Source organism: Orbicella franksi, chromosome 10, assembly GCF_964199315.1.
Source record: "Orbicella franksi chromosome 10, jaOrbFran1.1, whole genome shotgun sequence".
In the NCBI taxonomy this organism is placed as follows: domain Eukaryota; kingdom Metazoa; phylum Cnidaria; class Anthozoa; order Scleractinia; family Merulinidae; genus Orbicella; species Orbicella franksi.
Window position 1 is genome coordinate 17010256 of NC_138154.1, and position 50937 is coordinate 17061192.

At 41.9% G+C, this 50937-nt stretch overlaps 6 protein-coding genes and 2 pseudogenes across 6 annotated transcripts; 2 read left to right on the forward strand and 6 right to left on the reverse strand.

Moving 5' to 3' along the window:
* Nucleotides 1-5904: 5904 nt before the first annotated feature.
* LOC145501683 (uncharacterized) lies at nucleotides 5905-8611 on the reverse strand. The gene is made up of 2 exons (XM_081481101.1): nucleotides 8457-8611; nucleotides 5905-6753 (listed from the first exon to the last, which is right to left on the reverse strand). The coding sequence occupies exons 1-2, from the start codon at nucleotides 8544-8546 to the stop codon at nucleotides 5905-5907; spliced, it is 939 nt and encodes a 312-aa protein (XP_081337227.1). The 5' UTR covers nucleotides 8547-8611.
* Nucleotides 8591-9475, reverse strand: LOC145501684 (uncharacterized; the record flags this gene model as incomplete). Its single annotated transcript, XM_081481102.1, has 1 exon — nucleotides 8591-9475. A coding segment is annotated over exon 1 (885 nt), but the record flags the coding sequence as incomplete, so codon positions are not given.
* A 2305-nt stretch (nucleotides 9476-11780) lies between these two features.
* Nucleotides 11781-13656, reverse strand: LOC145499910 (uncharacterized). Its single transcript, XM_081479428.1, has one exon. The coding sequence runs from the start codon at nucleotides 13532-13534 to the stop codon at nucleotides 12368-12370; it is 1167 nt and encodes a 388-aa protein (XP_081335554.1). The 5' UTR covers nucleotides 13535-13656; the 3' UTR covers nucleotides 11781-12367.
* Nucleotides 13657-13805: 149 nt separating this feature from the next.
* Nucleotides 13806-15225, reverse strand: LOC145499991 (uncharacterized). Its single transcript, XM_081479506.1, has one exon. The coding sequence runs from the start codon at nucleotides 14772-14774 to the stop codon at nucleotides 13926-13928; it is 849 nt and encodes a 282-aa protein (XP_081335632.1). The 5' UTR covers nucleotides 14775-15225; the 3' UTR covers nucleotides 13806-13925.
* A 6077-nt stretch (nucleotides 15226-21302) lies between these two features.
* Nucleotides 21303-21961, reverse strand: LOC145501685 (uncharacterized; annotated as a pseudogene).
* Nucleotides 21962-27361: 5400 nt separating this feature from the next.
* On the reverse strand, nucleotides 27362-30748 carry LOC145501687 (uncharacterized). The gene is made up of 3 exons (XM_081481103.1): nucleotides 30506-30748; nucleotides 28862-30381; nucleotides 27362-28703 (listed from the first exon to the last, which is right to left on the reverse strand). The coding sequence occupies exons 1-3, from the start codon at nucleotides 30746-30748 to the stop codon at nucleotides 27362-27364; spliced, it is 3105 nt and encodes a 1034-aa protein (XP_081337229.1).
* A 401-nt stretch (nucleotides 30749-31149) lies between these two features.
* Nucleotides 31150-36125, forward strand: LOC145501688 (uncharacterized; annotated as a pseudogene).
* A 1271-nt stretch (nucleotides 36126-37396) lies between these two features.
* Nucleotides 37397-38535, forward strand: LOC145499834 (uncharacterized). The gene is made up of 3 exons (XM_081479357.1): nucleotides 37397-37572; nucleotides 37662-37779; nucleotides 38005-38535. Exons 1-3 carry the CDS (start codon nucleotides 37397-37399, stop codon nucleotides 38065-38067), a joined length of 357 nt encoding a protein of 118 aa, XP_081335483.1. The 3' UTR covers nucleotides 38068-38535.
* The last annotated feature ends 12402 nt before the right edge of the window (nucleotides 38536-50937 follow it).

Sequence of the window (50937 nt, forward strand, 5' to 3'; positions counted from 1 at the left end):
AGGGGGATGAGGGGTCTTAAATGGGGACTCAGAAGAACTCGTGTCTGAAGCTGTAGCAACACCAGAAGGAGACAGGAAGTTAAACTGAGAGACTTTACTATTTTGGCTTAACTTGAGTAGGGTAGGTTCACCCTTTGAACTACTATTAGAACTACTATTATTAGATCCGGCCACTTTTGGACCAGCCACTATAGTACTATAGGCCACTTTTGGCCCCGATACACTACTATTAGATACTTTGGCCACTTTTGGACCAGCTACATTATTTTTAGTTACAATGACCTTTTTTGGACCAGCTACATTACTGTTTTTAGATACAATGGCCTCTTTTGGACCAGCTACATTACTGTTAGCAGTTGGAATTTGCTTGACCACAATTGGGTTGCTAGAGACAATTGTGCAGTTTTTAAGAATGCTGTGACTAATGTCAGCTGAGCTGGGGAAAGAGGAGATGGAGGGGGATGAGGAGGGAGTAAGGAAAAGTGGCATCTCTTCCTCAGTAAATTGCTGAATGGATTCTTCAGATCCAGAGAACATGGAGAATTGTGATGAGACAGGCTCACCCTGAGAGAACTCTCCCAAGACATCAGACGATTCCACTGTGGACAGATGAGGAGACAGACATCAACAGAGGTGGAGCTTGATTAGCCACGGCTCTGCCGGAGGTGCAGCATTAGTATCCACGTGGACAGGGGCAGGGGGATCAGGGGTAGGGGCAGGGGATCAGGGTTGGGAACAGGGGGATCAGGGTTGGGGGGCAGTGGATGGACTGGCAGGAGCATGATGGGCCTGAGGAGTAGTACCCCACGCATTGTTACAGTCCTTGGCAAAATTACCGGGCAGATGACAACATTTACATTTGTTCTTGTCTTGACAATTAGAAGCTTTATGAGCTCTCTCACAGATGATGCACTCGAGGGGCTGACCAGAGCACCAGACTCGGCATGGATAACCCTGGATGTTGCACTGGAATGGAATATGATGTTCCAAGGACATACAAACAATGCGGGTACCAGTGGAGATTTGTTTAAAGCCAGAAAAACGTTGGTGAGTGATATCCAAGACTTTGCCATATGGGGCAAGAGCCAAAGGGATCCCAATGTTACCGGTTTCCATAGGCAGATAATGGACATACGCAGATGTAACAGGTGTGTCCAACTCCGTGACTTGGAGTTCATGGAGATCATCGATCGACGAAACTTTTTTACCGAGGATGGTGTTGCGGTACTCGGTAGATGTAATTGTGACCCAAATACGACCATTTGGAATAAACTGGATAGATTGTACCCTTCAAGTCTTAACTTTTTAGACAACATTTGTACAATTGCATTAGTTGACATGGCAGCCACCATGCCACAGGCATGGATGACTACAGTTTTTGGCTGCGCAACAGGCATTTAAGATGTTAAAATAAACCCAAAATAATTGCAACCAAAACTTATAGAACTAGTTTAGTATTATAGGCATGACAGACTGCAACACAGTATAGCTTGAAGAGCTTGTAGTCCCCCAAAATAAAAATTTACAGTAGTAATATCACTTTGATGAATTTACCAAAAAGATTGTGGACTGCAATGGCAAATTTGTCCTTCTTTCCAATTGTTGATAATCCAAGGCTGTTCATTGCAGCATCAGACAGGATGTGCTCAGACTGCAGTGTACACCCCTTGATTTCTTCTTCTTCGAATTTTCTAGCTATGTCTTCATCCTTAAATAGGGCTTCTGCCCAGGCCTTGACACGCTGAACATCCCAGTCTGAAAAACAATGAAAGAACAAAAGAAAATAAGAACGGGGCGGAAGGAGTTGCTTAGTCAGAAAGAAAAACTGTTTTGGCGGGAGCTTGCCTCTTGGATCCTCTCTTTGAACCACGTGAAGTTTTAAACAAAACTTAATGGGATCGCACACAACTAGAACGAGATACTAACTGACCACGAGGAGACACAAATATGAGATGTAGAGTTATGCAATGCGATCACAGTCAATAATTAATCTAGTTCTATTGCATCATCTTCATTAACTCATCCATAATTTATTTGTGGAGGAAGCTTTTCATTGTCCAAAGAACATTTAGCCATTATGACATTAATTAAGCTTGTAGGATCAGTTCCTTCTCTTCTAGTGGGCACTCTATGTGCCACCAAACCTGTAATACAGCCAATTCTATTCTCAGACCAGTTTGAATTACTGCTTTGACCCACAGTAATCAATGATATTTCCTCTCTTTGGTCTTTGCTGACTTTAAAGTTCAAAACATAATTCTTGGCAAATTCTAAATATTCACTTGTAGTTATTAAGTTTTGTTCCTTGGTGTCTGTAGTTTTCAAGCGACGACCTTCACTTGAGAAGTGCATTTATTTGACTAACCAATAAAATGTTACACACCCAAGTAATGAGAATGATTAGCATTATTACACAGACATTCAACACGCATACATTCACACGCTCGTTCCACAGTGCCCATCTTAAGCTCTTTTATTATATCAGACATGCAAGGAGCATGTGGTGTCATGATAGCTTCCTCCCCTTTAATGACATTGATGTCATGCCCAATAGGAAAGTCTTCTCAAAGAGGATTTGCTTCTGAGGTAATTACAGAAAGTATATCTAGGCAAACAACTTCAGGATAAATGTCATGAATTGCATACTGAAGGAGGTTTTTCCTCTTTTCACAAGATCCAACAACTGAATGAGGCCTAGGATCAAATTGGCGGCTTTCAAGTTGACCTAGCAGGGGGTTGTCTTCCTTTTTTCCTAAATTTAATTTGAAGGCTGGAGTTGAAGCCAAATCCCTTTTCTTTTGAACCCAGACACAGGGTTTGCCTGTACACGAAAGTGGATCATTTTGTTTTGCAATTGTGTTCTGAAGAACAAACAAACTCGCTGACAGATGTCTACATGCTCCATCCGCTCCACCAAAGCAGTTACAATAACCTGGAAAAACTTCTCCATACATTTTTAGGATAATCCATCCTTCGTAATATGGTTTACAATTCCATGTCTTCTTCCTTTCTGTTGGACACACCTAAATAATGGACCAGTTAGGCTGTGGAATGGTTCAAAATAGAGTGCTTCATTTATAGCAACCAAGCTATATTATTTACGATACTCTACGGTTGAGACATCAATACCTTTAAATCACTAGCAATCATTTTATCCTAACTTAGAAGCTTAAACACAACGTTGAGGGTGTGGTTCAAATTTTTTTAACAGTTTGGAAATTTCTCAATCAATATTGAATGTCTCTTTTTTCTTTAGCTACTTAGATTTTCAACATTGCAGAGCTGAAAAATAATAATCTGCTTTGGGCTGATCAGCATTTGATATCAGCTTGTCTTCTTAACCTTGTAAGTTGTTTAAGCTACATTAAATAATCATTTAAGCTTTAAACTATCTGAGGTAACCTGAAATCTAACAAAGCTGTAGTTAAAATCTTTTATGACCACTTGCTGGAGATTCATGACATGACCTGCTGCCTCGTACAGTTTATAGCCCTGTAAGCCTTTGTAGGCTTTTTATCCATTGAGATCGTAGCCTGGTTTCATAATCATGTAGTTGTACAAATCTGCGTACATAAACGTTGGAGCATTTGAAAAATTCTTCGACCATCCCTATTTGGTTGACGACTTCATCAGCAGACAGCCCTGATCTGGCGTTTTGTTGTTCTCTTGTAAAGCAGGATGTTTAGAAACCCATATTTAATAACCAAACCTCGATAATATAGAAAACAGATTATGAAGTTGCAATCTTGTTTTTTATCTTATCCAAGTTTGGAATCAGTAGAAAGCCAGTAGGGGGTAGGGACAATATCCAGACTTGATTTTTGTAAAGTAGGATATTTAATAACCAAAATTTAATAACTTTTGGAAGCCTTGACTTAATTAAACACTCCTAATTACTGATAAAACGTTCAAATGTGTGTAAGATATCAAAATAATATATAGATTTAAGCCAGCCTAAAAGCGTAGCTCCTGGGCCGGGTTGTTCAAAGCCCGATTAAACTAACCCAGAAAAAGGTAGAATTTTGATTTGAGTTTTGTAACTTTGCAGTGAGGTTTTCTGTATATTGTTTGGCCTTCTGTTTTGAGTTTTAATAATCACCATATACACAAAACAAAACAGCAAAAAACATTTGTATAGAATAAAAGTTATAATTCGGTTAACTTTTAATCCTGGGTTAGCATTAACCGGCTTCTGAACAATCCTGCCTTGTTTCCAACAAGTTAACCTAATATGAGCCCGCGTTCCAGCAATCATCTCCGGCAAACATTCTATGGCATTGTCCGAACTTTCTCCATCTTTTTTTCTCAATGATTCCCTGACACCCTTCAGTGAAACAGCATTTGCATACCTTGTTACAGTTGTGGTCTTTTTTTGTCATAGCCTTTCTTGCATTTAAGACACTGTGCGGTTATTGATTAACACATCACGTGTAAAGGGATCATATTTACCATAAATGGATATGCACGTGTTTTGTACAATCACTTAGAGTCTGGATCAGTCAATGAACAGGATGAAAACCTTACATGGTGTCCGAAGTATTGGAAAATGACAAAAAACCTGACCGATAGAATCAAATGGCATCATCTCAAATTCCTCTACCAGAAAAATTAGATTCAAAGAAATCGGAGGAGTGGAAACGATGGATCGAACACTTCGAATGCTATTGCATTGCTGCTGGCCTTGGCAAAAGAGACGAGAAAGTGAAGATAAACATGTTGGTCTACGCTATGGGTGGAAATGGGAACGAAATCTCTAGAAGCTTTCAGCTCACCAAAGGCGATCAAGTCTACCAGACCGTAAAGGGACAACACACTTTGTGGGCTGCACAAACGTTATCTTTGAAAGAGCTCGACTTAACAAGCGTGTTCAAGGCGAACAAGAATCTGTGATCAATTTCGTTGAAAGCCTGTAAGAGCTTGCAGAGATCTGCCAGTTTGGAACTCTCAAAGAAGAATTAATACAAGACTGCATCGTTGCTGGCATTGGTAACGCCACATTGTCGCAAAAGTTTATGCAAGATGATACGCTCACACTCAATAAAGCTGTGATGCAAGTGAAGTCTTCAGAGCTGGTGAAAGAAAGTCATGAAATCCTTAAAGGAGGTGGCAAAGATGGAAAAATTAACCACATTCGAGACACCAAGTGGAAACTGCCAAAGATAAAGGAAAATTATCAGATTAAACGAGACTTACCTGTAAGTTGAAGTTTGATCAAGATTCTATCTTGTCATCAGTCCGGAACGAAGGAGTCACATGAGAAGCGCATGCGCGTTGCTGATCAGTATTCAACGTGAGTGGTGCAGGAGAAAATAGGAACGAAGGACATGGGAGGGGGGGTACATAAGGGCATGTGACTCCTTCGTTCCGGACTGATGACAAGATAGAATCTTGATCAAACTTCAACTTACAGGTAAGTCTCGTTTAATCTGATAATTCTACCTTGTCATCAGTCTACGTCACTACGGAGTCACATGAGACTTCAAAGTCCTGCATCACGAGCAACTCATAACAGTGAACAAACTTTATTCCCAAACAAGGAAAACGAAAATACAGTTTCACAGATCAAAGTGTGTCTGGATTCAGCAGCACGGAGCCAAAATTAGCTGAGGCAGGACGACAGGCTTATCATAAAACTTCGCAAAAGTACTAGAATTAGACCACCCTGCACTCTTCATGATGTCTGCTAGGCTTAAACCTTTGGCCTTACAACTGGACGTTGATGCAGCTCTGCTGCTATGAGCAGAGTATTTGTTAATGTCAATCCCGGCTGACTCTAACACTTGCTTAACCCATCTGGAGATGGTATCTTTGGATACCGGTTTAAATGGTTTAACATAACTTATCAGTAACTGTGAGTGCTCCTCTCGCAACTGTTTTGTGCGCTGTAAGTATTCCTTAAGATGCTCAACCACAAAGTTTCTTGTCACTTTGGAAAGAAATTAAATCAATGGGTGCTAGATGTCGCCCAGGCTTACTCTGTTTCAGTTTCTCACAAATAGTTATTCTGTAGCGGTCATCCATTTCTTGGATGTAATTAACATCAAACTTATGTATAGTCTGTCCACGCTGTCCCGTAGTGAGACAGAGTAACATAGTCAAATTTAGAGTAAGCTGCTTAAGAGATAAGGATCTCAAGGGTGCAGCAGCTCTCAAATAATCTAACACAATATTAACGTCCCAAATTTCAGTATATTTGGGCAAAGCTGGTTTTAACTCAAAAATCCCTTTCATGCAGCGAGCTACTAACGGGTGCTCTCCGAATTTTACTCCGTCTTCCAAAACAAATATTGAAGAGAGCGCAGAACGTGCGGTGTTTACAGCACTGTATCCTAAGCCTGATTTGTAAAGAAAAACGAGAAATTCAATGCCATTTGTTACTCCAGGCTGAAAAACATTGATGCTATTGTCCTGACAGTATTGATTCCATTTGCTAAGGTAAGTGTGGTATTGCTTGGAGGTGCCTTCCCTCCATGAAGCCATTAGCACATCTTTTGCCGCAGGTGATAAAGCATACTTGTTTAGTCCCTCCCTGATAAGTGACACACGAGGAGATTCAGCTTGTGCCAGATTGGATGATTTTCCTTGGGATGGCTTGGCAGCTGGAGTAGGTCTTTCCTGGCTTTTAGATACACTGGTTTCTGTTTGAGTAGCTGGAGAGCTGTTGGGTACCATGGTTGTGTGGGCCAATCTGGCAACACACAAATCCCCTGTGCTCCCTCGGTCATCAACTTGTTCAGCACTGTTGGAATAACACTAAACGGAGGAAAAGCATAAAAATTAAGGTTGGACCAACTCAGGCTAAACGCATCGATGGCAATAGCCTCGGGGTCTGGTCTGTAAGACACATAATCTGGGAACTGGTGATTTATACGAGAGGCAAACAAATCTATATCAGGTTTGAAGTCTAGCCTCTCAAGAGCACAAATTAGTGATGCCTTGTCAAGCCTCCATTCAGATTCTCTTTGGTTTCTTCTGGATTCAAAATCTGCAATAAGATTTTGTTTTCCAGGAATATGTGCAGCACTAAGCCAGATCTTGCGATCTATACACCACTCCCAGATCTCCTTAGCGACCGAATTGCAAGAATCTGAGTGGCTTGTTCCCATGTGATTAATCACATTAACTGCTGTAGTGTTGTCACACATTATTCTGATATGTGTGTTGCTCTTGTCTTTAGCAAAGGTTTGGAGCCCCAACAAAATAGCCAACATTTCCAGATAGTTGATGTGGTGTTTAGACTCTGCATGGGACCAATTTCCTCCCGAGGACACCCCTGCAGATTCTGCCCCCCAACCCATAAGGGAAGCATCTGTTGTTATTTGATGCTGGGGTTGTGGGTGGTTGATTACATTGTACATGTCTCCCACATGTTGAATCCACCACTGTAATTCAGATTTAGCATGAGGGGACAAAGACATCAAGTCATCAAAGTTACCCTTTGTTCTAATAAGGGCCTGGGATTTATCTTTTTCCAGGTATCGGTAGTAAAGAGCTCCATACATCACCCCAGGGAAGCTAGCAACTATTTTCCCAATAACACTTGCTACTTCCCTAATAGAAGGGGAAGAGTTTTCTAATAACTCAGTACAGACATTTTGTAAACTAGTGGCTTTCTCACTGGTCAGTTGTATTGTCATTTCTACTGAGTCTATTACAAACCCTAGGATAGTAAGCACTTGTGTGGGTATGAAAGTAGACTTCTCTGGATGCACAACCAAGCCTAATTTGTCCAGCAAGACGGTAGTGTCTATAACATTTTGGACACATTTCTCATAGGTTTGCCCTTGCAGGTAAAGGTCATCAAGATGTGCCACAGCTATGTGTCCTTGTTTGTGCAGAGTAGACAGAGGGGGCTTAAGAATTTTAGTGAATATACGGGGAGCACACGACAACCCATTAGGAAGGCAGGTAAATTCATATAACTCCCCCTCCCAGATAAAGCGTAAAAACTTTCGATCTGAAGATCGAATGGGGACAGAGTAATAGGCATCTTTCATGTCAACAGAAGCCATATAACAATTTTGGGTAACTAGTTTTGTTATGGTAGAAAGTGAATCCATTTTAAAATGATAATGACTAACTGACTCATTAAACCTTTTGAGATTTAGTATGAGTCGATAAGTCTCATCCTTCTTCGGACGAAGGAATACATTGGACAAAATTTGCCCAGATACAGGTAACACCTTTGTGATGACACGTTTCTCAAGTAATTTATGCACTTCTTGACAAACAATGGGATATTCATGTTCTGAGAAGATTTGCTTAGGTAACTTGTGTTGAACAGGGGTGGCAGTACACTCAATTGCTGCTCCCAACACATCCGATAATAGGATTTTGTCATTAGTAAGGGTCCTCCAAGCTGCAAAATGAGCAGCCACCTGCCCAGCCTGAAATGTATTGCATAACATTTGTAAATAATTCACCAGGTTGGGCAAGAAATTTCCAAAGCCCCTTACCCTGTTCTTTATTTGAAGCAATTGTTCCATTATTTCTTGTCGGTGGTTGGTGATTTTTTCTTGTTGTAGTGCCGGTTTTGGCCTTTCCATAAAAAATCTCTTCTAGGACCTTTAGAATGATGGGCATGTTGTTTTGAACTTTGCTGTTTGCCTTTGAAGAGACTATTCTTAGATGAGGATGTAAAGGAATGGCTAATTTTGCTCGCTTCTTTGGCATCTCGCAATTGCTTCGCCAAGTCGTCCCCAAAAAGGTATTGGCTAGTGATGGGCACTTCAGCCGAGCAAATAGCAGAGTACTCCGCTTTCATTGATGGTTTGATTTCATCTCTTCGCAGCTGGGCCAACTGCGTATTTACATGTCCCAGCATTGCAATGGTGTCAACTTGTTTAGCCATTATTTTGTTGTTTTCTAAACCAGAGGGATTTTGAATAAGCACATTGGTCATTTGTAACGTCGCAAAAGTGATTTTGCGGATAACCTGCTGCAAATTTGAGATCTTCAGGTCTGTTTTCTTTTTCTTGGCATTTAATTGGCTCCATATCTCGGGGTTGACTTTTATACCCTTTATGTCAGAGCAGTTCTGAGGCTGTTTATATTTGTCTGAGAAACTTTTAATTTTGTCAGAAGACAGCTTCTTGCCCCATCGTTTTAGTGCAATATCAGCCAGCTCTTGCTGGATTTTGTCGCCGGTGGCGTCATCCTCGTCAAGGCTGTTAGCAAAGTCTTGAAGGAGCTTTGTCTCCTTGGCGGGAATTTCCCGCTCTTTTTGGCCGGTGGCCTTTGAACACTCGGTGAGCATTTTAATGTCATCTGCGTCGTCCAGATCATCACTAGCGTGAAGACTAATATTATCATCCGAGAGACTAGTATGACGCCGTCGTTTGTGGGAGTTTTCTTCAGACTCAGAGTCTGAATTATCCGATGCGGCGGATGTTGACTGTCGCTTTAAGCCCTGTGGGCGTTCGTCAGGGACTGGCTTTTCACACAATTTAGCTAAAAGACTAGCCATTTTCCCCATGTTGCTGTTTATGTTATCTAGAGATAACGCAAGATCTTGGTTATTGAGATTAGGTGAATCTACCATGCTTGGAGAGCCGTCGGAGGTGCCCGACGCTTCTGTGTTTTCATTAGACATTTTGGAAAGGAATCGCTCGAGCTGTAGAAGAAAAAGTACAATAAGTATCCAATTTTAGCCTTACCTTCCTCTCCAGGTATGTAAAAGGTGGAAAAACCCGGCAATGGTTTAGATTTGCAAAGATTAAAGGATTAAAAATACTCACAGCGTGAAACTGCCAGCGAAACGCAAAGCACACTGATCAGCAACGCGCATGCGCTTCTCATGTGACTCCGTAGTGACGTAGACTGATGACAAGGTAGAATTGCCCAAGAATCAAAAGATCAGAAAAATTCTAAAAGCCGTCCCGCAAAGAAGTGTTGGGCAAATTGCCAGCACACAAAAGAGAAAAATGTCCAGCTTCCGATGCAACTTGCCTGAAATGTAAGAAATGTGGACACTACACTTCAGAATGCAAAAGCAAAATCGTTCATTCGGTAGACAAAGAAATACAAAGTGGAACCTCAGACAAAGATTGTTATTTATCTTTTCCCCCCTGGGCTTCTGGTATTAACATATCAACTGAGTGCTGTATTAACTGAGCTCGTTTACTGGCCAATAATAATTTAACTCTCACACAAATGTTTGGAGTTAAATGGCTGAGGGAAAGCCCAAAGCCGGATTTATTAAAATAATCAATTTGTAATTCATACAAAAATTTACAATCTGTTAGAAATATTTTGGCCCAGTAAAGGTGAGAGCAACCAAAACGCCAAACCATATGGCTTACATCCTGTATAAACATAAACAAGGTGGACAGGATCAGGGGAGGAGGTGGGAGTTCAAATGAGTGTCTTCGCTCGTTGATAAAAACTGAGCGAATGCACGACCACGCTTGCTAGCGAGGTCACTAAGCAAGCCGTTTGCCTAGAGGGGTTGCGATGTATTGACCTTCACCTCCACCCCTACCCTGTGTCACGCAATGCTACGTGACTGTAACCAACAAAAGACCAGGGGGATAAAACATAAAAATTCTATTCGCAGGCAAATATTTTATTTATGTTTTCCCCTCTGGGCTTCTGGTATTAACATATCAACTGAGTGCTGTATTAACTGAGCTCGTTTACTGGCCAATAATAATTTAACTCTCACCCAAATGTTTGGAGTTAAATGGCTGAGGGAAAGCCCAAAGCCGGATTTATTAAAATAATCAATTTGTAATTCATACAAAAATTTACAATCTGTTAGAAATATTTTGGCCCAGTAAAGGTGAGGGCAACCAAAACGCCAAAAGCATTATAATGAAAATTATGATGCTGCCGCACCCCAGGAAATACAGCACTCACAAAAAGTGGCAAAAATAAAAACACAACTGGTCAAATACACTTATTCACTATATAGGAAAATATTGAGACTGCTGCCCTTGCTAATCAGTCCCATAAATCCCAAGCAAGCATTATGACAAGAACATAATAAGAAATGGAGTATGACCTTTAAAGAACAGGTTTTAAACGATGAAACTAGTCAAAACTACTGAGTCAAAAAGAAGGAAAATATGGAGACTGCTGCCCTTGCTAATCAGTCCCATAAATCCTTAACAAGCATTATTAATGAACACTGCTTATCAATTCGATAGCAACCATTAGAGAATAGGTTTTAAACAACAGGAGATATAGGAACTGCTGCCCTTGCTAATCAGTGCCATAAATCCTGAACAAGCAGTATTAAAGAACATTGCTAATCAATTGGATATAAACCATTAGAGAATAGGTTTTAAACCACACAAGATACAGGAACTGCTGCCCTTGCTAATCAGTCCCGTATATCCAGGAAATTATTACAGAACCATAATTATAAATGACCGAAACAGCTACATGTACTCATGCTAATCAGTGTCATATTTCCTGAATAAAAAGACAGTGTAAGCTGCAGGTCTTACAACAAAAGGAACTAGGTTGATACCGAAGGAATGCGAATATATTTATGAAAGGCATTGGACTTCCACCTGCCCAAAACCCGTATCTGGGTATCAGATAAACCCCGGTCCGCAACATAAGAAGCAGCCCCAATCCTAAAACTGTGGCCCTTATAACGTGCCGGGTTGAGCCCACAGAATTTAAGCGCTAAAGACAGTTGGTCGGTAAAGGTGGTACGAGAAACTGGATGACCAAGTGATGTCATGAAAAGGGGGCCGGGTTTATTACCCCGCAGAGCTAAATAATCTAACATTAACTGGACTGGGCAAAAAGTAGGAGCACAAGTGATAACAATAGAAAAAGGGGGTTGGTTGTAATTGTGTTTAAAATCATGAAATGTAAGCTTTAATGAAACTATGCCATTGGAGTCATTCACCAGCTTCACTACCTGATGGATTTGTAAAGGTTGAGGACCATGCCCTTTAGTGGAAGTCATTTCACCGACTCTCAGAAAGGCCTAGAAGGCAATCGAGCACATGGCTTGAAATTGACAAATTTGATACCGGGAACATGAAAATCTAGAAGCCGCTTCAATGATTTTGTGCAAAATTGGAAGAGTAATTGGAAGCCAGCTATCCAGACGGGCGCCCAGTTTACTGTAACCCTTGAGCATTTGCATAATAAAAAATGCTTGAGAAGGGTCTGGAAATCCAGACAGCTTATGGGAATATCCCAATGCAGAAACAACTTTTAACTGTCGATGGAGCATAATGATTATCAAACAAATAAGCAATAAACAGTGCCAAATTAGGGGGTGAAATAGGAAGTCCCATAGGAACCCCGTGAAAAGTTGAATGTAAAAACTGATTATATAGCTTCCAAGCCCTTTTGTAAGTAGGAAGGGACGATGGCTGAAGGCTTGATTTCACAAGGGTTGAGACTATGGTGGCCAGTTCTGAGGCTGCAGAAACCGGGGAATCTCTGTGGGGCATTGATCCATATGAGCTGGAGCCAAACGTCTGAAAGTCTGCACCTGTAATCGAGACAGAGAGTCCGCTAAATTGTTGTAGATTCCGGGGATGTGTTTTGCCTTGAAGACAATGTTATGTCGTAAACAAATAGAAACCAGCTTCCTAACAAAACTCATCAACGGTTTGTCTTTGCATGATTGCTTGTTGATAACATGAACAAGTGCCTCGTTGTCGGTAAAGAACAAGACACATTGATTACTCATTTCATGTCCCCACAGGTACAAACTTAAGACGATCGGATAAAACTCTAAGATAGCAATATTACAATAAGCCCAAGCTTGTGGCCATCTCCCATAGCACCATCTGCTACCAAAAACTGCACCAAAACCAATTGCACCCGAGGCATCTGTGTAAAGGCTCAATTTGCAAGAACTGTGCCAGGCATCATCAATGAAAAAGGACCGGCCATTGAATTCAGCCAGGAATGAGAGCCAAACTTTTAGATCCTCTTTGACCTCCTTATTAAGCCGAATAAGATGATGAGGCGACTTGACCCCTACCGTAAGGTCAATCAGTCTCCTTAAAAAGGCTCTACCCGGCTTGATGACCGAGCAGGCAAAATTTAATAGGCCAATCAATGACTGGACCTCCTTCAGAGATGCCTTTTTACGCTTCAAAAATTCTGAAATCAACAGTGTGCTTTTGTGAATTTTGTCAAGAGGTAGGCGAGCCTCTGAACAGATGGAATCCAATTCAATACCTGCAAATAACAAGGTAGTGGCAGGGCCACAAGTTTTTTCAGGTGCCATAGGAATGCCTAAGTAAGAACAGAGACTCAAAAACTGATTTAATTGGTCTTGACATAATTTAGCTGACGAGGCTACAATCAGAAAATCATCTAAAAGATGCAAAATGTGATCAATGTTCAATTTCTGTCTTGCAATCCATTCCACTGCAGAACTGAAAGTCTCAAAGGTGAGACAAGAACTAGAACATCCCATAGGCATGCACCGGTCGTAATAATACAAGCCCCTCCACTGCATACCAAGCAAATTGTAATCATCTGGACGAATTGGTATAATCCTAAAGGCATTTTTAATGTCAGTTTTCGCCAAAAAGCATCCCGGACCTGCCATTTTGATAAATTGAATTGCATCATCAACAGTAGCATAGCAAACCCTGGTATGCTCAGAGTCAATACCATCATTGACTGAGGAGCCCTTTGGATAAGACAGGTGGTGTGTCAAATGAAACTCACCTGGGGTCTTTTTAGGCACAACTCCCAATGGGGATATACGGAATGGCTGAGGTGGAGGAAAATGAAAAGGACCGGCTAACCTATGGGAATCAAGCTCTTTCTTAATTTTATCGTCTACAACCGTGGGGTGTAGAAAAGCGGAAACAAGGTTTTTGGCTGTTGAAGACACTCTTTCGCCTTGAAATTGAATTGGAAAGCCGAAACTGAAACCAGAGTAAAGAAATTCCGCAGTGGAATGGTTGTACCCCGACAGCAGAGAAATCAACCTATCAACTTTTACTGGCGTTGGGAGATTTGGACTTGGCAGACTGGGTGTTATTATTGGCTGGCTTACTTGGGGGACGAAAATTACACTGAGTTGCCCTATGGTCCCCTGAACACTTGTAACAGGAATGCTTAAAAGAACAGCCTGGACAAACCAGGCCCTGGTGATATTTAAAACAAAAACCGGCAGGAACTCTAGGCAAATTTGCCCGCACCCGGGGCTTAGCAGCATGTTCAGGTTGTGGCCTCCTGGTTATAGGAGATTGAGCACGAAGCCACAATTCCCCATGCAAAACCCCCCAAGGAAAGGAAGAGGCCTGTCGTTGCCGTAGAAAACGAAAGTTTTGGTCATAATAACTCCAATTGTGACCCCTGGCCGCCAAGTCCTGGATGATCTCGCCATATTTCATCAAGGCAGGGGCCTCGGCTGGGTACTTAGAGGTGTAAACCCCTACAAAAATTAAAAAGCAGCTATTCCATGCTTCAATGGTCGTAATCTTCTTTGGTTTGGAGACTGGCTCCAGGCAGAGAGAGGGGATGGAACCCTTCTCAGCATTACATGTATCTACTGTTACACTATATTTATTTTCTAACTGAGGATTTGCAATAAGGGTTCCAAAATCAATATATTCCTCATTCCATATCTTGGCCCTGATCTTATCGGAGACACGAGCATCAAGTGGTAGACTGGATGATACAAACAACTGGTCAGGTCTGATGGTCTCACCTGTTAGGCTCTTCTGGACAGCTGTGATGGAGCCCTGGACAAGGGAACTGCCTCTAGTTAAGGGGTCTGTGAAGGGAACCTCAGCTAGGGCATCTGGAGGGGGCACAACACTGTTGTTGGCATCCATCCGACGCGACACTTCGTCAGCCACCCTGTTGACAAGTTGGTCAATCAACTCAGGGGGGAGTATGGAAGTTGACTCCGGAGACACCACGGGAGCTTCTGGTTCTGAATGGGCTGCCCCGGTTCCTGAGGACTTCACAGATGTTCGTCTGCCACTCTTCTGCTTCTTCGCAGCTGGCGGTTTAGCAGTAGAGGCTCAAAGCCTGACTGAACGTTTAGGCGGCATAACTGCAAAGAGAACTCACATAATGGCAGAAACTGAAGCTCTTCTAAACAAGAAAATTAAGCTTAGAAACTGTTAAAGGATAAATAAAATGTAAATAAGTAAAGGGCAGGGACAAGCCATGTCAGACAAAGAGTCGACGCACCAGCAAGCCCTATAAATGCCCAAAAGACACAGAGGGCGAAGCCTCAAAAATAAAAATAATTTTGAGGGCGAAACCTAAAAGGCGAAAATAAAACAACCTTGAGGGCGAAACCTCGAAGGTAAATAATTATAACAACCCTGAGGGCAAAACCCCAAAGGCAAAGATCTAACAACCTTGAGGGCAAAACCTCGAAGGTAAATAATGATAACAACCTTGAGCAAAACCTCAAAGGTAAATAAAAACCTTGAAGGCAAAACCTCGAAGGTAAATAACAACAACAACCTTGAGGGCGAAACCTCGAAGGCAAATATAAAACCTTGAGGGGAAAACCTCAAAGGTAAATAACAATAACAACCTTGAGGGCGAAACCTCGAAGGTAAATAATGATAACAACCTTGAGCAAAACCTCAAAGGTAAATAACAACAACAACCTTGAGGGCGAAACCTCGAAGGCAAATATAAAACCTTGAGGGGAAAACCTCAAAGATAAATAACGATAACAACCTTAAGGGCGAAACCTCAAAGGTATATAATGATAACAGGCCTCGAGGGCAAAACCTCAGAGGTAAACATTAACATAAGCCTTATAAAAGTCAAAAACCATTCAAAAATGATAGATACATTTATAGATACCCATCACAGGCCAGTAAAACAAGTGAAGTATCAATGAAGGAGGCTACATCACATGCATTCATGGTTGGCAATAACCGATTGTGCCACAAATACCAAAACAATATTAACGTCATAAAAGGGCGGGAGGGGGTATGATGAAATACATGCAGCCTAAGACCTAAGACGACCCAAAGCTTGCAGTATGGCGCCCTGGTAGCTCCGATATAAGAAATACTGCCCCAAAGGATTAACATGAACGCCATCCGCTAAATACAAGTCCTTATGGGGACTAGAAAAATCCTTGTGAGTCCAACAGAAAGCGTTGAGAAAGGGCTCTAACACAACATGAACATAATTGTTCAGAATCGCAGCGCGTTGAAGAAAATCCTCCCAATCTGTGAAGGAAACGCCGCGTGGAATGACATGGCAAGCTCCGACCATAGTCACCGAAAAAACGTCAAAAAGCGACCTGACAAGCTCCTCTATGGACGAACCAACAACCTCCGGTCTTACGTTCGAAAGATCGTTCGTACCAACCTCCAGAATGACTACATCTGGAGCAAGGCGCGTGACCACGTGGAGGTCATAGCGATGGAGCTTTTCAACGGTTCGACCGCCAACACCGAACAAATGCACCGTAGCAGTCCCCTCAAGGTGAAAATTACTATCCGCACGAGCGTCGAAAGGAGCCTGCAAGTCGGATTGTAGTCGCTTCACGAATGAATGGCCCAAAATGAGGACTTTCGGGACGGTGCTCGCCATGACAACACGCGTGAAATTGAACTCGCGAAAGAATTGTACGCTCCTAATGGGAGAAAAACAGATACGGAAACGAAACAAAAGGATCCGAAAACTAAAGAATGCCTAAACAATGTGCAAAATGAAAAAATGCTTATCGTACTTTCGCAGAGTTCAAATGAGTGTCTTCGCTCGTTGATAAAAACTGAGCGAATGCACGACCACGCTTGCTGGCGAGGTCACTAAGCAAGCCGTTTGCCTAGAGGGGTTGCGATGTATTGACCTTCACCTCCACCCCTACCCTGTGTCACGCAATGTTACGTGACTGTAACCAACAAAAGACCAGAGGGATAAAACATAAAAATTCTATTCGCAGGCAAATATTTTATTTCCTTGGAGCAGTCACAGGTGATGAATCCCAAACAAAATGGTCCGTGAATTTATCGCTCGGAAAAGCAAAGATGCGCTTTAAAATAGATACTGGTGCAGACGTGACAGTCATTTCAGAGCCCTTGTACTTGCAAACCGGAATGGGCAATCTCCACAAATCCTCACAAGAACTGTTTGGACCTGGCCAGTCTAAACTTTCTGTAATCAAAGGAAACCTGAAAACCGGAAATGGCAAAGCAACCACGCAAGAAATCTACATCGTGGAAAACCTAAAAGAACCGTTGCTAGGATGACCAGCCATTGAAGCCTGAACCTGGTACAAAAAGTCGCAACAATCCATCCTGATGACAGCACAAGAATTGAGCAAGAAGTTAAAACAATGTACCCTAATTTGTCTAAAGGTCTGGGAGAGCTGGAAGAAGGATTCAGCGTCAAGTTGAAGCCTGGTTCAACACCTTATGAGATTACAACACCAAGACATGTAGCACTACCTCTCATGCCGAAAGTCAAAGAAGAGCTACCAAGAATGGAAGCCCTTGGTGTCATTTCAACAGTTGACATACCAACTGACTGGTGTGCAGGCATAGTTGTTTTTCCAAAGCCTGATGGGAGAATTTGCATGTGTGCCGATCTAATGAAACTCAATGAGAATGTTCTACAAGAGACATACCCTTTACCAAAGATTGACAACCTGTTGGCCCAAATCAGTGAATTGAAGTTCTTCACCAAGTTGGATTGCAATTGTGGATTCTGGCAAGAAAAGCTTTATCCAGATTCCCGCTTGTTGACGACATTCATCACACCCTTTGCCAGATTCTGTTTCAATCGAATGCCGTTCGGGATCAAGTCTGCGCCCAAACATTACCAAACGAAGATGAGCCAAATCTTAGAGGGATCCGAGGGCCACATTTCCATCATTGATGACATGTTCATCCATGTGAAACCCAAGAGGAACATGACCATCGACTCAAAATGGTCTTAAAGAAACTTGATGGCGCTAGAGCCACCCTAAATGCAGACAAGTGTGAATTTTCAAAGAAAGAAGTCAAGTTTGCCGGATATGTTCTTAACGGAGACGGAATCAAGTCAGACTCAGAGAAAACAGAGTCAATCCAGGAGATGGACACGCCCCAGCATGTGAGTGACGTACGCAGGTTTCTCGGAATGCTGAACCAGGTAGGAAAGTTTTTTCCCAACCCAGCAGAGAAAGCCAAACCAATCAGAGATCTTCTGAGCATGAAGAGTGAATTCCTTCGGGGTCCGACCCAGCAGGATGGCTTTGAGAAGTTGAAAAAGGAGCTAACTTCAACCGCAGTCCATGCACACTATGATCCTGCCAAGAAAACAATCCTGTCCGCAAATGCCTCATCTTATGGACCTTGTGCAGTCCTCCTACAAGAACAAGAAACTGGAGCAAGGAAACCAGTGGCCTATGCATCAAGATCCATGACTAGCACTGAGCAGCGGTATGCTCAAATCAAAAAAGAAGCGTTTGCGACAACTTGCGCATGCAAGAAATTTAACGACTACATCCTGGGAAAGGACATCCTCATCAAGACAGACCACAAACCGTTGGTGCCGCTGTTTGGCTCGAAAAACTTGGATGAACTTCCTCCTAGGATCCAGAGATTTAAAATGAGATTAATGAAATACTCGTTCATCATCTGTCACATTCCAGGAAAGGACTTAGTCATTGCAGACACACATTCAAGAGCCCCTCTTAGAAAGTCACCTACGAAAGCTGACATACGTCTCAATGAAGACCTCAATTTCTACGTGGCTAACATCCTAGAAGGCTTACCAGCTACTGAGTGAAGATTAGAAGAGATACGACTTCACCAGCAAGACAATGAAGTGTGCCGAAAACTGCAGCAATTCTGCACCAAAGGATGGCCTGACAAGTCAAAGCTGAACTCGGCAATTAATGCTTATTGGCCAGAAAGAGCTTCTATTACGTTCCAGAGAGGTCTCCTGATGAAAGACTCGAGACTCCTCATTCCCTCATCACTTCGTTTGGACATGTTGGATGAAATACACTCGGGCCACCAAGGAATCCGCAAATGTCACAAAAGAGCCCGTGAGTCAGTTTGGTGGCATAGTCTCAGCAAACAGATTGAAGACATGGTCACAACGTGCCCGACCTGTTGCAAACACCGAAAGAACCATGCAGAGCCTATGATACCAACTCCTCTGCCAGAGAGACCATGGCAAAAGGTAGCCACCGACCTGTTTGACCACAATGGCAAGACGTACATCATTGTTGTGGACTATAATTCGAGATTCTTCGAAATAGCTCCCCTTAAGAGTACAACAACTGAGAACGCTATCAACCTCTTAAAGTCGTTCTTCCATTGCCATGGCATCCCAGAAATAGTTGTCTCCGACAATAGACCTCAATTTGCAGCCGCCACTTTTTCAAAATTCGCTGAAGAATGGGGCTTCACACACCTCACAAGTAGCCCTCACTACCCGCAGAATAAAGGTGAAGTGGAAAGACCTGTCAAAACCACCAAAAACTTGATCATCAAGTCAGAAGATCCATACTTGGCACTACTTACTTACAGATCCACCCCACTGGAGAATGGTTACACCCTAGCAGAGCTACTAGGCACCTTAAGATACCAGGACGGGAAGAGCTAGGACGGCTACCGGAAGTAAATTTACTTAACAGGGCATGCGCACGAGAACTCTCCACTAATCTCTCTGCCGTCCTCATGTTGTCGAGGACGTCATTTCGCCCGACTAGCCGTCGCATCGAAAACGTGAGTATTTTGTGCTTGTTTTGCCCCGATAAATGTTCTTATCGACTTTATTTTTAGTTATATTGATAGGAATGTTTGTAAGGTTCGCATTTTTGGTGATTGTAGTGTGGAATACCAGGCTGACATGCGAAAATGTGAATAAAAATATTCCTCGTCTGTTCGTTTGTGTTTCAGTCACTGTTGAGTCGCTGTCACGAGTGTGCAAGCTCAATACAAACTGTATGCATTGAGAATACATCAGTGTAAGTACAGTTGATAAAATGTAAGAATGATTGCCATGGAGCGTCTATCGAACAAATAGAATACACATTTTCAAACTGATGTTTAGTTGTTGTTTTTTTATACTACCCGGAACTTGATGCAAAGTTTGTTTTATTTTCATAATGCTTGTTACAATTACAGATGGAAATTGAAATGTTCACCAAAAGTCAGGATTCTTCAGCAACAGAATTCTCAAACGCTCCAGTGGTAAAAAGCCATCTGAAGCAGGTCGATCAGATTGTTCGTTTAATTTTTTGATACGGAAATTCAGGTTTCTCTATTAAAATATTGACAGATGTTTGCTTCGCTTATAAAGAAAAATAAATTCAGCATTGCTGTTCACTATCATTTAAGCTTAATAGGATAAGATTTCTACCATCTTTTTTTGTAGTCTAAAGGATGTTTGAATTATTGACGTCGCTGTCCTTTGCAAAAATGCACATCTTTAGCATTTTGTTTTTGGCGACACGACGGGACCCGCGAAAGTTTCCCGCGTCCACTGCCGTTCCCATCCTGGCCTTCCCGTCCTCGTCTCTTAAGGTCCCTACTGATGGGAAGAAAGCTGTGCTCAACAATCCCACTGGCACCTGAGAAACTAATTCCCAAGCTGCCTAACTTCAAACAGCTGCGAAAGGCTGAGAGAGCTTACAAACAGCAACAAGCTGAAAATTACAATATGCACCATTGAGCATCAGTACTTCCTACCAGACAAGAGCTCCCCAGCAGTGGTGATTCAGAAATCCCCTCAGCCCAGGTCATATGTCGTTAAAGCAGAGCAATCCCTTCTACGCAGGAATAGACGACATCTTGTCCCAAACTCGAAGGAGGTGCTAGAGGAAACTGTGACTCCCTCTCCAACCAGAAATGACCACAGGAACAAGGATACAGGAACCCCACAAGATGTCAACACTCCCTGTAGTGTTGTTGACACTTGTTCAGGTAGAACTGTTGTTCCACCTACCCAACTCGATTTGTGAACTTGGTCTCATAGTGTAACCATTTAGAGTGACCGATCCATTTTGTTTCTTTTATTTGTTTAACCGGACAGTGACTATTGATTTTCTTTAAGAGATAGGGTTTTTATTGATTTGTAAGATTTCCCATTTTAAGTCTCAGAACTTCGCCTTGTAGTGTTAACAATGTTTTTGTCTAGAAGGGGGGATGTGCGGTTATTGATTAACACATCACGTGTTAAGGGATCATATTTACCATAAATGCATACGCACGTGTTTTGTACAATCACTTAGAGTCTGGATCAGTCAATAAACAGAATAAAAACCTTACAGACACCATTAGCCTTTTTGCAGAAAAGAGGAGATGGATGTGATGACATCAACATGATTGTCGTGATGATACAAATAGATTTGTTATTCTCAATGAGGTCCTTCATACACAATGGCATTGAAGTGATCAGAGGATAGGATTACGATTTGGTAGTCTTCAATGACTTGTTGGAACATCACTACTTTAAACAGCCCACAGAGACCTTCTGGAATGCCATTCTTCTGATGTAACTCCTTGGCCAAGATGCTTTGCCATTGACGTCCCTGACGAATAGAGTTTCAGTCAGGATGTTTTTCTTGGCAAGCCATGTCTGTTACCAAAGTGTGGGCAAGGCACAGAAATCCTTATTTGGGACATGAATGACCCACTGCTTAGTATCCAGAAACTTTACAACTTGAATCCATAAGGTTTCCTCTTACGAGAGGCGACTCCACCATGCGGCATGCCCACGTGAACCAGATGAACCTGTATTCCATCTTCAAGGTTGACATTTTCATTTGATTGTAACACACGCTGCACTTCTCCCATGATCCTATCAGCATTTAACTCATGACGAGGCACGAATGGTAAAGAAAGGGGTATTCTAATGACCGGCTTTGGAGGACAAATGGAACGAGATCATTGTCCTTCATGCCCTTTGTCATTTCGTCCACCATAGAATCAAAAACCGCGCCCAGTTGATCCATAAGGGGGGCTCCACCCATCTGCGGTTCCGGTGAGAGGTGATAATCTGTGGCTGAAGTGATAAATTTTCGTAGTTTCACGAAGAGTGTAGTTTGTCAGATGTCCACATATTCCCTCCAGCACCCACACGGTGACAATTTATTGACAGTGGTTGATTACATGCGTCATCATGGGAATTGTCGTTCTGAATTAGTTGTACCTGTTTATCCTGAAAGAGGGGACATGGTTCTTATTCAAGGCAAATACAATGGAGACATTTGGCATGGTCACATCCAAAGTGTAGATTTTGTCAACTTAACGGTGGATGTCTTCTTTTTCATTTCAAGTATGACACTACATCATTACAACGCATATGTGAGGGAAAGTCATAGCAGGAGAGCAAGGAATGTCGTGGCTTGGGAACCAATCATTGGAATTGCTGAAGGCCACTGGAGAAGTGCTTCAACATGGGTGAAGGCAAACTGATCATGAGAAAGATTTAATAGTGAAGATACTTAAAGTAATCGAGCTCGGTAAGAAATGTATCAACAATTAAGCAATCAGCAGTAGTTGTAGTCGATCCTGTTTGTCTTATTGGCCACATGTTAATGAGGCTATAAACTTGCATTTTATTGAAGAGCATACTAAAGTACCTTTTTTTAGGTTTTTAGAAGGTCTTTGTATCTCGTATCTAATTTGCATCTCAAACCTTTTCACTAATAGGAGCGTTTTGTCCAAAACCTGGGAAATGTGGAAAATTAATTCAAATGTCTAATTATTTACATATACTGTGTATCACAGGTAATGTTTTGTAATTCCCAACTTGTGAATAAAGGGGGTTGTTTCAGGGTTTTCGTTGTGTTTTCTTTGTGAATTTCCCAGATTGGGAAAATGATACCAAACCCTTACGTGGGACAGGAATATCCCATTTTTTTCCTTGTCATGGGAATGTCTCGTCCCAGTATTTTTCCAGACATGGGAATTAAATGTCCCAATATTTTCCCTGACATGGATTTTTCACATCCCAAAAATTCCCCAAGATGGGATTTGTGTCCCAAACATTATCTGGCATGGGGTTTTAATGTCCCAAAAATTTCCCTCATGTGGGGTTTGATTGTCCCACCAATTTCACTAAAATGGGTATTAAGCATCCCATTTATTTCCCTGACATGTGGTTTTATTGTCCCTGTAATTTCCCTAGCATGTTTTTTTGTCCCAAAATTTTCCCTGTTTGTCCCCACAATTTTCACTGACTTGGGTATTACTGTCCCATTAATTTTCCTGAGATATGGTTTTAATATCCCAGTAATTTCCCTGGTGATGGGTTTTAACATTCCAGTAATTTCTCTAATATGGGTTTTATTTAATCTCACTTATTTCCCTGAAATGGGTTCTGACTGTCCTAGCCATTTTCCCGTAATGTCTTTATTGTAATATAATGCACCAAAAGTAGTACTGAGTTAGATAAATATTTACAAACAATCATAATGATTAAACTGTTTATTACAGTCCCTGTACAATTACAATAAACTGGCACTTTCGATAACCATAAGTTTCTTGTGCTTTAAATGGTATTATTGTATTCTAAGGGGACACACCATGAAGATAATGTCGCTCCTATATATATCTAATTGTCGCAAATTGACACAAAATGGTCAAAAATGACCATATTTTACATCTAGTTCAAATCAAGTAGCCAGAAACAGCAACAACAAAACAGACTGAAGCACCACTATACACTGTACTTCTGAAGTTCACAAATGTCTAAAACCCCAATATACTCCTAAGCTCTGTGGGTTTCAAATTAGTTAAGTTCCTTTACTGTACAAACACATTTTACATATAGTGCAAATCAAATAGCTTGAAACAGCAACACAACAGACTGATCATGAAGCAACACTACATACTGCACTTCTGAAGTTCACAAAATGTCTAAAAGGCAATTTCTCTAAGTACAGTTATATCCTCGTGTACGTTTTTCACCACTTCGTTGACCTTGCAGTAATCATTTCGCACTAGCTTCCTGGCCAATACACTCATAAGCTCTGTGGGTTTCAAATTAGTTAAGTTTTGCTGTACAGAAAACTTTTTCTTAAGGATGTCAACAATATCATGTCTGTTTAAAATACAACCAAAGACACCCTTTACAATTGCTTGATTGACTGCCAGGGGCCAAGCTGACATGCCTTCACTCACAACAACTGAGGGAACTTGAGAGCAAGGTGGTGATTCACTTATACAGGAGTCATCATTGTCATCGATATCCTCATCGACAGGTTCTGCATCACCACCCTCAGAGGGAGGAGAACTTTCTCTTTCTGATCCAGATGCAGATGAACTTCCACTTGCAGACAATTTTCCACTGGACAACTGCAAAACAAAACATAGTTTATCAAATCTCTATTGACAAAAAAACAATCAAATATTGTTTTCCCCTCTAACTTTTGTAACTGACATTCTTTTTAATCCCAAAACTTAAACGGTGAAATGGAGGAAGAGCAGAGGTTGGAGTTCCCAGTTGCTTATTTAAGTTGGTATGCAGGTAACCACAGACCTATTATATTTATAACCAAAGTATAACATAAGAGAATTAGAGATACCTACGTGTTTGACTTTATGCTTCTTCCTACTTTTTTCCTCCTTCGGTTCATGATCAGTTTCACTCTGAAAATGTTTCAAATGGAAAAAAAATAATGTAAGAAGTATGTTTAGCCTCAATTGAGATAAATATTTCATAACAATAATGAAAACACAAAACAATCACAAAGCTGTTCAAAAGTAGCATTAACGAGAAGTTTCCAAGGGACACACATTAATATCTTCACATGTGAAAATAACATGTTATCTTCACACGTGAAAAGATCACCGCTGCTATGGTTACATGATAAATCGCGCCTTTGCAATGATTTGGTATTTCATTGGTGTTTATAGAATAAACGGAATATTACATGGCCGCTTGGAGATACGAAATTTCTTTTCGAGTGTTGAAAAATATTTTTCGACACTCAAAGAGAAATTTCGTATCTCCGCGTGGTTGTGTAATATCCTCTATATCTGTATAAGTCTGTAGAAGCAGTTTAATAATTCACCATTTTCAGACATACCATTACTGAAGGTGAGAGAAAGAGGTACACCTGTAGATTCATTGAAATACTGTAAGTTACTTTCTTATTTATAATCATTAAAACAGAAACCAACATATTATTGCACAACTTACTTGGACAAATAGAGTTGTCTCATCTCTGGCGACATAGATGACATATCTGCCATGGTTGGCTTGTAAGTGTTGGTATTTTAAAATCACTATTGCATTATTTCCCAAACTGAACCCAGCATTGGGAAAAAGTAACCCAAACTTTTACCGTTCCTTTCCCAATAGTGGAAAATCTTGTCCCAATATTTTCAATAATTGGAAAATTTCCCAACATATCCCCAGTGTGGGAATTGCAAAAAGTTTCCTGTGTTACCAAAGCGCGGGCACGGCATAGCAAATCCTTATTTTGGATACAATGACGCACTGTTTAGTATCCAGAAACTTGGACAACTTGAATCCATAATATTTTCTCTTACGAGAGGTAACTCCACCATGCGGCATGCCTATGTGAACCAAATGAGCCGGTATTCCATCTTCAAGGTTGACATTTTCATTTGGTTGTAACACATGCTGCACTTCTCCCACGATCCTATCAGCATTTAACTCATGACGAGACATGAATGGTAATGAACGGGGGTATTCTAATGACCGGCTTTGGAGGACAAACGGAACAAGATCATTTCGTCTACCATAGAATCAAAAACCTCATCCAGTTGATCCATAAGGGGGGCTCCGCCCATCTGCGGTTCCAGTGAGAGGTGATAATGTGTGGCTGAAGTGTTAAATTTTCGTACTTTTCTTGTAATCATTTCACGAAGAGTGTAGTGTTTGTCAGATGTCCATATATTCCCTCCAGCACCCACTTGTTCTATGGACATTAAACAGTCCACTTCTTCATTCTGATGAAAAAAAAAGCAAACTAAGCATAAGAGAAAAAATGTAAGACTAGAAACTGAAACATCAATCAGGCACACGACTTACAGGAATAAACTAGGAATGGGAACGATATTATGACTCACAGAGTCATCTATTAGTAACCAGACTTGCAGGAATAATGAGCTGTTCAACCTAGGAATGAAACTGAGGTCTCAGTACTTACAGAGTCATCTAGCAGTGACGTAACTTACAGAAATAAAGTGCTGTTCAACTTAGAAATGTAATAGGGTTTCAATGTTATTTGTTATAAATGAAGGAATGACTTGACTTTGTCTTTCAACAGATAATCGTAATCTCAAGTATCAAATGCTGAATTCATCTGCTCTTCTTCCCACTGTTCCATTGCTTCTATAAGTACATTATCCGTGATATCTTCTTCAGCTTCAAACCCTTTGTTCAGTGAGGTTTTAGGAGATACAGTCAGTTCATGTTGTTAACTACTCCGGATGGCAAAAGTTTTATTGCTTACACACACACTGATAATGAATGAAATCTCGAGCTAAACCTACAAGTTTTTATGCTTATGTAAATAATAGAAAGTTCCAGGAGCGTCTCTGCATATATTTGCGCTTGCGGGACAATGCATGCTAATTATCAAACACTCTACATTATGACTATGCCTGAAAGGTGATAGAATGAATCGAACTATACAAGCTGATTATGTAACATCTCCCCTCTAATCGAAAATGGCTTAAGGCCTTAAATGAAATGCTGAAACTAATTAAATTGTCTCTATAAGTCTTTTAGGTCTTGTAATCACACGTCTTGGTCGTTCACTGCTAGTGCTCTCGTCACGCTTTACGCTCTCGGCAGGTATCGGAACAGTCTCTTGAGATGGACGAATGAAGCGACGATTTCTCACTAACTGGTCTCCATTAGTAGTTTCGACACTGTAGATCTCGGTTGAGATGCTACTGGCGTTTTGGTAACGGTTGCTGGGGTCCATTTCCTACACTGGGGGTGAACTTGTACGTACACTCTGATTCTGTGGCAGTGAAGGTAGATCCCTTGCAGTCTTGTTGTAGTGCTCGCACATTTTGTCCTTGTCTTTCACCATTTGCTCTCGGACAACCTGACAATGGGGATTCTGGATAGGGGATCTGGTTGGAAGTAATGCTCTGTACCTTCGTCCATTCAATAGCTCCGCAGGTGATGGTATGCTGGTAGTAAGGGGTGTGGCTCTGTAGATCAACATAGCTAAGTTTGGATCATGTCCTGCGGCTGCACACTTTCTCATGCACTGCTTGACCGTCTGCACCATATGTTCAATGAAACCATTACTCTGCAGGTAACGAGGGCTGGACGTGATGTGGTCGAATCGGTACTGGTTTGCAAAGGCTGCAAATTCCTTTGACGAGAATGGGGGGCCATTGTCTGTCATAACAGTTTGAGGTACTCCATATTCGCTAAACACCTGCTTCAGAATCTTGGTGGTAACGCTTGCGGTAGTGCTGCGTACTTTTCTGACCACAGGAAACCTACTTTAATAGTCCGCTATCAGGAGATAACTGGTAGACTGAAACTCGAAGAAATCAATTCCTAACTTCTTCCAAGGTCCTTGAGGAACTTCATGGGGCAACAGTGTTTCACGTTGTTGGCTCCTCGAGAACGTCTGGCACACTTCACAGCTCTGGGTTGTCTGTAGTAAGTCTGAGGTTATTCCTGGCCAGAATACTGCTTCTCGGGCTCTCAGCTGCATCTTCTCAAAACCAAAATGACCTTCGTGAATGGTTTGGAGGACTCCGCTATGCAGTTTCTCAGGAACTATGAGTCTATGGCCTTTGAACAACAGACCATTCTCTGCGCTGATCTCTTCTCTGTACGTCCAGTAGTCTACAAGAAGTGGGTGGCAATCTTTCTTTAATTCAGGCCAACCATTTATTACCACTTGCATCAGTAAGCCGGAAATAGTGTCTTCTGCAGTTGCGCGTCTGAAAACTCCAATTCTCGTGGAATCGGCGGGGATTTCGTCTGTGAGCATGTGAACTGGGATGAGTTCTTCGTCGTCTTCTCCTTCTTTAGGTGTTGGCTGAGGAGACACTCTGGATAGTGCATCAGCTACGACATTATCCATTCCTTTCAGGTATTCAATGCTCACATCATACTGGGATAGTCTCAGCAATAGCCTCTGAAGGCGTGGTGAGTTAGACACTATGGATTTCTTCCACACGCTGACCAATGGCTTGTGATCTGTTTGCACCGTCGCTGTGTATCCATACACATAATGATGAAATCTTTCAAGGGCAAAGACGACACTGAGCAGCTCTCGTTCAATGTTTGAGTAACCTTCTGTCTCGGTGAGGGTTCTTGATGCGTAGCTCACAGGCTTACCATCTTGGAGTAGAACTGCTCCTAAGCCTTTCTTGGATGCGTCTGACTGAATAGTGCTAGCTTTGGACTGATCAAAGTATGCCAACACTGGTGCACTGGTAATCTCCTTCTTAATAGCCTCAAATGCTGCTTGCTGCGAGCTCTCCCAGGTAAAGAGGGTGTCCTTACAGAGTGCTCTAAGCGGTGCTGTTAAATCTGCCAGTGCTGGACTGAACTGGTTTAGGTAGTTCATCAGTCCTAGAAAGCTTTGCAGATCTTGAAGGTTCTCTGGTGGTTTCATTCCTGTGATGGCTTGCACTTTTTTAGGGTCCATCTTGTACCCGGCTGGGGTAAGATTTCCTCCAAAGAATGCACAATCTTGAGACTTGAACACAAATTTGTTTGCATTGACGGTGAGATTGTTAGCTCTCGCTGTTTCTAGCAGGGTGATGACTGCAGCGTCATGGGTAGTTTCTTCGTTGCCATGGCAAAGGATATCGTCAACGATTCCAGCACTATTGGGGACACTTCTCAGCACTCTGTCGATTCTTTCCTGAAAATCATCTCCTGCTACCTTTAACCCAAAGGGTAGGCGCAGCCATCGGTACTTCCCTCAGGGTGTATTGAAGGTTGTCAGGAACTGCTCTCTTTGTCAAGAGGGACGTGCCAATACCCCGACTTTGTGTCAAGCAAGCTGAAGTACTTGGAATGTGCTAGCTCCGGTAGGATGTCATCAACTGTTCTGCTGTACCACTGATTCCTCTTTATCGCTTGGTTGAGATCTTTTGGGTCAAGACATAGCCGTAAGGAACCATCTGGTTTCTTAACTGGGACAATCGAGTTAATCCACTCAGTGTGCTCCTTTACTTCTTTAATGACTCCAAGCTGTGTTAATCTCTTCAATTCTGCTTTGTAGGGCGGTTTCAGGCTAACTGCAACTTGGCGCGGTGGGTGTTGAACGGGTTTGTAGCCTTCTTTTAATTGGATACGATAAGGTCCACCTGGCAAAGTTCCTATGCCTTGAAACACAGCATATTCCTGCAGTAAATAATCCTTAGTTGTAGGCAACAAGTGTGTCTTTCCAGTAATAGTGATCTTCTCTTGAGAATGCTTTTGGATCACTGGTACCACTGGATCAGTGCATTTCTGAACTCTTGGAATTGCTGGACCATTAGTGGTTTTCGCCGGCTCTTCTATGAGTGTCTTGATAGACCTATCTGTCTTAGCCTGGACAGCAGGTTTCTGGATCTCAGGGAAACTGACGTATTCCATGACTAACGCTTGCTTCCTGCCTAGGATCATATGACCTTTGCTGTCTGCAACTTCGCACAAAACTCTGAATGTCTTGTTACCATGATAAAGGTACACAATACAGGATCCAAGGTTTTCCACTGGACTGTCATTATAGCCTTTGAGATTCACGGTTGGTTTGCCCAACTTCAAGTCGTCTCTGAAGAGTGCTTTAGCCTTGTACAAGGGCAGAGTGTTGCAACTTGCTCCGGTATCAACCTCACAATGAATCTGGAAGATTTGTGATGAAGATTCCTGGCTAATCCATAACGGGTGGATGTGAGGTTCTGATTTTGGATGATTGAGACTTTCCACTGTTACTGTCTTGAGGTGATGAATAGGCGCGTTGAAGTAAACTGGCTCGTATTCATGCAGTACACAGTCCACACACTCGGGAGCTGTTGCAGACTGGACTTGTAACTCATTGACACGTGCATCTTTACTCTTTGATCTGCACACGGAACCGTAATGCCCTTCCTTCCCACACTTGAAGCACTTTGCCTTCTTTGCGGGACACTCACTTTTGGGATGTGACAGTTTTGCTCCACAGTTGAAACAACTTTCTCTTTTGGACTTTACTTGTTTCTGATCCTTGGAACCTGTCCTATGGGGCTGATCGTTGGAACCGGGTCTTTGGGGCTGCTGTCTGTTCCACTTGGCTCCTGTCTGCCTGTTTCCTTGGAGTTTATGAACTTCCATTTGTAGTGGATCACCTTTGAATTCCGGTCGCATGTAACCAACCTGGTGTGCTGTGGCATCCTGATTCTGAGCGATTTCTATTGCCTGTTCCAGCGTCAATGCTGAGCCTTTTTCAATGCACTTATAATAGGCCTCTTTGGAGCGTAGCCCAATTACTATTGCATCCCGAAGTAGTCGATCGTGGGCTTCTGGAGGATATTCACACTGGTCGCACAGAATAGTGGCTTTGTCAATGTGCTCTGCAAGGCTAAGATCACCTTGCTCCGGGTGGAGGAAATTTGATGCAGCTGCGAGTGCGTTGGATTTCGGCTTTGTCCACTCCACGCACTTTTAACAACACGCTTGGATCTCCCTTCTGTTCCGTGGTGAGATTCAGTGACTTTATGTGCGTTCTTCCAGTTTTTCCTGCCCAAATGAGAACATAATTTGCTTTCACGGCTTTGCTCTTCAAAGCTAACGGACCATTCAAAAGGAGTTCACATTCCTCAACCCAATCTAAGCACTTTTGGTAACATTCGGGGCCCGGCATGAAGTTTCCTTTCGGCGCTGGTAAATGCTCCAATTCAGCCATTGTGGATTGAGAGAATTTATCTTTCCGAAAAGCTGGCGGTGATCGCTGTCGACGTTAGCGCCAGTAGGCTGGTTGTCCAGCGGCCCTCCGCTGTAGTTGGTCGGTCAGCGGCGTTCATTGTTGTATAAAAGCCCGCGCGATCAGCCTTCATGGTTTCACCATCTTCACCATCTTGGTTGTATCTAGTTCTCGTTACGGGGAGATTTCGCTTGCATTAAAGATAAAGCTTACAGTTCGTCGGGGCCTAGTGTGTGTCCATTTAGACTACTGGCGTGGTGGCAGCGATAAAGATTCGAATCGTCGCGTTCCCGTCAGATCCAACGCACTTTATCGACAGATTCGTCGGGATTCCCGAGCAGCCAAGAGTCGGTTGTTGATATCATCTTGTTCCGTAAGCTGCAATGTCTTCTAACAGAGCCCCCAAGCAGTGGTGCCTCTCAAAGAACGAAACTTTAACCTCCTTCGAGAGTTGGAAACAAAATCTTCTCTACACCTTGTCTCTGGATGCCAATTTCGCACCATTTTTGGGCGAAGGGTCGTCATGGCTGAAAAAGACTAGGGCGAGCCCGTTATGCGGTTACACTGATGATGGGGAGTCGGTTCCAGCTGCTCGAAGGCGAACTGCTACCCAAAAGGTAAACATGCTCGAACTCATGCTAGGCCAGATTGCAAATTATTGCCCAATTATCTCTCGTAATACGATTGTCAAGAATTCTACTTGTATTGGGGACATATGGCAGACAATTAGACTTAATTTCGGATTCCAGACTACTGGGGGTCACTTTTTAGACCTGGATGACATTCATTTGAACCTCGATGAGCGCCCGGAAGATCTTTTCCAGCGTCTTATGGCTTTTGTGGAGGACAGTTCAATTAAACCTCACACCCTGCTCCACCACGGTTCTGTTCTTGAGGAGGAAGAGGAATTGTCACCGACATTAGAGAATTTTGTTATTTTAATGTGGCTGAGATTGATTAACCCTGCTTTACCTAAACTTGTTAAACAACGATAAGGAACTGAACTGCGGTCTCCTACTTTGGCGTCCTTAAAGCCTGAGATCTCCCAGGCGCTGGACTCACTCCTTGATGAAATCCGTTCTGCTGAAGACAAAAGTCATGCGTACAGGAGCCTCATTTGCCACTCAGAAGTCCTCTTTTCGGAGGGGTACACCGGCCTACAGTAAGTCGTCTGCGAGGTTCCCGGGACGCTCCTCTCAAAAGACGAAAGAATGCCCCTCTGTAAACAAGCTGGCCGCTCTTCTCACAGCCACTTTTTAAGCGAATGTGGGTTCCTTCCTGAACAGGACCGTTTGTACCTTCTGAAAGCTCGTCAGATTGTTTCAATCCTGGATGACGACAGCGTTGAGTTAGACCTTTTGTCAAGTAATGTTGACCCGCCACGTCATCAGAATCTGATTGAGCAGAGTGATCCATTTACGTCTGATGCATCCAGGAGGGTCCTCGTACGTCAGTCCCCGTACATTGACACGTTTTTCGGCCATCATCAGGCTAGAGTCATTATTGACAGCGGCGCCACAGGTAACATGATCAGGCTCTCCGCTGTACAGAGGCTCGGTGCAGGGATTTGGCACAGTTCACAGTCAGCTCATCAAGCGGATGGCTCCTCTCCTTTGAAAGTCCTTGGGGAAACTCGCCTGAGCTTCACCCATGGGAGTCATTCGTTTCAATTTGAAGGTCTTCTTGTGGAGAATCTGGACGTAGATGTCTTGGCTGGTACTCCCTTCATAGAAGCAAATGATATAACCATTCGTCCTGCCAAACGCCAGGTCATCCTCGGGGATGGTACCATCTTCACCTACGGATCTGTCAACCATCCTCCGACTCACAATGCTGTCCGCCATGCACAAGTGCTGCGTGCACCCTCTTCTTCTACCACTGTCTGGCCTGGCGACTTTATAGAAATAGCTCTCCCGGAAGATTCCTTACCTGATGCTGAGTACGCTCTAGAGCCTCGATTTGACGCCACTAACGCTCGTTCGGCCAAAGTCGTCGACATGTGGCCGCCTCCCTGTCTCATCACAAGCGTCGCTGGTAGAGTGCGTATTCCTAACCTCTCAGATAAGCCTTATGTCCTGAAACGAAATGAACACTTGCCAGGTCAACCCTGTCTTCTCTCCGTCTACTCAAGATCAGTCTTCCAACCCAGTTGACAACCTTCTGTACCACAAGGTGTGTTCAGTCCCAGTTTCAGAGTCAAAGTACTCCCAGGGCGTGGCACTAGACCCCGACAACCTCCTCCCTCCAGACATCAACCAAATTCCGTAACCTTTTGGTCCAGTACAACTCCGTCTTTGATCCAGCAATTACCGGCTACAATGGCGCCTTTGGTCCCCTTCAGGCAAAAGTAAATATGGGCCCGGTAGAGCCTCCTCAGCGTAAAGGTCGCCTCCCCCTGTACGGTCGCGATAAACTTGTCGAGCTCCAGCAGAAGTTCGATGAATTGGAAAATCTTGGCGTGTTCCGTCACCCCGAAGACATTGATGTTTCTGTCGAGTATCTTAACCCGTCGTTCCTGGTCAAAAAGTCGTCGGGTGGCTTTCGTGTCGTCACTGACTTCGCAGACGTAGGTCATTATAGCAAACCCCAGCCTTCCCTGCTCCCGGACGTGGATTCTACCCTACGCTGCATAGCCCAGTGGAGACACATCATCGTCTCAGACCTAACCAGAGCCTTCTATCAGATCCCTCTCGCCCGTGAGTCCATGAAGTACTGCGGAGTCGCTACCCCATTCCGGGGCGTACGTGTCTATGCCCGGTCGGCCATGGGTATACCTGGCTCGGAAACCGCACTTGAAGAGCCCATGTGTCGCGTCTTGGGTGACCTCCAGGCTGGTATCGTAGCCAAGATAGCAGATGATCTGTATTGTGGGGGCAACAGCCCAGACGAGTTGCTCCGAAATTGGTCTTCTGTTCTCCAAGCTTTCAATAAAGCTAGCCTGTGCCTTTCGGCATTGAAGACCATCATCAACCCCAAAACTACTTCCATCTTGGGTTGGACTTGGTCCCAAGGCACTCTTCACGCCAGCCCTCATCGCGTCTCTACACTGTCCTCCTGCAGTCCTCCCAATAAAGTTGGCGGCATGAAGTCCTTTATCGGTGCGGTCAAGGTCCTTGCTTGTGTTGTTCCACATTGTTCTGCTCTATTGGCCCCCCCTTGACGAGGCTGTAGCCGGGAAACAGTCCCAGGATGACATTGTCTGGTCCGAACATCTTACTGAAGCCTTCAAGTCTGCTCAAGCTGCCGTGGCGTCTAGCCAAACAATTACTCTCCCGAAGCCAGATGACCAGTTATGGATCGTGACCGACACTGCTGTCAAGAGACCCGGCATCACCGCCACTCTCTACATCTCGTGGGGTGACAAGGTAGCCCTCGCTGGTTTCTTTAGTGCAAAGTTGCATAGTCACCAATTATCCTGGTTACCGTGCGAAGTGGAAGCACTTGCAATTGGTGTTGCAACAAAACACTTTAGCCCCTACTTAATACAATCTAAACACAAGGCCTGCGTGCTCACCGACAGTAAGCCTTGTGTCCAGGCCTTCGAGAAAATGTGCAGGGGAGAGTTTTCTGCTAGCCCGCGAGTGTCGACTTATTTGTCGACTGTCAGCCGGTCCCAAGCCAACGTGAGGCATGTTGCCGGTGCTGCGATCCTACCTTCTGACTTTGCAAGCCGCAATGCACCGGACTGCTTTGATCCTTCTTGTCAGGTGTGCAAATTCATCACCCAAGCTGAGGAATCTGTCGTCCGACACCTATCTGCCCAGGACGTCCTATCTGGTCAGAAGAACCTCCCTTTCACAAGTCGAAAAACTTGGTTGTCTATCCAATCTGAGTGCGTGGACTTACGTCGAACGCATGCCCACCTAATACAAGGGACTCGTCCGTCCAAGAAGCTTACTAACACTAAGGACGTGAAAAGGTACTTGTCTGTCGCCTCTATCTCCAGTGATGGCCTCTTAGTCGTGAAAAAGACTGAGCCTTTGGCTCCTTCGTGTGATTGTATCGTAGTGCCCAGACAGGTCTTAGATGGTTTACTAACCGCCCTACACCTCAGGTTGTCTCATCCATCGTGTCTCCAGCTTAAGAAAGTTGTCAGCCGCTACTTTTACGCCCTTGACCTAGACAAGGCCATAGAGCGCGTTTCTCTTGGTTGCCATCCTTGCGCTGCACTTCGCCACATCCCCCACGCTGTTATAGAACATTCAACTTCTGATCCTCCAGCAGCAGTGGGTGTCTCCTTCGCAGCTGATATCCTGAAGCAGTCTTGCCAACTTATTTTGGTGCTCCGAGAGTGCATTACCTCCTATACGTCGACCCTCCTCATGGTAGACGAGAAGCATGGGACCTTACGCGATGGGTTAATTCAATTATGCGTCGGCCTGCGACCCCTTGATGGGCCTAACGCTGTCATTCGGTGTGATCCAGCGCCTGCCTTCAGAGCTCTCGTGAATGACCAAGTCCTATTGCCACACAAGATTAGCCTTGAGATAGGTCGCGTGAAGAATCAGAACAAGAACCCTGTCGCTGAAAAGCAATCCAAGAGTTGGAACACGAACTCCAGCGGTTGCAACCGGAAGGTGGCCCTGTCTCTCCTAGGACTCTGTCCGTAGCCACTGCCCACCTGAACTCAAGAATCCGCTGCCACGGCCTATCCTCTAGAGAAATGTGGACTCAGAGAGATCAGTTTACCAACTCTCAGATTCCCCTAACAGATCAGGCGCTAATACGCGAGCAGCATCTACAAAGACTGGTAAACCATCCCCACAGTGAAACGTCAAAAGTCCCGTGTAGTGACTTGCGCAGCTCTCCTTCAATAACTGTTGGTGACTTAGTTTACCTCTACTGTGATCGTAATAAGTCCCAAAGTCGTGACCGATACCTCGTTGTCTTAGTGGACGGTGAGTGGTGCAATGTTCGCAAGTTTGTTGGGTCACAGCTACGAAACGTTTCGTACCGTGTGAAGAAGAACGAGTGCTATAAGGTCGCTCCCATCCGAGTACACACGCCCTTGCGCCCCAGTGAAGAAGAGTCCAGCGACTGCGATCTTGACATCGGTGTCGACCAGAGCCCTCCTATTGATGATCGAGGACTTCCTAACGACGAGGAACCTTCCCCAGAAAGCCCCCCGTTACCTCCACCTGCCCCAGGGATCCCTATCGAGTTATCGTCCCCACCTTCCGCTTTTGTCCCGGCAGAAGATGTCCCGAGATACGGTGAGGATAGCCAACCCGGTTCGCTGGATGACGTCGAGGTTATACCTGCCCCCTCTCCAAGTGTTAGCCCTGCAGTGAACAAACGTCCAACTCGGCAACGGCGTCTCCCGCAACGTCTTCAGGACTATGTAGTAGATTTGAAGTAGCCCGGTCGATCCTAATCCTTTAGCGGTAGCCGGACAATTCTAGACATTTAGCTGTCTCTCAGCATTTGTTTAGTTTTTTTTCCTCTTATCTGGTCCGAGACTTTAAGACTGCTCTTCATACAGTACATTTCTCGAACATAACCTGTGTGTGTATTTCATACCGACTTATCGCCTAGTGTTTCTTTGTTTGCATGCTAATTTGTTTAAGAAGGAAAAAAGAAGCCACGCCAGTAGGCTGGTTGTCCAGCGGCCTTCCGCTGTAGTCGGTCGGTCAGCGGCGTTCATTGTTGTATAAAAGCCCGCGCGATCAGCCTTCATTCATCCGCCATCTTGGTTGTATCTAGTTCTCGTTACGGGGAGATTTCACTTGCATTAAAGATAAAGCTTACAGTTCGTCGGGGCCTAGTGTGTGTCCATTTAGACTACTGGCGTAGTCTTGGCTGGGTTTGTAAAATCCTGACACCATGTTAACTACTCCGGATGGCAAAAGTTTTATTGCTTACACACACACTGATAATGAATGAAATCTCGAGCTAAACCTACAAGTTTTTATGCTTATGTAAATAATAGAAAGTTCCAGAAGCGTCTCTGCATATATTTGCGCTTGCGGGACAATGTATGCTAATTATCAAACACTCTACATTATGACTATGCCTGAAAGGTGATAGAATGAATCGAACTACACAAGCTGATTATGTAACACATGTACGCTTGGACTAGATTCCACAGTGTTTTGTCTATCTTCACATACGTTCGTGGTGACAAAGTCGAGTTTATTTGACGCTTCTGAAATCCTATAATAATTGAATTCAGGGTCGGGGGGCTGTTAGGAGAATCATAAAGTTTATTTGCTTTTGTATTAGGTTCCACAAACGATTGCAGGTCTTCAAATATCTCGGGATGAAGAAATTCGACTTCATTTAACGCTTTTGAGACTCTTTCATTGTTGAATTCTGGTGTTGGTGGCGTGTCTGGGGATACAAGCATTTCATTGACGAGCTCAGTCAGCCAGTAATTTGAATTGTTTGCTTTCGTACGCAATCTCCTTTGCATTTCTTCAACGTTTTCTTGATCTTTGAATTGGTTTTGAACCCAACGGGACCATTTCATGTTGTTAAAGAGTTTCATCTGGTTTAGAAAAACGAAAACGCAGCCATTAACGCTTGATAAAAACAAAAATAAAAATATTTCATTGACATGAACTATTGTTTAATTGAGTCGTGCAGAACTCTTTTATAACTTATTTTATTTAAGAAATAACTCCTGACCGAATGAATTATTGCGCTATTCATTTTCATTACAACGTCATTCTTGCAATTTTCAAATTAATTTTTGTTACACTTTACTTGCAGGTTCTAAACGTTTGTTTTATTTGTCTGGGGGAGGACTTCAACATTCCATCCTCCGGCTGTTGTGGACAAGCTGCCCACACTAGATGTAAAGTAAGGTAAGGCATATTGTAATTAACAATTCTAATGGTGCTTTGTCAAGTTTTTTGGAGTACTTACTTAAATTGTACCTTTTGTTTCATTTCAGTTGGATGAGAACAAAGATCCGAACGGCCATACAATGCCCCGCCTATACGGAGCAGTATCCCCTGCCTTCCAAAGAAGAAACGGCAGCGGATGAAATGCTCATGAGGCATTTAAGACAAGTAAGAGGTGTTTTGAACAAGATGTCTTGGTGTACAGTTCTAATCAGTCAATATAAAAAAAAAACAGATAAGCAGATCTTTTGTGTATTAATCCGACAGTCGCGTCTTTTGGTGATATAGGATAATTGGTTAATCGCTTTTTTTTTTACTGTTATTGGAATGTCACTGATCGAGAAGTTATTGAAATCTCATGTAATTAATGCTTCGTTTTTTCTTTTTTCGTAGTTTTGCAGGGAAAGACACCCAGAAATCCAAGTACAGAGGACGTGCAAAGCGTGTGTATATTAAGACACAGGATTAAATCCCTTGCAAAGACATGATTTTGTATTTAATATAAGAAGGATTGCCGCGTGCATGTCGGCGGTAGGCCACATTGTTCGCGTTTAATGAGGCAGCTTCGTCATTATTATGGCTAACTCATTAGTCTCGAACAATGTCTACGCGAGTGTACAAAATCTTATTTTAAATGCAAAATCATGCTTTTAGTGGATTTAATCGCGAGTAAAATATACGCAGGCAATGTCGTGCACACCAATTACTGTTTGTTTCTGATTTCATTAAAAATCAACCTTGTAAATAATATAGATCCCGTTTTATTAACATCAATTTCAGCTCTTTTCCGTTTTTGCATTGTAAATACATTTATTTTAAAAACCGTGTGATGAATATATACCACAAATGTTTTTTTTTTTTACTTCAATTTCATTTTTTTTTCCTGTTATTTTGTCTTTTGTAAATACATCCATGCATTTCGAAACCAATGTAAATAGACGAGCTTTTCTTTTTGTTTTTACCTAACACAGTTCTGTAGGACTAAATAAATATTTGTAGACTTTTTGAACAAATGTCTCTTATTGTTTGATGATGAACGCTTTGGTTCTTCGTAAGTACCATGGTGTAAAAGGTTCTTCAATCCAGTCATTCACAAAGTTATGATAAATTATTTTCGTGGGCCATTGTTCCCATTGTACCTGCGACGTAGCAACTGTTGTATTTTCTGCGAAAATTTCCTTTCGTTCATAAAGTAGAAGGTAGGAACTCGGAGTTCACCAACAGTCGCTTCCGTACCATTTGGTTCCCAGCTGACTTCTACTGTATGTCGCGTTGAGGACTTGGAACAAATCGCATCCCACAGTTGATTCTGTAGGATTACAATTCTGCCTTCCAATTCTAAACGTTTCATACGGGTTGTTAGTGCCTCCATGTCCAAAGCAACGATCTGGCTCTCTCTGTCTCTCCCTTATTTTTTCAAACTCTTGATTCTTTTATTTTGTGGAAAGGTATATAAATAAGAGATATAAAAACCGGTTCTACTCTAGAAAATACCAGAATTGAACTGCATTACTTCAAAACCGGCTTGACTGGTTTTTGCATTATTACTTAACTGTTACTCCATTACTCAACCGTTACTGCAAGATAACTCCGCTATTTTGAATCATCAAAACCATCTGACCGGTTTTACAGTGTTCTCTGATCGGTTCTCAGCGAAACCTTTGTTCTTAACTTTATAAGCGCGATATCACCCGGATGGTTAGGCGGTACGTTCACTCCACTACAACACACACATCGCTCTTAAAAAGCCATTTATTATTCAAGAATAAAACTCTTAAAACAATAACACATACATGCATAATTATTCTCCCTCTCAATTTCCCCCACATATACCTACACGGCCTGCATCTTATCAAACCGGTTCTGGATTCATTGCTCATTAATTCCAGGCTGCTGAATTCATGAATAAATTGATCTAGTCATCCGCCTCATACTACTGAGGGCAAAGCCTCGTCGCTTCCATAGAAAACTTTCTAATTTTTGTAATTTTCAAATCGTCATTAAAGCTTAACCTTACACGGCGTTGGTCTGAAAATTGGTGTTCAGCTGGCTATTTAAAACATGCTCGTTGAAGTCCTGAAATTTATTTGTCTGTAGCTCTAAGTTTGGAACTTATCGATCACGTGACCAACTGTTGCAAAAGGCCTCTTGATTCTCTCGAGATCTCTTTTTTCGGTGTACTCCGGGAAACGAAGTACTGTCTCGGTTCATTGAAGTATTAATGACTGCACTTATTTTTTTCTTAATTTTCAGGTGTTATACATGTGATTTACATGTCAAGGAGAATCTTTTACACAGCTGCCAACAGTTTGCACATTCTCTGTTTTCCAATTCCCCTTAATGCACTCTGTTTGCCCACCAAGTTTTGCATGAACTATTGTTGTGAAATGCTTTTGGGAGGTCGGCATACTCCCAAGAGCATTTCACAATATTTTCTGTAAAATTTAGAGTGCAAACAGAGTGTATTAAAGGGAATTGGAAAATAGAGAATAGGAAGTGCTAAAACAGGTAAAAGAGATAGCAGTTCACAGCTGGAAACGAGTTCCGTAAGTCTTGGACAGTATTCTAACTTTGTAAAGCTTGTCTTTATTCAGTTTCAGATGGACATTTCAAATGGCCACCCTCCTGATGAGCATCCAGTGGTTGACGAAGATCTCACTCGCCGAATTTAACGAGTAAAAATGTGTTCACACTTGGTGCCCTAGCGCTTGTACATGGGCACCGGCCCAAAATAGTGCTGCGTTTCTGCACTGGTACTCAAGTATCCAAGTACCATTTAGTGCCCGAGTAAAAGGAACCCGGACACCGGCACTGTGTCCGAATTCTGGTGTGAGTACTTGGAAAAAGGGGTGATGTAACAGCTCTCGTAAGGTCTCACATAAATGGCTTGCTACCCTTTGAGAGAACAATACGACAAACAACAGAAACAATGCCCTTAGACCTAAAACAATAACAGCTGCTAACAATGAAGAGAATTACGAGCTTACGAGAGCTGCTACATTTCTGGGAAAAAGGTGTGTTCACATTAGTACCCAGCGACACCAAGTGTGAACATAGCCTAAAAAGTCCACTTCTTTTCAAACACTTTTTAACGGTACAAAACATTCAAAACTCATTGTAATCAATAGAGAAATGTTTCGTATGTTAATATCAGTGATGAGCCCTTGCCGTTTGTTGTCTCTTTAGCACTGCCGATGAAGTCATCTAGAAAAGAGCTACAATCCTAACTGCATTCCATGTATAATCTTTAAAAAGGGGTAAACTCATATTAAAAATTGTGATGTGGCTTCCTGAGAAGAACAGCGGCCTGCAAGAGTTATCTTTGCCACGGAGATGATAATTGCAGAAACTGTCCGGCAACGAGGGTTCACAAGTGCTATATCCAGCTCGAAAGCTTTCTTGTCATTTTTGATGTCTACATTTGATTCTTCAAATTAAAATCTAAAGCAAGACTACATTTGATTGTCAATCATTAAAGTTTGTTGATTTCCACTTCAAAAATAGTGTGTGGTATTTTCTTTAACCAATTCTCTGAAACTGGTGTGACATGTTTTACAAGGACTCGCGTTCTCTAATAAGATAGGATCGCCATTTTGAATGATCGTATCTTCCCGGTCTCAAAAACCAGTTTAACCATCACCCCAGTGTTGTCTCATAGGCTCTCCGTGAAACCCTTGTTCTTTCTCTTTTTAAGTGGGATACTATCGGATAGTTGGGCGGTCAATTTGCTCCACATCGCAAGTAAAAGCTCATGAAATATTCAGTCATAAAACCATGTAGCAATAACCCGCATGTATAATCGATTTATTCCCACAGACCCCTACTCAGCTAACTCACATTTAGTACCACCCCCACATATACTAAGGAGACCCACATCTCATTAACCCCCCATATGTAGTGGGACACTTCTTGACCATTACGCCACATAGTGTATAGTCTCTTGTATAGCTTTAATAGAGCACATGTTTTCGAAGCTCGTCGAAGTTGTTTTCTCGTTGCGTTGCTCGTGTTCAATAAAGTCAAGAGTGTTGTGTTACTTGCCGTGAACGTCGTCCTGATCTGTCGACAAATGGTGGAGAGCTCGTTTCATATATACCTACGCAGCCTGCATCACATTAAACCAGTTATTCCTTTGTTCATAACTCTGAAGGTAATTTCCCTGAAATAAAACTGCCAATAGATTTTAGTTCAAACTTTGCCCGCTGAATATTTATCATATGAGAACTTAAATTATAAAATAAAAAAGGGGGGTGCCCATGCTCGTTAAGGAGCAGTGAGGCATTAAAAATGTCCCATTTTAGCATTATTTAATGCTTATTACAAGAACGCATTCCAAGTTATTGTAAACTTTTTGTGAGTCCAGCCTCATGAAAACACGCCTCAAACTACAGTCAATACTTGTGTCGGACACAAATAAAACTTTTTAAGTTTGATTTTGACAGACAGCTGAATCCTTGTTAATATATTGGAGCCAAATTGCTTGTCACGACTCTCAAACTGCAAAATAGAAAAGACTACAGTGCAGCTGCTATTTTCCTTATTTATTCAATTTTCAACAATAGAAATCAGATCAGTCTTTTCTCACGCAAAGCTAATGATTAGTTGATTAAAATGACTGGAAAAAATTTGGGGGTGCCCGATCTCGTTAGTGAGCTATAGCCATTTTTCAACTGACAGAACTCAATATCAAGGCAAATCCGCCATGTTTTCAATGTGCGCGTGCACGAACGCACGCTAATGACGCCATAAATTATGCGCAGTAAGGATGCGCAATGCAAATGTGAGGAATCACCTTAACAAGACACCACTCTCTTAGTGCCTCTCCCACACAGGTATGGAGCATGAACCACTTTTAGTCTCTTGATCCCTTCTCGTGCGATGAATGGAGGCAAACAAGGGACTTTTTGTAGTCCAATGTCTCGTTTACGTTGAAGTCCGTGCATTCCTCGCCATTAAGGGCCAATAGGCCACTTTCGCTATATCAATATTCTTACATGGCTCCGAGGCTTTCCGGTCAAAGTGGCAATTATTTTAAGTTTATTTTGTCCCTCAATTCGCAAGAGACTTGGATACACAGAAAACACCACTAAATATAGAAAGAAGTTTGTCTTGGAGGCCTTGGAGCCATGCCAGAATGTTGATATATCGAATGTGGCCTATTGTTCAAAGGGTGAAAAAACGCTACCTATTGTCTAATGAATTACGTGTTCTGTCGCGTTATCGGTTATAAGCTGGGGGGTTTAGAATTTCAATTTTTTTTTTCTCCACATCGATTTCAACTTTATATTGTAAACAGGGAAACCAATCCATGAATGTGCAAAGAAACTCAAGCCTGCGAGCGTCTTTTGAGTGCTTGCATTTTGAGGGACAGAAAGCGAGCCTCGTCTATGTTTCGGTAAACAGGGAACACTTCGGGTAACTGCAAAGAAAGCACCCTAAATGAACGAACGTTACCTCACCAAAAAAGCTCCTAAAAACTCTGCAGAAAAAAAACCTAGTAGGAAACACTTCGCTGTGAAATACCACCGCTTGTTATTTGAGGAAGCAATGGGCCCTTTGCACGACCCGGTCACGTGGTTCAAAATCACACAAGCTGGGACGCAAGTTGCACAGTGCGACTTCCAAAATAAAGCAACTCGTACAAGTCCACCTTGACCTGCCTTTGTTTTAGAAGTTCCACTGTGCAACTTGCGTCCCAGCGTGTGTGATTTTGAGCCATGTGACCGGATCGTGCAAAGGGCCTATTGACGTAGAGACCCACCAGACCGGCGCGTTTTAGTTTCACTAGAGTAACAGCTCATTTTCGAATTACCTTGCGCTTCTTTTTCAAAACGAGTCCTTGTTCAAAACTCTTTTAAGATGAAAATGAGTTTGATTTACATAAAAGAATTACTCAAAAAAATTTCCTTAACAAATGAACCTATACATTTTCATATATGTAAATGGTTTCGCACGAAGACTCGTTTTGACGCAGAGGCAAAAGGCAACTTGGAATGGCTTGAATGGGATGGTGCAAACAATGATGACCATAGCAGGATCCTCTCTCCTAGCGTTTGATCCAAGGCTAAGCACTTATACACTCTCACGAAGAGGGGCACTAAAACGTGTCTTGAATTAAGAACACAACACAGTGACGGTGAGCGTGGGAGTTGTAGTTCGTGCTATTCGTATCCAACGGCAAAGTAAATATTTAGCTCTTATTAGCCGAGTTGGAGGTCTGTATGGGAGAATCTTGACCGATGTCGTGAGTACAGACCGAACACAGTGAGGTCTGTACACACGACCGAGGTCAAGATTCTCCCATACAGACCGACTTAGCTCGGTTAATAAGATGTTTATTATATGGCAAAGAAGAAAACTTAAATTCGTTTAATGTAACTGGTTTGCTAACATTTTGCTTGCGAACGGCGATGAGCTTAACTTAAACCTGGCGAAATTTGCTCGTCCTCTTTACTTTTTTTTTTGTCATTAGGCTTTTTGGCATTTCCATAAATGATTGAGAAGAAAATAAAAGAAAATGGTGAACATTTTTGTATTTTAGTTTGCTACTTGTTCAACGCAAAATGAAACCGGTCTAGATGGGAAAATCTGGACCGCGGTCAATATCGATTTCAGCTAATCAAATTCGTGAATTCGGTAGTTCCCAGTCCTTGTGAGGCACAGCCATATAATAAATGAAAGTAACATATGTGAACCGTGGAAGAAAAATTTAAAGAGTTGAAAGATCATCAAAAATAAAGCCTGAAAAATGTCCACTTACATATCTTCACCATCTGCGAGTATATAAGGAAGTCACAACGTGAACAGCTCCCAGTTGCCCTCATAGCTCGGTTGGTAAAGCAGTACATCCGGTGTTACGTAATACGGGTGCAGTTCTTTATCAACTGAGCTATCAGGCCAACTGGTGGCTGGTCACGTTGTGGGTCATTCCCGCAACACATGAGTGTGACGATCTCCAATGTCTGAATTCAACTATTTCTATTTCTAGTACCTGGTTGTCTTCTAAATTAAGTAGCTCAGTCCACAGCATCAGTGGGTGACCATGCTTAGAGCAATGCAATGAATGCAGCAGATTCCCCCCTCATTTGGTTAATTTTGTGATCCAATTAAAAAACTTCCTTTGAGGAGTTTCGTTCGCAGTTGTCTCAACATTTTTGTAATCTTGAAAGAAATCTTTGATTTATTATCAATCCTCACTTGCAACTGAGTTTCTGTCCAACGAGAAACAAATGTTTTTTGAACGTCGAACTTGATCACACAACACTCTTAAAGTGCCTTCTTTACTTTGCAAATATAACATGAACGTTGTTGTGGGCTTGTTGCTCTTAGCATTGGCTTTTAGTTTCTTAAAGCTTGTCCGCACGGAATGTCTTCTCACAGGCTAAGAAAGATAGTGTTACTGTTGGCCTCTCGCATAGTAGGATTTAGAAAATAAAGCTTTTTCATAGTCTTGCTACGGTAGCGTTTCGTTTCGGATTAAGGATGATACCTTTCGGATTAACTTTGATTATTGCTGCAAAGTTAAACTGCTTGGTATCTGTGGCAGCTTTCGAAAACGCCAACATAGGATGAGGTATTAATCAGCTCAGTATTTTATATGAACCTTAAAATAGTTTCGACCGACACGATTAGGTTAAGGGATTATCGCTAACGAGGGAAACAAGAATTGATCAAAGCTCTTGTGATTGGGAAGTATGACAACCAGTTCTAGACCCGTTAAACCCCGAGACACAAAAATTATGAAGGTTGTCCCTATAACACGTTTCTTTTACCATCACCCACTCTCTTTTAAAATTATGTAGGTCGGTTGGTTAAAAAACAAAAACTGCGGCCAAAGAAATATTGATAAATTAACAAATAAATCATTCCAAACTACCCTTGATTACATCTTCCCTGTGATTGCCATTTGTATCGGACATCCATCCGTGCCACTACCACTCAGTAGAAAGTGTTCAAAGACGTTAAAAGGGTTGATTTAGATGTCACGATATAGAGTGTATTGAATTTGGTAAGACCCGAAAAATGGAAGCAGGTGGTGAATCAAATACATTTTTTTCTTCTTGCGGTCGGTCGCGGGCTATGGAACACGAAACATTTCATGGGAATAGCACAACAGTAGTTGGTGGGAGAAAAAACGAAATAGCAGTAACATAAACATACAACAATCGATGGGCCCTTTGTAGACCGTTGCCATCCATAAGAAATGGCCTTGGTCATGATATTTTTGACATTGGCAGGGTGTTTGCATGCGAGACGTTATGGCCCTTTTGAAAGTTTGACAACGGGTAACTTTTCATTAGCACTTGATGAGTTGAAAGAAAAGGTACTTCACGCTCTTTTCAGTCTTAGAACACACACAAATCTCAGCACATTACCTCCATTCCTACCGAATAAAATTTTCGACGCAATTATCAGCCCAGTTTTGACATAAGTCTGGGGTGCATATACAGAATCCGGCTGATCTCAAGTCTTGGGACAGTTCCCAGATCGAAAAAAAAAAAATCCAATTCTGTAAACGTTATTTAGAAGTAAGCAATAAGGCATCCAATGTAGCATGTAGAGCTGAACTTGGTAGGTTTCCTCTCACTATAGCTGTCAATCAGAAAATCATGAATTACTCCTCATACCTTCAAAGTAAGGAAATATTTCTCATGTCAGAAGATCTTCGTCATGCTGGTAAAAATAGCTTTATTCTGATATAATATGTTTGAATTTTACAATTTGCTTTGTTTTGATCTTACGCTCTTAACTAGCGCTAAAATCAAACATTAAGTTAGCCTAATGCAACAAAAGTATATTTAATATACTGCCAACAGATCATGCAAACCTCTAATAGACTAGAATTTTTCAACACCTTTAAGAACGATTCTAAGAGATTAATTTTACAGAAAAATAGAAATATCGTTCCGAGTTTTAGATTATCTTCCTTACAAGTCATTGGCGAACTTGTGACTTTTGAAAATCATTGTGGTATAAATATTCAATCAGCAAAATTCATTTCATCTTGCTTTGATCTCTGACGCAATATTCTTCTTTCAAATCAAACAGATGTAACTTGATTGCTATATCATAACCTTATTATATGTTCACGATAATCATTTCTGTTTTAGTTTTACGAAAGCGTTTGCAACACGGTATGCATTTATGGTCACGCAGATAAAGCAACGGTTGTTGATTGTTGTTGACATAATTTTAAGGATGGTTTTATATGGCAAGGCTTGCCATCCAGCGTCTCTTTTTTCAACAAATCGTAATTCGTAAAACCTTCGCACTACAATAAAAATATTCATTTCACAATTGAAAACTTAAGTGACGTATTTCAAAGTGAAAATAAACGCTACGAAAGCACATTTCGATTTCATTTTAACATCATAATAAAGTTGAAAAATTAAATATAAAAAAAACACTAGACGTTATTTTTTTAACTTTAAGATGAAGCGGCGTTTCCAGCTTTTATTTTCATTTTGAAACACAATTGGGAATCTCGATAATTTCATCGCAATCTTGCCATTACACTCTTTATACCGGTGCCTAATTGACGATCGATAATTAGGTCACGTAAACAAGTTCCCCAAAAAGAAACGTGTCCCCTTTTGCAAATCTTTGTCCATATCGTTATTGATTCCAAAAGGATTTTGTTTGTGTTGTCAGTTTTGTTCTGATTTCGTTTCTGCAGAAAAAAGTCACATTTGAACGACATTATTGAGTTGCAGTTATCTCATACTTGTGAGGTCATTTTATCTTTTCTTGTCTATGATACCTGCGCTTTACTAACCTGATAACTGGGCTGTAATAGTCGGGACAGTCATGAGATGGAGTAAATATAGCCAGCTCTGACAGTAACGCTGCAACATGACTCAGCATGAAAAGAAATAAGGGGATGGATGTTTTGAAACACGCCTTGTAGCTATAAGGCTGCGTGGATAACTTAGAACAACAACAAGAACAACTATAGCTCTGTTTGCATGACCATAAATGCACACAGTGTTACAAAAGCTAATGATGTAAAAAGGTTATGATGTAGCAATCAAGTTACATTGGTTTGATTTAAAGAAGAATATTGCGTAGATCAAATCAATGAGGAACTGAATTTTGTTAATTGAATATTAACGTAATGATTTGTAGAAGTCATAAGTTCGCCGATGGCTTGTAACAGAAAAAACTTTTTCAAAGTCGGATAGATCAATCCTTAGTTTGTGATTGCCTATTCCAAATTTCACTAGCTCTTTTCGTTCGCTTAGCTTACCTGTTAGGCTTAAATAAGAAGATGTATAATCGTTCTTAAAAGACTTGAAATAGTATAGTTTATTACAGTATTGCATGGTATGTTGCCAGTATAAAATATTCAATATAAATATGTAGCACAATGTTTGATTTTAGCGTAACTTGTAAAACTCAGACATACTTATTACATTACAATAGCAACTATATTTACCAGCGTGATGAAGATCTTCTGACATGAGAAAGATTTGTTTAGCGATATAGCCACGGTTCTTAATTTAAAGATGGGAGTAATTGATTATTTTCTGATTGATAGCTACAATGAGAGGAAACCTACCAAGTTCAGCTCCACATGCTACACTGGGTGCCTTATTGCTTACTTCTAAATAAGTTTACAGAATTGGAGATGGGTTTTTTCGATCTGGGAAGTGTCCCAAGACTTGAGATCAGGTTTTGCATATGCACCCCAGACCACTATTATCTGCCAAAATTGGGGAGATAATTGCGTCGAAAATTCTATTCGCTTGGAATGGGGGTAATTTGCTGAGATTTGTGTGTTTTCTGAGACTGAAAAGGGCGCGAAGGGCCTCTTCTTTCAACTTATCAAGTGCCAATGAAAAGTTTCCCGTTGAAGAAATGTGTCGCAACTAGCAGGGGGGTGGGGGCAAAGAGAGAGAAGGAAATGCCAGAGGAGAGGTATCTGTCCTCCATTTGATTAGCGCAGGCAAATGCAGTTCTCAAACATTATTATTACACCGTGACATCTATGTGATTTCCTCCCTCAAACCTAGTTGATGGAGTTTGTTTTAGGAATCGTTCCCTGCCGGATACCAGCACGTCCTTTAAAGGCAGAAGAATCATTGACTGGCCTGTCAATACTGCTAATCCACATAGGAGGAAACATTCCAACCCCACAGGAAACGGTAAGAACGGAAGCCTGCGTTCATGCAAAGTAGACTAATCAGGAGGATCCAGGAAAGTTCGTGTGAGAGAAGCAATATTGTAAAGTAACTTTTCGAGTTTATACTTTAAACGCCGTGAGTTTCAAGTCAGTTAGTCCTCGGAAATATTGTTGTAAGCACTTGAAATACCGTAAATTTTACGCGCATCTTATGCTTACTTTTGACACTTGTCTCACGAGATGGTGAGCATAGTAAACAGTTTATCTAGTCCCCTGAGCCTCTAAGTGTTATGTGCCCTCGGCACTTGTTCATATGCTTCTCTTACGCCAAAGCAAACTGAGTTACACTCCCGAAAACCAAGCAAGAACCTACTAAAAGAGAGTGGAGTTTCTTAAGAAAAGTGGGATGGCATTTATTGCTATAAAAAAATAAAAAAGATAAGGTGATACTTCTCCACAGTAGAGCTTCTCTGATTATGACGCGCATAAAATGCATGCCATATTTGACGGTCCAATGGCGATGAGACATTAATCAGCTCAATATTTCACCGGAAAATAAATTGCCTTTGGATTATGGTGGCATTAAGGGATGATCTCCAACTACGTAGACCAAACTAGAATCAAAGCCTTTACGATTACGAACCTTACTTGACAAATAATCCAATACCAAATAACCAGTCGGCACGCGACACAATCAGCGAACAGAACTTGGGCAGTAGAACACCTGCATACTTTTAACGTGTTTTACAACAAATTAAAATTAGAACAAGGTACATAAAAATGGCTAATTGCATGCTACTGGGCTTAGAGGCAATGCCCCAAGTTAAAGCAAAACTGTCAACTACCATAGGATGAGCCTCCACGTCTTTGAACCTCACTTCATAAGGGTTAAACAACCTTAAGAAGTGCACTCATGTCTTAGTTTTGCATTTCGCGTTTGGCGTTTTAAGTAAGGGTTTATAGGAGGATGGAATATGCAAGTAGGAAGTGTGTAGAATTATTATTAGCTTAAAACCGTGCGTGTTGGGGATAACAGGACAACGTTTATAAGGGACCATTCATTTTTCATGAAGTAGTAGGGATTTGCGGGGGAGGGGGCGAGTCCCTACGACGAAATTATGTTTTACAAACGAAAGCTGCTGGAAAAAAATGGTGTTTAATGGGGCCACATAAAGAACTACTTTTAAATGGGAAACTGGGCAGCATAGAGTACCATCGTACTATACTGAGATGAAAGAAAAATTAGAACAAAGCGGACAAACGTACTTAATACAATATTACAGGACACATTAATTTGTGGAAAGTGTTGAAATCTGTAGCAATGCAATATCGATTAGCATGGGTCTGAAGAGAGATAAGATGGGAGATATCTTTCACCCTCTACTCTACTTTAATACGGTGCCGGATGCCATCAAATCAACCCCCTATAAAGTTGCACATCTCTTGTAAAGGCGGCTTTTGTTATTTTCTTCTCGTCTTTCAGGTTTAAACGAATTTAAGTGTTGTAATAGGTCTAAGAAAAAGGTAGGTAAAACTGTAATTCAGCTGTTTAATCAGGATAAGCTAACAAAAAAGGATACTGTGCGTCTACAAGTAGGTATACGAAAAGACTTTATTTATCAAGACTTTATTTATCCACGGTATTTAAAAGGTAAGGTTTCGGACCTCAGACTGTAGCTTACCAGTGTAATACGTTAATGGTAGGTACCTAAGGGATAATAGTAACTAATAGTGCTAAAATATTTCGAAAACTTCATATTCCCCATGGGGGGGGGGGGGGGGGGGTGCATTCCCGGAGATCTCTACGTTATTTTGTTGAAGTTCTCCTAATGAAAAGAACGCCCTTTACGATAGCAACCCTCAGTTTTGGATTTCGTTTGTCCTTTTTTATGACTATAAATGACTGATGCATTGTCACAATGTACATTGTTTCAAGTCGCTTGAAACCTGCGATGAATATTTTTCAAAATTACCCAGGAAATAACCAAACTGCATTAGAGTCCCTCTGATGTTTGATTGATCGAGAAATGAATCAGTAATGAGAGAACATCAAATTATAGCAAAATAATAGAAAATTAATTAAGCAAAAAAGTGGAATCCTGCCATCTTAGAAAAAAGAGCATACAGTTGACAAGAATACGAAAGAAAGAAGATGGCAATTATGTTTTGCCCCGTCTGTCATAAAATAATCGTTTTGTATGCTT

What these genes read in the sequence shown, in the direction of transcription:
- LOC145499991 (XM_081479506.1), bottom strand. Translation starts at nt 14,774, where the DNA reads ATGGATGCCAACAACAGTGTTGTGCCCCCTCCAGATGCCCTAGCTGAG.
- LOC145499910 (XM_081479428.1), bottom strand. Translation starts at nt 13,534, where the DNA reads ATGGCAGGTCCGGGATGCTTTTTGGCGAAAACTGACATTAAAAATGCC.
- LOC145501683 (XM_081481101.1), bottom strand. Translation starts at nt 8,546, where the DNA reads ATGGAAAGGCCAAAACCGGCACTACAACAAGAAAAAATCACCAACCAC. An exon ending in TGCTTCAAATAAAGAACAGG is followed by an intron (nt 6,754 to 8,456) that starts GTAAGGGGCTTT and finishes TCCTCCGTTTAG; the next exon opens with TGTTATTCCAACAGTGCTGA.
- LOC145499834 (XM_081479357.1), top strand. Translation starts at nt 37,397, where the DNA reads ATGAATTATTGCGCTATTCATTTTCATTACAACGTCATTCTTGCAATT. An exon ending in CACACTAGATGTAAAGTAAG is followed by an intron (nt 37,573 to 37,661) that starts GTAAGGCATATT and finishes GTTTCATTTCAG; the next exon opens with TTGGATGAGAACAAAGATCC. An exon ending in TCATGAGGCATTTAAGACAA is followed by an intron (nt 37,780 to 38,004) that starts GTAAGAGGTGTT and finishes CTTTTTTCGTAG; the next exon opens with TTTTGCAGGGAAAGACACCC.
- LOC145501687 (XM_081481103.1), bottom strand. Translation starts at nt 30,748, where the DNA reads ATGGCTGAATTGGAGCATTTACCAGCGCCGAAAGGAAACTTCATGCCG. An exon ending in ATCCAAGCGTGTTGTTAAAA is followed by an intron (nt 30,382 to 30,505) that starts GTGCGTGGAGTG and finishes CTGTGCGACCAG; the next exon opens with TGTGAATATCCTCCAGAAGC. An exon ending in TTGCTTGACACAAAGTCGGG is followed by an intron (nt 28,704 to 28,861) that starts GTATTGGCACGT and finishes TGTCCCCAATAG; the next exon opens with TGCTGGAATCGTTGACGATA.